Consider the following 61,565-nt stretch of genomic DNA (forward strand, 5'->3'; position numbering starts at 1 on the left):
AGGATCTAGGACTTGGTGAAAGCGCGGATCACCCCCCACTTTCAGAACCCAGAAAATCAAAAAAAAAAAAAAAAACAAAAAAACAACCCCAGAAACACCTACAAACCCATAATACACAAATCAGCCGTAGCAATTTTTACCCACTTTCGCACTATTCATTCCGAATAGATCCAGAAACACAAGCAAAATCGAAGAAACACAAATCCCACACAAATCAGAAAAAACCCAGAAAAGTGCAAACCCAAAAACATACCAAACTGAAAAAAAAAAAAAAAAAAAAAAAACCCCAAACCACATTCTCTTACCTCTTTTTCTACAATCGCTCTTCTGGCCAAAGCTTTCTCCACGATTGAGCCTCAAAGCCTTCGTCTTTACTCTTCACAGCGACAACAACATAAGCAAGCAGAGAGAAAAAGGCAAAACACAGATCCTCAGTGTTTTCAGAAATTCGCAAATTGTGCGAAGGGAAACAGTCTGTTTCCCTCTTAAATTCAATCTCCAAAGCATCATGGCCGTTGAAGCCGAAAGGCCGTCAACCACAGGATCACTACACGTGTCCCACGTCTCGAAAACCGTCAGTTGATGGGACAGGGGCATTTATTGCGCAACCCAGTCTGCCCCACGTGGAGGACATGCACCACCAACCCTTCGAGTCCTCATCCTACCATTTCGGGTACCAGAGGCTCAAGTCCTCATTCTACACTTCCGGGTACCAGAGGCCCAAATCCTCATTCTACCTTATCGGGTACCAGAGGCCCAAGTCCTCATTCTACCCCATCGGGTATCAGAGGCTCAAGTCCTCCAGCGGCACCCGAAGGTTTTCTTTAACCTTTATGGGTTAAATTGGAAGCACTGTAGATTAGCTACCTACAACGTAACCCGCTCAAGACATCTCTTGCACGGGAACTTGGGGGACTACCTACAGGCACACTAGTGCCAAACCTTGTGACTAAATATTTTAAGTCCCCACCCAAGAAACATCTTGAACGGGAACTTGGGGGACTTGTACATACTAGGGAAGTCTCCACTAGGTTTGACACTATCGATTAAGACCCTTCGGTACTCCCCAGTACTATACCATGGGCCGAGTTCACGACCCACCATGGCGGGACTCGTATGGGATGTCACCCCGACCACCCAGGGCCCGGGGCAAGGCTGGCACAGCCCATCTAATTACACAAACAAGAGAGCTGATATGGCATCAGAAGAACAACCTGTGTCCCACATCGAAGATAGGGGAGACTCCTTTCCCATGCTCGAGTATAAGGGCATTAGAACAACTACCTTTTACGGGTAATAACTCCTTTATCCACTATTTACTTGATACACTTGTATATTAGTTTCTCACTCAGGCCGGAGAGGTGTAAACCGTCCGGTACGGTTTACCCCTCTAACGCTGTGTTCTTGATTCAGGATCTAGGAGTTGGAACGGTACCCCAGACGGTATAGCATTCTGTGTGAGGTACCCGGAGAAAGCCACCAGAAATAATCATCAATACTCTTTGGCAATCAGAAGGTCAAGGATCAGATTTCTTGTTGGGAAATGATTTTTTTCTCCAACAAAGATTTATTCAAGATGAAGAAGCGATAGGCTTCAGAAAAGGAGACAGAGTGTTCTGGGCAGACCGCCTCACACAAGCAAAAAGTGTAGTAGGTCCACATTTTACTACTCAGTATCAGAGATCGCAACAGAATAGTGGTGATCTTACCCCCTACAAGCCCAAATTTGAACCTGTACTCCAAATCAAACAACAAGAAGAATTACTTGTTGAAGAATCTTCTGAAGAAGAAACTAGTGAAGATGAAGAAGCTAGTTTCATCCATGAGCATAATCTCAAGCACTTTCAGAATAAGCTTGAGTCACAGAAAATCCCTACTCTTGATAAAATCAAGAAACTGCTCGAACATAATATAGATGTTGACCCTCAGAAATTTTGGGAAAAAGACCCAGTGGTCTGTGAATTGAGATTACATGATATGAATGCTATCTGTCATGTCAAAGCCATTCCTCAGTACAAAGAGGAAGATAAAAAAGAATTCAGAAAAGATATTGAAGATCTCCTGAACAAGAGATTAATTCAACCATCTACTAGCCCTCATCATGCTCCAGCTTTCTATGTAAGAAATCATGCAGAAGAAATCAGAGGAAAAGCTAGAATGGTGATTAACTACACAGATGTCAACAAGAAGACCATTAAAGATGGTTATCAAATTGCACAAGTACGAGTACTGATCAACCAACTCAGAGGAGCTAAAGTCTTTTCAAAATTCAATAAAAAGTCAGGTTTTTGGAAGTCAAGATGCATTCAGATAGTGTTCCCCTCATTGCATTTGGAACACCACAAGGTCATTACGAATGGTTAGTAATGCCCTTCGGCCTAAAACAAGCCCCTTCAATCTTCCAGAGAAAGATGGACAACATCTTCAAACATGTTGCTGAATTCTGCGTCGTCTACATTGATGAGATTCTTGTCTTCTCCAAAAACAGAAAAGAACACATGAAACACCTCTATGAGGTTGTAAAGCTGATAATTCAGCATGGAATCATCTTAGGAGAAAAGAAAATCTTCTTTATCCTAGATGAAGTGGATTTCCTTGGAATAAACATCAAGAATGGAGTGATAAAACTCCAACCCCACATCCTTGAGAAAATTTGGAAATTCCCAGATAGAATTACTTATGCTAAGAGTCTAGAGAGATTCTTAGGTGTCATTAATTATGAGAAAGATTTCATTCTCAAAATCTCAGGACTAACAGCAATGTTATCTCCTAAAACAAGTTCCAAAAGAAAATGGAACTTCACAGAAGATGATGAGAAAATTGTGAAGCAGATAAAAGCCCTCTACAAAAATCTCCCTCCTCTCCAACAACCAGAGGAAAATGATGAAATCATTCTCCAAACAGATGCTAGTGATAATTACTGGTCCGGTGTTATTCTGGCAAAAACGCCTGGAACTAACATTGAAAAGATCTGCAAATTTTGTAGTGGCAAGTTCAGCCCTGCAGAACAAAATTATCCTATAGGCGAAAAAGAAATTTTGGCTGTCAAGAAAACAATTTTAAACTCTCCAGCTTTTCTTGGAAAACCTTTTACTGTACGCACCGATTGTGCTAGAGTAAAAAATTTTAAACTTGATAAAGCTGCTGATAGAGGAAGATTAGCAAATTGGCAATTATTTCTTAACCAATATGATTATAATATTGAATTAATTGCAGGAAACAAGAACTATCTTCCAGACGCCTTAACCAGAGAAATGGCAATGTTCAGCCGAAGAGATGACGATGAAGGTTGCAATCCCAGAAATAGAAGAACTGGGAAAGAACATGAAACTGCTGAGGATCCTAAAGAAAAAATCCTCAAAAGGTTTCTGCTAAGTCCAAAAGGACTAGCCACAACTGATCAATCCCAGGGTAAAAGATTGGCTAGCCCGTCTCAAACGGCAGACGGTAAAGGCTCATCAAGACCGTTGAAGGCTGTTGCTTTGCCAAAAAGCAAATCAACTCCAACTGGAGTTATAAATGTTTTTAATTATGAACTAAAAACTTTCGCTGATCCTGTGTTCAGAACTGGCAAGAGGCTAGCATATCACCAGAAGACAATTCTAGATAACCTTTTATTCGCCTTTCAAGAAAGAAACAGTGGAATCATGTTCCCAGCTCTCTTTGCATTAGCTGAAGAACTCCGTGAAAATGGTAGACCACAGTTTGAAGAAGTTCATGAAAATACACAGCAGAATGCTGTCCAGAGTGGAAAAATCCAGTATCTTGAAGATCCTGAAAGTGCTAGAGTTCCTGTTTTAGCACTAACAGAACCAGATTGGTTTGACTTTCATAATCTCATTGGAAGTCATAATTCTGATTTCTCCTCTCCAACTCTCTTCATAGTCCCTGGACCTTATGTTGGAAGGTACGTAGTCAATGTTCAGAGTGAACATCCACAAGAACACAAGCTTTGGCTTGTTGAAAATGGTTTTTGTCCATAATCTTTGGACTAAGACCAATGATGATCTCAAAGGTTTACCCCCCATCATAGTCAATACAGTCAAAAATGTCAGAAAGAATGACTGTATCTTCAGGTTGAAATTCAGATCAACTCCTCCAGAATGGATTCAGAACAGAAATGGTGAAGTTGAATATATTTCTCCATATCATTATGTGAGGATTATCCAAGGACTATATCTTCAACCTGCATGTGTGGGATATAATGGCCAGCCAAACTCCAGCATCCCTTGGATGAATGCCATGTCCCTCGACTATATTCAGAAGATCATCGAAGAAGATAAAGAAAATACATTCCTGGCAGCAGGAGAGAAAATCTTAATCACTGCCTATGATCATCCTAAAATAGTTAGCTGTGACCTTTTTCTATCTCTCAAGAGAAAGGAAATCGACTCTACGTTGACATGCTTGCAGTGGATCCAGAAGCTTGAAAATGACAACCACTACAAGATGTATGCAGATACGGACGTAGAAGATGATGAAGTTAAAGCTAGAATGGATGACAACTCTCTTGTCCTAGGCCACAATTCTGAAATAGACGAAAACATGTGAAGCAGCAGGTGTAAAAAGCACCGAAAGCAACTTTGGCTTTTCCTAAAGATGCTTTTGCTTTTCAGAAAAGAACAAGGTGAAAAACATTTCACCTAAGGAATCTGCTTTTCGCCAACCGACCTCCATCATCAGGAGCACTCACGAAAGCAGAAAAGAATAGAGTTGTGTTGTACATTTTTATGTTTTGAATTCTGGTTTGAGTTCCGCTCCCTATATAAGGAGCTTTAGTTTCAGTTGTAAAAGAGGAAAAAATTAGACCATAAAAAAAAATCTCTCATATTAGACCAGAAAACTGAGCAGAAAAGTCTTCTCTCAGGAAGTAAGAAAGCTATAGTAGCAGTGTGCTCATTCCTTTCTGTCTAAGTGTGGAGTACTTTCTTTTCAAGTAAGTATCTGTAAATCATTCTTATGGATAGCTAAATAGTTTCTTAGCTGTTTACCTGAGAATGAGGCTCTGAATTTTAGTCTGTAATTATGTTTGAATAAATAATTTCAGATTGCTCATCCACCTTGTCATTATGTTTTAAATTTTTAGTTTGATAATTAAATGATTATATCTGTTTCTGCCTTTACTCCTGTACTATCTCTAGGTTTAGACTTTCTTTTTTTTAGAAAAAATTGCTTCGGCTTAGGATAGAAACAAGCAGCAGTGATTCCGCCTGTTAAAGTAACCGCTAGGCAGGGAGCCGTTAGGTGAAAAACTTAGGCATGTTGAAGGATAGCTTTATTTTTCTCATGAGTTTAAACATGATTTTCTAAGAAAAAACAAAGGTTAGACTCAAATGTCAGCATATGACATATTAGGCACTAGTTTAGAAAAGACTACTCTTATAGGTCTTTTCCTCTAAGATTTGTGTAAATGGGCACAATACAAACTTGTTGGTACAAGTGGGCACAATACTTGTGATTTCTGGGTAAACAGGAATTAACCCTTATAGTTTCTCTTTGCCTATGCAGACGCACGAAAGGTAAATATCAATAAAAATATACATAATCGTAATGCTTAATTACGTGATGCTGACATGCTGTAAAACTTAGTGCATCTCAAAAGGTTGTAAAGTAATCGAACATTAGTCTTGTGGTAGCTAGTTATGCAAAACATGTAGGCCATTGGTAGTGATTATAATACAAAACATGTGGTTTGGTTTATTTGTTTATCTATACGAGGTTTAAGTTTGTTCCGGTGGTTCTGATCAATGTCGTTAAACACCAAGACAAACAAAGCAAACATCAAACGGACGGCCGACAATCCAACATGCATGAACTGAAGTCGTTTCCGTCTTCTGCGGTTGACATGTCTTCGCAACTAGTAGACATTTCCCCTTCTTGGTTCTTTCCATTCTCTTAATTAAGGTTCATGCATACATGGATTTGCCAAAAATCTGCCAACGATTCAATACATACATGTACAATGTTTGCGACCACAGATGAATTATGAGTTCTTGGCCGGTGTTCTTCATGCACTCTTTGGTAAATTCGTTAAGAATCTAATTTGAAAATGAAACGATTATACAAATGTACGTTATTTTTAAGATTCCGCCAACATCTTATGCGAAATCATGGATATGGTTTTGTGCAGAGTATGGCCTCAATGATGAATCTTAAATGAATTGACATAAAAACATGGGAAAATTTTGCAAACAGTACACCAAGTAAATGCCACTAATAATTCTTATACATAAAGTTCCAAACCGAGCATTTTGGTACACGAAATCTGAAACTTGACCCATTATCAGTACACGACGTCAATGACGCCGTTAACTCTAATGTCATTATTCATTTGTCAAATGGTAGTTTAGTACTCTCACATTCTGATTTTTTGGTTTAAAAAAAAAAAAGTTTCTCCTCTCTCTCGTCTCGTCCCCGCAAACACCCCAGTACCCACACCCAGAAACCTCAACCCCGGCGACCATCGCATCTCCTCCACCTTCCATATCCATACCCACCAAACTCATCCCCATCCCCATCACCGATCACCACCATAATCCCGACGTCGTCGGTGTAAAACCACCCGCCTCACAAATGTTTTCTCCAACATCCGACCATTTCGCTTCACGCTCAAACCCGAATCTGGATCCACCGCATCTTCCTCTGTCATCCCAACAGTTCTCACTCCTTGCCTCGCCTTCTCTGTCACCGAAAACTTATTTCACTCCCGCTTCCAGGGCTGGGTCGGGTTGTACACCGGGTTTTACATCACGTTTGACCAGCATAATAGAGGAGGGAATCTTCGAGCAAAGCTTCGGTGCTCTCTTCCCGCACTCTCATCACAACCTCTTAGGATTTTCTAGCAAATTGAAATGTAGAGAGAGAGAGAATCGCATAGATGAAGGTGAGGAGAGAGAAATTGGGTCTGAGAAGATGGGTATGCGTGTGATTGGTTTTGATGATGAAGAAGAAAGATTCAATTGGAATTGGAATTGGAATTGGGGTTTTGGATGATGAGCTGCAAGATGGATTACGATCTAGTCAAGGTGGCAGTCGAGGTCTTGGGCGGCTTAGTGGCGGAGCAAGTCGGGTTCTGGTCGGTGAGGACGGGAAGAGGCGGTGAGAACCCGGAGTTGTTGTTGCTGTTGTTGTTGTTGTTGAACACTGGGATTAGGATTATGTAATGGTTGTTGATTCAGCAGAGGTGAAAAGCTGTGGATTGATTAGGTTGGAATTGCATAGGTGATCGGGATTGGGAGGGAGGAAGAGAGATGGGTGCCCATAGTGTGTGTGTGTGTGTGTGAGAGAGAGAGAGAGAGAGAGAGAGAGAGAGAGAGAGCGCTGGGTGCCCAGAGAAAGAAATGCGGGTGCTCAGAGTCAAAAACTGAAAAGACCATATTACCCCTTAAATTAACGACGTCATTGACGTTGTGTACTGATAGTGGGTCGAGTTTCAGATTTCGTGTACTAAAATGCTCGGTTTGGAACTTTATGTATAAGAATTATTAGTGGCCTTTACTTGGTGTACTGTTTGCAAAATTTTCCCTAAAAACATCACCATAGGAGAGGCTATAGCTTAATTGACTCAACATGAAATACTTTCCGGCTTTCCGAGTTCATACACGATAACTTTGTAAGGACTGGCACATTGAGAACTCGAAGAAGAAAAAAAGTTCTAAAATTGGTATTTTGGAGACAGAAATTGTCCACATTACTCTTAGAGCAACTCCAACAGCTTCCCTATAATTTTTGTATTATAGAGGAGCAAAAGTCAAAGGTTTAACCTATTTTTATTCTCCAACTCCAACAGATTCTTTGATAAAAAAAAAAAAAAAAAACTCCAACAGATTTTCTATTTTACAGCAATCTCTAAAATCTCCATCATCTTTCCTTAAAATTTTAGAGATTGCTGTAAATTTAGAGAATTTGATTTTCTCTTTCCTCACTACCCATAAAATGGGGATAGCTATAGGGAATATGTTGGAGCAAAGAGACTCATTTTTTCCTTAAAATAAAGTAAAATCAAAATATAGAGAAGCTGTTGGAGTTGCACTTAAGGAAACAATCGGATCATGTAGACGAACAACGAAAATTAAGAGTGCATATGTATATTTTGAACCTCCTTACAAGATTACGTACCTTTTTCTTTCTTTTGGGACATTTGTTTTAGGTAATGCCTCTTATTAAATAATTAAGGGGATATGATGATTATGATCTGGCTATATATTAGCCATGAACAATGCATGTAATTAGGATTTTTGTTGTTGGGAAAGTGATGGATGCATGTTTGGTACATTGGACAAAATAACATGGAATAATTGGTACGCCAAGAGTACTGAAATTCCAACAAAACCAACTTGAGCTTTCTAGGAAACGCATGCCACACAGCATTTATAATTAAGAACATGCAATGTGGGTAGACTGAGACGATATTTGGTTGGATTTATGTGCTGTTTTTGTGGTCAATTTTAGTGAAGGGGGTTCTTTTGGACAACGAATCATGTTGGCCTGTCTCTTTTCATTATCTCCTCCTTTTTTCTTTGATTGTTTGATTAAGATACTTAATCAAAGATCATGGCATGCGGTCGATCATTAGTTTTCGATAATAAATAAACAGCTAGACAATAATATAATGAGAGTCCTAGAAAGTACTTTCTCTCCCATTTAGCATTTTTCATGTATAAAACTACATTAGTTGTAAACTGTACTACTAGGGAGGCCATATTAGGGCCGGAAACAGACTTGCCGACCAAATATTGTTTAATACATTCTTTCATTAACATGAATTAGAGGCGATCTTGAGTAGCTAGGTTTGGAATGTGTCATTCAACACAAGGCCGCATAACTGCATAAGGCAGAATCATATATTATGCTTAATTCACTTTATAAATTGATTATATTATGAAACATATGATATATATGTATATATACTCGTTTTGATTTTAACCAAATGGGTAAATAACTAAATACTAACACTGTCACTACCATTATCAGGTATTCAGGTACAGTGTCATTAAGATTATACTACCCTTCAACTTATTGACAATTTAGAACATTGACCACAAAATTAGAAGGAAAAGCGGTTATAATATGGATGTTATAAAAGTCTGAAATGATCTAATGCATGAGAATTGAAAGGTGTGTATATCTTCATCGTCATGTTACCAAAATTCTATCGTTTGTACACTTTTCGCGTCCAATCTATTCAGTCCCTGCCTTTGCTTACTACAATGGATCACGGTTTCTAGCAGTGATGTTTTTGAAGACCTTTGGCACTGACGTGCTTTTATAATATGATACTCTAAATTTTTCGAACGTTATCCGCTGACAACTATATACTTATCTAGTTGCATAGTTGGTCGGCAGGAAATAAGAAACAAACACATCTTTATATATGGGCTTCCAGTTTATTTAGATGAAGTTGGGATTCTTAATTCTGACTATGTCGGCGGAGAGCTATTATCCGGAAAACAGATGTGTAAATTAAACAAAAATCTAATAGGAGCACCCCACAAGACAAAAGTTACTTTGTTTACAGCAGTGTGTTCCAATCTGAAATAGTGACGGGCCTAGAACAACATGTGACATTGTGTGGGATTCAAGTTATCCCCAAATGTGGACGGGCTCCTGCCCGATTAGCGGTGTGGTTCAGGTCGAGACAGATATGAACCGATCATTTTATGTAATCGAGCTCAGCACTTGGGAATTAGCCCTCAGTGAAGCCTCTGATCAGGCCGTTCCACTATAACACTTACAACCAGGGTTAAAATTGATTGAAAGAACAAGGAAGAACTTCGTAGATTAGTCGACAGAATGAACGTGTTGAATTAGAGGGTTGCACTCTTTCAAGGCAAAGTTAAGAGGTCCATTCAATTCCATTTACATTGTAAGCACAACACATCTATGTTAATTTCTTCATTGTTAACTTGGTATCACATCAGTAATGATAATGATAAGATATAGTTATTGTTAGCACAAGACTTGGATAAAGAGACCAAAGAGGTCAAGCAGCTTTGTTTGTAATATTCTATGTATTCTCATTCAATAGGAGAGAAATTATTACAAAAGAATCAAGTTAATCAACGAATAAATGAATGTAGGTCAAGTATAAAGAATAAAGAATACAATCAATTCGAGACTAATAAGCTGGATCAATCTCCCTTCTATGAGTGCTAAAAAAAAATGCCTATATAGTCAACGATTTAGCATTAATCTGCCTACAACAAGTCTCATCATTGCGGTTTCATGCCTAAAATTCCTGTCAGCCTGTGTGTTAGATATCTGATTGATGCTGGAATTCCCCCGGCAGATGAATGATGCCTGAAAATCATATGTAGCGCCCCAATTGGACTACCATCACACTAATATCGTCGCGCGAGCCTCGTGATACAGACAGTTCTACCAACTTTTTACACGCCAAAAGGGGTTGTTGTCGATCAATGCCTAAGCATGAAGGTCGAACAATATCCACTGCTTCTTGGTTGCTAACCTGAATTCAAAGAAAAAAGGAATGTCATTTGACTGATTTGGCACTAATTTGATCCAAATGGTATATGAACTGTAGATTCAAATGCAATCAAATAAGGAAAAGGGGAACTTTATACCTTATCCCATAATCCATCTGAAGCCATGATTACGAACTCATGCTCGGTTTTGAGTCTAAGGACTCGACTCTCTGGCTCTGCTGTTACAAACTTTTTAAGGTGCCCATCTCCAATTCCTCTCGATACAGCTAGACAACCCTGAATCCTCCAAGTACCATGGCACATATCAACATAGCCACCCTACAAAGATAAATTCACCAAAACCATCAATCTCAATTCAAATGTGGTTTCAACTCAATTTATGATCCATAATGTGTAAGAATCTATAGAGGAAGAAAGCTTACTACATACCAAGTTCTCAATTCTGGTCCTTTCATCTTCCCTTGCCGGTCGATGATCAGATGTGAGAGCCTCTGCAGCACCTCCTCTGCTCATTACAGCACGGCAATCACCAGCATTGGACACAACAAGGGTTCCGTTCCTGATCATAGCTGTCACACAGCATGATCCACCGCTGAAATCCTCTTTAAGAAAATCAGAATCTGTATTCAGGTAACCATGCTTGACAGATTCCTCAAATTTATCGTCATCGTCCCTCCTCACAACTTCATCTAAAATGTTTTTTCCCAAGTTCTGAGCTGCAAATTCAGCAGCTTTTGCACCTCCATGCCCATCAAATACACCGAAAAACGCCTGCAAACACGAATCTAGAGCATATCAAATTCCAATTCTCCAGCCACTCATTTCAGCTACTACAATAAGCAAGGCCTAAGACACAAAATAATTTCACTATGTGCTATGCATCTAATGTTCTCAATATCCTGCTTGTTTCGCCTAAAACTCAATTCATTTCCCAAATTACATCTCAATTTTTACCGGAACTTCTCAAAGTTCCATAATTAAGCTACTGAAAAACTTAATTACTGATGCAAATTAATCCACAGTAAGAAAAAAGGGGAAGAATTTTTACCTGTTTGGGATCACCTTGAAGATTAAGAGTGGCTGAGTACCGATCCTCTAAAGCCTCTCTCCTCCCTTTCTTACAATACACGGAGAAGTACCCTTCTCTATCTTCCTCCACCAGCTCTCTCCACGCCGCCGCAGACGGCGTCGCCTGAGCAGCCCCAAATCCAGTCGATACAATCGGAATGCAAAGCTTCGCCGGTCGCTTCCTCTTCAATTGCGTCACCGGAGACGAAGATCCGGGAACCGCAGATAGCGTGCTCAGAGACTTCGGAATCCGAAGCCTGAACGGCGACGACGGGGACGGCGACGGCGGAGCCGAATTCGGCGAAGACGAAGATTGCTGCGACGGTTGTTGTTTCAGGTGCGATAGGTTTAGGGTTTCGGGAGCCGAGGAGATCATGGAGGTCTTGTTGCAGTAGAGAGACGGCGGCGGTGAAAATACCGGCGAGTTTGACATCGCGACGGAGCACGACATGTCGTTTTAAGTGTTCGAATTTGTGCTTCTTCTTCTTCTGTGTGTGTTTCTCTTGTCTTGGGTTTTGGATGAAAGAAAAAAGAGGAGATTTTTTTTTCATATATAGCGGTGTAAAGTGGGGTCATGCTTTCCCGTGTTTGTAGGACCCACCGGCTATTTTTTGACCAGTGACTTGGGGCAACACTTCCAGAAAGTCATATTTACCCCTTATTGGTTACTAGGATTTGCTTGATAATAATGATTAAAATTAGTTCTTTTAAAAAAAAAAAAAAAATTAAGATTAGAATTTCTTTTAATCTTATATGGAATTTAGGATAAATGTTTAACTGTGTATGTTTCTAGAGTTTAGTTTTCCTTTGACCAAATAGAATTTGATTGAATCAATTCACCCAAATAACAATTTTAGACTCATATTGTTTCGTTGAATTTGTTTGAACTACAACTCTAAAAATACAGCTATAGTTTCTAGGTTTGTATGTTGGCATCGAGTACTAATGCTCATTGGTTGTTTATTTTTTAACTTTCTTATAAAATTAAAGAAATTTCTTATTTGAACAAATTACAAAAATGAGTCAAGTTGAACAACTTGCTTTAGAATCTTCATTTTTTTCATTCCACAGAACTCGATCAAGGTTCCATGTTATTATGGAGCTTATTTTAATTATAATTATGTGAGAAATAGTTGTTTTGTCTAAGAATTATTAAAATACTAATTTATTCAATTTCAAATTCAAGGTAAATGATTACATTATTATTATTAAAATCTCACCTTCTAAATAATTTTTCTTTAATACAAGTTCAATAAAAGGAAAATATCAAAGCCTTTTCTTGTTCAAGTCAAAATTGTTATGATTTTCCATGGTTGTATTTAGAAATTGTCTAAATGAATAAATGTGACCCAAAGAAAACATCAAACATTTATGTTTGAAACATCCAAAACCTTTTGTTATGGGGGGAGTGGAGTGCTTAGTGAGGAGGGGCAAAACAGTCCAATCCCGGGGTGTGCTCCGTTAATAGTTCAATTGGGTGTGACAGTCGTGTCTTGTGTGTGTGTGTGAAATGGTTTTACAGCGTGATGGGGGATTGGATGAGATATTAAGGGTGAGTCATACACGTTAATTAGGATTTTCAATACACTGTTTTGACTCCTCGGTAATTAAGCTTTGTTATCATTAGATGCCGCCCCCACGTGGGGCCCGCTCTGATTTGGATGGGGATTGCTTCCGGGAAGTTACCGTTGGGAACATCAGCACCGATATTCCATCCAACCGTGTACACGCGTCGATTTGCTGACGTTGTCTTTTGTTTTCAGTGAGAACTGAAGACCGTTGGGGGAGCAACAACGTCTCACTTGTGACGTTGTTTCACTCTTTAGAAAATTTGAGATTTTTAATGTTTGTTTTGAGAAGTTGTATTGACTAGAATTGATAGGACATCACATTCGTGGATCAACTTAGAAGGAGCGGCGAAGGCACGACTTAAAGCTTAAAAGAGTCTACTCAAAATAGGTCGAGTCTCGCCAGTTCAGTCTATATAATATAAACACTCTTATTCACATCTTGTTATTCGACCATCATGTGTCACTAATTGAATCTTGACAAATGACAACTCGATGACGCTTCAATGAACCATAATTTGACAACTTGATCAACTCATCAAATACATCATATAATATAAACACTCTTATTCACATCTTGTTATTCGACCATCATGTGTCACTAATTGAATCTTGACAAATGACAACTCGATGACGCTTCAATGAACCATAATTTGACAACTTGATCAACTCATCAAATACATCATATAATATAAACACTCTTATTCACATCTTGTTATTCGACCATCATGTGTCACTAATTGAATCTTGACAAATGACAACTCGATGATGCTTGACAACTTGATCAACTCATCAAATACATCATCTCAAAGGTTTATATATACATATTGAGTTTTTATTTTATATTTTTATTTTATTGACATTTAGAGAGTTATCGTTTATTTATTTATTCAAATATGTAACCATAAGTCAGTTTGATAACCCACTAGGCCACTACAAAGTAGCAGCCAATTCCATGGTAGCCATTCCTCTTGAGGCCGTTTCAACACCAAGGTATCGAAGACTACATGTCGGTAAACGTATGCAAAACTTCTAACCCAAGATGTTTCGGCTGGACCTGCCTGAGTGTGTTGAATATCAGCCTATTTGGAGTTTGGGCCGTCACCCGTCCTATAACAATTCCTAATGTGGCACGGAGTACAATTCCAAGCAATGACTACTCCTTATACATCTAGGGCTGCAATTCTCTTTCTTAGATTAGCTAACTATCAATCTTCATCATGAATTCACGATGAACTTAAGTGCTATATAGAGGCATAAAAAGTGTAGATATATATTATGACAAAGGTTTAGGTAAAAAAAAAATACCCTTTCAAAAAAAGAAAGGAAAAAAAGAAAAGAAAAGAAAACTCTGCAAACCCTAACCCCATAAGGCTGTTGTTGTTGGTCAAACTCTGGAATTAAGTTCTAGATCAGAATGAGTCTGGAGAGCAGTAATGATTCACCTTCCGGCAGTAGTAAGGCACTATATTCTTGTTCTGATGATGAGAGTGAGATTGGAATTAGTGATAGGAGAAAAAGGCATAAAGTAGAGAATAGTCATGGGTCGTCCACTACAAAGAAGGAGATCAAGGATGAGACTTCGGAAAAGATTAATCCTCAGTCATTATTATTCCAATTCTAGTGTGGGATTTGATTATATACGCGAAAGAGTAAGGAATCACAAGGATGAAATTGACCGTTTACGCAAGGCAAACACTAAGATGTTAGTGTCCTGCCACAAAAAACTCCACTTGGTTATTGACCTAGATCACACCCTGCTAAATACCACCAGTCTCTCCGATATGTCGCCGGAAGAAGAATATTTGAAGACCCAAACAGACTATTGTTTGCAGAATATCGATGCTTTCAAATACGAGTTACCTCCCAAACATAAGATGACCAAGCTGAGGCCCTTTGTCAGAACCTTTCTAAAGGAAGCCAGCAACATGTTTGACATGTACATATACACAGCTGGTTCACGTCCTTACGCATTGAAAATGGTTGAGCTCCTCGGAAAAGACTACTTCGGGTCTAGGGTTATATCTCGTGATGATTTTAATGATAGCTTCAAAATGAGTGTCTAGAACTTATTACTTATGCATGGCAAAGAGTCTGCTGTTTTGATCCTTGATGATAACATGGATGCATGGACAAGGGAAAATCAGAGCAACCTGATACTAATGCGAAAGTATCTATTCTTTAAATCCAAATCGGCTCCCTATAATCGAAATTTCAAGACTCTTTCTGAATTGAAAATTGATGAGATTGATGAGTTGTCTCAACAACCCTATCTTGCAACTATTCTCCAACTTCTGAAGCAAATCCACAGCATGTTCTTCGATGATGAAGCGACTGTTGGGGACAATCTTATCGACAGAGATGTGAGGAAGGTGTTGGAAACTCTTAGGAAGAATGTCTTGAAAGGGTGTAAGATTGTTTTCCCCCCTCGTCGGCCCGATATGATTCAGTGGTGGAATATGGCACAGCGTTTGGGAGCTACTTGTGTTAAGAAAGTGGATGATCCATCAGTGACACATGTGGTTGCGACGCAAACTGATGCTGGAAGGCCAATGGCGGTGGAGGACAACAAGTTGTTGGTCCATTTCCGGTGGATAGAAGAATCAAACTTTATGTGGCAAAAGCAACCTGAAGACAAGTTTCCTGTTCCTGTAATTGAGGTTGGCAAAATTGTCCAACCTGAAAGTGCCAGCCCTGAAATTACCAGCCCCGAAATTACCCTCCCTGGATTCTTCACCCGCCTCCGATCAGTATTCCTTCCCTCATTCCTTGACCCGGTTACCTTGTTGGCTACAATAAGTGGCCTGATTGGCAGGAAAAGGAAGAGGTTATAGTAGTAGTCTCTGTTTTGGATTGGTAGTGATTTAATCATAAATTTCTTTAGGCAGAAAATGATTTGGTTCATTTTTTCTGAATGAAGATCAAATTTCATTGATAGCTTGCTTACTCAAGCAAGATGATTACAATCAAATTGCATTACATCAAGGATAATATTTGGCGTAGTATGATACCAGACAGTCCTACAATCAGGCCTCAAAGCCTACATTAGCTAATCTATGAGCAACTGCATTGCATGTTCTAGGGTTGAACTCAATTTTCACTCCCCTAATTCTCTGCAAAGCCATCTTTATTGCCACAGTTTACGTATAACTCAATATTCAGTACTACTAACCCCTTGCGAGCCTCCAAGCAATCGGTTTCAATTGTCACATTTTGCAGCTTCATTGATTCAAATTGTAGTTCCTAAACCCCATGTTTGCACAACCTGTGCAACGGCAGCAATGAACTGCCCCAAAAATGATTTGGTTCATTGAAGAATAGCTAATTCTTGTTTTGTTTTTCTTTATTCTTTTTGGTCTGGATTGATGAATAGCTAATGTAACTATGTGAGCATGAATATGTTAAATGGCATTACAACTTCATCTGAGCTAGTCAGCTAGAATTGTATAAATTAAGATGAAGAATAAAATTGGCTAAAGATAGTTAAATTATTCCATTATATTCAGGCCAAGAAAGGTCCAGCTGGTATTCATGAGAGTTCAAGATCAGTCCTCAAATTACTCTTGGAACGAAGATCACCATTGGATTTGGCATGACAAATCAATTTTATACCATTCTAACTTTGAATGTCGGAGACAGAGAGAGATAAACAAACTCAAGCCCAATGTAATAAACCATTTCCTTATTTTCGGGTCATGTCCTTCTTGGTGCCATTTTAACTCTTCGATGGTGTTCTTGACAGTTCAAGATGACCCCTCAAATAACTCATTTGGGGAAGATCACAATTGGATTTGTATTAACTTCTTTAAGATGGGTATTCTGTTTTTTTACTCTTTGGTTCCTCCAAAGTTCAACCATCAGTTCTAAACCCTAACAACCATTTTTTAGACCTATTTGTTCAAACCCCAGAAATGCTTAATGACACCAGACTCCAAAACTTTTCAGCCAATCTAACAAAACCAAGGGAAAATGTCGATTGAAAAACTTCAAACTTTTCAGAGTTGGATTAGATCCAAGCTGGTATCAATCGACGAAAAAATTGTTAAAACTGAATGTAATTTAGTTCTCCGACGTCCAAATACCACACTTATATATGGCATTAGATAGCGAGGAGAACCTCATTCTCGGCTTCACTTGAGAAAAAAACACACACAAAACCGACTTAAGTGCATGTTGAATACGAATTTGAAGCCCTTCAACCCTAAAACCCCAAAAATCACAGAAACAAGATTTGAAATTTAGCTGCCCCACGTTCTTGTTCTCCCACACTAACAATTTGGGGGAAAATATATATATGACACAGAGCAGCACGATCAATTTTGCTTCAAGGGAACGAGTCATTTGGGAATTGAACGATCCACAATGACCAGATAGAGAAGCCTTATTAACACACAGAATTCAAAAACACAAGCAATGAAGAAAAGAGGAGGCGGCGGCCGAGGAAGGAAGAGAATTGGGAATGGGAGAAGAGGAGGCTTTGAGGCCTTAATATATAGTGGATGAGGGAAGAGGAGGAGAGATCCAACGGTTCTTTACTTTCGTGTGGATCAACGGTTAAAAATCTTTCGATCTAATAATACCCTAATAATCTTGTGGTAAATTTACAGTACTGTCCTTGTCCTCCTGCTTAGGTAAGGGTTTATATCGGATACACATACTCATGTAAAAAAGAAATGTTAATGTATCGATCAATCAAATAGACTAGTTTGATATAAAGATAGACTAACTCAATATAAAAGTACACACATTTTTTTTTTTTCTTTTAGATCAAGCAAAACTAATCTACTAATGTATGAAGTCGGTCTACTACTGTATCGAATCTAAAAGACCTGATAATAGGTATACCTAAGTATTGTAGAACTTTTTGTTTAATAGTTATATGAAGATGTAACACGCTCAACTAGTTCAATACACGGGGCATGCCTCAAGTATCTCCAGAATTTAGATATACCGAAACACAATAGACCTATCTTATCCGAAACTATTACATGATTTTCATTGGTATTCTACTTGACATTGGCCACTTCCCACCACTTTTGATACTATTTTACTGAAACAAGAAATGAGCAAGTCAACTTCTTCCTCCTCCAGACATTGATCGAAACCCAGCTTAGTGACTTCAAATCCAATAACCCTCATCTGCCGGCATTAGCAAAGACAGCATATCTTTTTCTCTCTTCTCTGTCTTTCATCAATCAGGAACCACTGGCTTCTCTTCTTATGTTCCTTTTTCTTTTTTGAAAAGTTTAAAAGATTAGTATTGGGTATTTAGGAAATGAGGAAGGATTGATAAGTTTCTTTATACAAAAGGAAGAACCGTAGCATTCCAAAAGGACAAGCAAGGCACTGGTCATAACCGAGAACCATAATCTTTGTTCAGATAATTAAATCAGGAGTCTACAGCTGGGAGTGATACAATCTGCAGAATTAAGTAAATATAAGCCAAAAACATGAGCAAATGGTGTAGAAATGGCAGTACAACCACAGTTGCTCTTACAAAAAGTCAACATTTTCACAAGTCGAAGGAAACACTAATTGTAGTACAAGCAGCAGCTGCATTCAAATCATCAATCACTTCACAAATTTGAACCTTCCAGGTCCATGCTTTCTCTAGCCCTCACCATAGATGCCTGAAATTATAATTGAAGAACAGTTAAAACTACAGTTTCAGTTTAATCATGAAAGGTCCATACCACCTGATAGTCCAACTGAAAGGACTTAAAATGCATCACACTACATGTTAGTGCAGTTCTTACACCGATTAGTTCTACTGAAAAAGATTGAAGAACACAGCAGGACAAAATATCCAAGGCCAAAAGCACCTCTTTTATTCAGCTCCTAAATGTAAACTGCAACCGATGATTAATGATCTAGACACATGTTTGAGTACCCTACTGACTCGAAGGCACCTCTGAAATTTAGGCTAGTCTTTTTGGTTTCACCTTTCATGGCAGCCCTACCTCAGTAAGTATTTAGATTTTCATTGACACAATTCCAAAACACGAAGTGCAGGCTATAAAAATCACGCAAATTGTGTGATTGGAGGTGGTTTAAACCTTTCAGTACATTCAGGTGTCAAGAACTTTATAAAGGAGGATAAAGTGGCTAAAAGAAACTTCAGTTTTGCAAAAATAGATAAGTAGGTTATAAAGGAGGTATGCCAAAATCTTAACATCCAAACTACTCGGAGAACCTCAATGACAACCCTACAACCAAAAAATTAAATTTACACCATAATAGAGCTGGAAACAATAGTAAGTGGAAACATGATTCCTTTCTACATGGCATTGAAACTACATATCTTCATATATCTTCAGTCAGTTGTACCATCAAATCCAAGTACATCACTACTGCAGAAGTATACATTGCTAAGTTCTGGTATATTTAAGGATTATGCAACCAAAGTAATATCCAAAAGATAAAAAGGTATAAATGCTACCTCTTGCAAAACTCTGTTAAATACCGTGAGCTATTGTAACAGATGAACCACATTAACACCAGGACCAACGTATCTGTCAAAATTAAGGATTTCACAAGTGCAATACTGTAACAGCTCAGAGGAAATGAGAGAACTCCTTCCTAAATTTGATTAAGAATGGTGGGAGACAAAGTAAATAAAGTTCCAACCTAAAAACTTGCACAATCTGCTTTCACAACTATAAAAGACATACATAAAGCAAATTGGAGGAAAAAAATTGTGCAAATAGGATACTGAAAAGATAACGCTCCCACCAATCCAACATATAGAGCCCAAAAGTGACATTGTACAGATAGATCTTACGTTGAACCCAATTCATGGCTCCAGGACCTACACACAAAGATCACAAACGTACACTTATCAGTTGGGAGAACAATCAGCATATCAAAGAAACATACATCCACTAAAAAAACAAATTACAAATTTCCAGCAGTAAACAAAATAAAATAAAAAAGTAAGAACTGGGAATAACAAGATTGCAGCAAACTTTATGCATTGAAAAGTTACCTAGCTTACAATATTACAATTGATTCCTAATGATAAGCCTGTCACACCCCAAATTTTATGCAGTGAAAAATTATCAATAGCAAATAAATTTTGAGTGTGAATCGGAATAGATTCCAATGCTGAAGAATAATTATTTATCCTCAAATGCCAGAAAAAGAAAATAAAACTATAAGCCTTACAACCTTTGTGAAAGTATAGATTCAACTCCTAAATAAATAGGGAGGATCTAGATCCTCACATTTCAAGTTTAAGGAGGTCCTCTCTAGATCCTCCCTATATATTTAGTTATTTACACATGTACCAGACAAGATCAATAGAACAACAAAAGGTGATGAATGTAGAATAATTTCCGTGAAAGATTTTCCAGTCTTTGAACATATGTCACGATGTAAATATATGTCACGATGTAAATATTACAAGAATTGCATGAGTTCAGAGGTGTCAAAAATGAAGTTACAAGTACTAGAACAGAACCAAGACAAGATATCTCAAAGACATAATGCCATGCGGCAGTGGTTGCCACCTTAGCATCATCTTCAACCTCCCACTAGAACCCAGGTTATTCAGATTTTCGCACCAGAAAATTTGATACAGCTCTCCCACCTCAAAGTCCTCTGCAGGACTCAATTCTTATCTGTTTTAAGTGATTCTTGATCCTATGGAAAGAGGATGAAACCCTCTATAATGCAGTATCAGTTTTAACCCAGTTGAGGAGCTCAATAAACCAGGTAAGCCCTGAAATCCAACTGGGTCATTATTGTAGAGAACCAACAAAAATACGACTTCTCACTATGATAACTTCCTTGTTTCTCAATCAAATTAAGCAAATAATATATCAATTTTATGCTACTCGAAGTGCCCATCAAGTTTGTGTAATCAGATCATAGATTTGAGGACTAACAAGAAAAAATAATTTCACCAACAACAATATTTTCGACCAAAGCAGTAAAGGAGGAATATGCAACTAACACCAAGCTTCATACAACCAAGCTTTCATATGATCGAAGTTCTTAACAACACAATATAGCAGATACTTGAAATAGACATCTCAAGGGGCAAAACCAGGATTTGTTCTAGGCTCAACAAAGAAGATGAAACTTTTTTTATATGATTGCTGTAATGATCAGAAGGTGCCTCTGCCTTGTACCTTGTTTTAATCTGAAATATATGCATTGCTAAGAATACGGAAAAATCAAAGCACAACCCAATTTCATATTGCCATCTCAAACCACCATAATAGCTAGCTAGTTGCAATTGTGAATTGTTATCACATGCCATCAGAAATCAATAAGAAGATCCATCTGTTCATTATAGCAAAGTTCATTTCCTCTTTTCAAAGGTTCATGCTTTAGTTATTTTCTGCAATTAGTGTGCCAAAAGGTTCATACTTTATACAATAGTAGTGAAAAAGACTACAATTTGATTCAACAGATCTAAATCAAAGTCAACAAGAGCAATTTGAATCCAATTCAAATCCAAAGAAAAATAGTACTTACTCATGGACGAGTACTTGATTTCCTTAATAGCCGATTCGGTGCATAAACCAAATCACTGATTAGAGAGAGAGAGAGAGAGAGAGAGCTCACTACGCACCTATTCGAACAAGAAGAAGAAGAAGAAGAAGAAGAAGACCACGAGGTGGCGGGTAATGGGCAGGCAAAGCCCACATTGCAAAGCCCAAGTTCCCGTAATGGGCAGGCACCTATTATTATTATTTTTTTTAATTTTTTTTTTTTTTATCAAATACAACAACTAGTCTATTGTGAGTCGAACTCACGACCTACCACTTATAAATGAGAGACTTATGCCACTAGATCAAATGATACTGGGCTATTATTATTATTATTATTATTTCAATATGATTTAACAAACTTCACAAAAAGAAGTTTCATTCTGTTCAACTCAGATTTCGTTGCACCCTGTTGAAAGAAACACCGCAGGTGTTCCCTCCGGCGGATGGGTTACTATTTGGTTTTCAGCAGACAACACTGGTGTTTCTCATTTAGACGGTTTTCAACATCGTCCTAACAATTTCTGTTGTCTGAAAAGACAATCACTTCCCCTAGGTTCTCTCCCTCTGGGAAATAGTGTCAAGTTTTTGTACAATTTTGTTATTACATATTGTTCATAGTTACTTGGTTTTCATATTATTTTCATATTTCACAATGGCTGTGTGAGATGAACAGACGAACATGGAACAATTTCTTAATCTAATTGAAAGAACTCGTATTCGTGCATCCCAATCTGTCCTTGATGATCTCAGTAAGGTCTTGTTATGAAGATGGTAATAAGAAGAGGTTTTAGAAGGGGTGATTTTATCAATACTATGACGAGGCTATGGAAACCAGCCAAAAGGCTTGACAGTTAAAACAGTAGTAGCAAATATTTTTCTATTCAACTTTCTGCATCATCCAGATATGATGGATGTACGTGTTAAACAAAGAGCCTTGATCGATCTTTTGTAGGCAACCTTATATTGTTGCAGCAAGTAGGTCTTTCTTCCACTCTGCATAGTCTGGACATGAGACATCTCTTTCTGGGGTCATGCTCAATAAAGTGTACTGAATGCGAATGACAGATACTATAGCGAAACTCATTGGTGATACTTTGGGAACATAGATTTATGTTCGTTGATACATAGAGTTTGATTGCATAGGAGAAACTCTTCATATTCGGATTCGATTGGATGAGTATCGCCCTCTATGCAGTGTTAAACAGCGACAAGCGTGGCCCGTGACCGGTCTGTCCCAACTTAACCACCCTTTAGGTGTTGGGTTTTAATCACAAAAGGCCTCGGTACAATTGGGTGAGATCCACCCACTTATAAGTTATATTTTATTAGATTAAATTATGTTTAGTCCCTGTATAATGACCCTTTTCTCGTTTCAGTCCCTGACATTCTCAATTAATCTGAAAAGTCCCTAACGTCAAAATTTCCTTCTGATTGGTCCCTCCCGCGTCAAATTAGGAGTTGGCCTTAGGTGAAATGTCCAATATACCCCTATGTTATTTCTTTTTCCTTTTTAATTTTTTTTCCTTTTTTTTTTCTTTTTCCTTTTTAATCTCTTTTTTTTCCTTTTTTTCTTTGGGAGTTTCTATTTATACCTCTAAAATTGGTATTTGGATCTCTTTATTTTTTCAATAGATAGCTGACTTTGTCAACTCATATCAAAAGGAAAAAAGAAAAAAAAGGAGAAAAAGAAATTAAAAAGAAATAACAGAGGGGTATATTGGACATTTCACGTAAGGCCAACTCCAAATTTGACGCGGGAGGGACCAATCAGACGGAAATTTTAACGTTAGGGACTTTTAAGATTAATTGAGAATGTCAGGGACTGAAATGAAAAAAAAGGTCATAGTACAGGGACTAAACATAATTTAGTTGTATTTTATTTGTCACTTTTCCAATGTGAGATCTTTCCTCTCCAACACGCCCCCTCACGTGCAACCTAACTCTAGGTCTGCATGTGAAATTAATTAATCCAATTTCCACATTGGAAATTGGGACACAAGTCTCATATCGGAGACTTGGTTGATACAATCCAAGGCCCACATTGGACACTTGGTAATTTCGATGGCAATACAGGGAACCCCAATTTGGGCTCATGATACGTGCCTACGTGGAGACGCAATTGGAGAAGGACCCGCTCTGATACCATGTTAAACAGCGACAAGCGTGGCCCGTGGCCCACCATTTGGTATCAAAGCAAATGAGCTGTCAAATACCTTCATTGACACTCCTTTAGTAAGAACATCAGCTAATTGCTCCTCTGAGTTTACAAATGGAAAGCGAATAACCTTTATGTCAAGATTTTCTTTAATAAAATGGCGGTCAACCTCCACATGCTTTGTTCTATCATGCTGAACTGGATTATGTGCAATCTCAATGGCAGCTGTATTATCACAATGCAAATCCATAGGCTTTTTAAGCTTGTAACCCAGGTCTTTCAAGACATTACGAATCCACAACATTTCACAGACTCCGTGTGCCATACCTCGGAACTCAGCTTCTGCACTTGATCTGGCAACAACTTTCTGCTTTTTGCTACGCCAAGTGACAAGGTTCCCTCCAACAAAAGTGAAGTACCCAGATGTAGAACGTCTGTCAGTTTTATCCCCAGCCCAATCTGCATCTGTGTACCCAACAACTTCCAATTCATCTTTTTTCTGAAACAGTAACCCTTTACCTGGCGCCATGTACCTCAAAATACGAAAGACTGCATCCATATGCTCTTCACTAGGACAATGCATAAATTGACTAACAACACTCACAGCATAAACAATATCAGGTCTAGTATGTGAAAGATAAATCAACCTTCCTACAAGACGTTGATACCTCCTTTTATCAATTGGAACTTGATCAGGATAAATAGCAAGTTTGTGATTCATCTCAATGGGTGTCTCCATTGGTCTGCAGTCCAACATCCCCGTTTCAGCAAGTAAATCAAGGACATACTTCCTTTGTGAAAGCAAAATCCCTTTCTTAGACCTTGCAACTTCAATACCCAGAAAATACTGCAGTTGTCCCAGATCCTTCATTTCAAACTCCTTTGACAGATACTTTTGCAATTCATTCATCTCTTTCGGATCATCCCCTCTAACAATCATGTCATCAACATACACAATAAGAGCTGTAATCTTACCATTCTTGCGTTTGATAAACAAGGTATGGTCAGAATTGCTCTGTCTGTACCCAAAGGCTTTCATGGACTTTGAAAATCTTCCAAACCAAGCTCTTGGAGATTGCTTCAGGCCATACAAAGACTTCTTCAATTTACACACCTTGCCAACGTCACTTGGGTAATTCTTAACACCTGGGGGCACATCCATGTACACTTCTTCCTCCAAATTCCCATTAAGAAACGCATTCTTCACATTAAACTGGTGCAAGGGCCAACCTTTGTTTGCTGCAAGTGAGATTAGAATCCGGACAGTATTAATCTTTGCCACAGGTGCAAAAGTCTCCTCATAATCAATTCCATAGCGTTGTGTATATCCTTTGGCAACTAACCTCGCCTTGTATCTATTAATAGTTCCATCTGCATTAAGCTTCACAGTAATTACCCAACGACATCCTACAATCTTCTTTCCAACCGGCATAGGTACTAGCTCCCATGTTGCATTCTTTTGAAGAGCTTCCAATTCTTCATTCATCGCCTTTGTCCATTTTGGATCCGTCAATGCATCTTGCACGTTACTAGGAATAGATATAGTAGATAATTGATTAACAACAAGTGCATGTGACCCTGAAATCCTATGGTTAGACATAAAATTAGCTATAGGGTATTTAGCTTTGGCTTTGATATCTGGTTCATATTGTTTCTTAGGAATTCCCTTGGTAACCCTTTGTGATTTCCTAGGTTCGACACTTTCTAACCCAGAAGATTCATTAAAGTTTAGGGGTACCTGAGGAGGATCATTCTGACAGGGATCTTCAGTTGGTGATGCAGAAGGGGGAATATCTTGTGTGTGAGCTTCAGATACGTCTTGATTTTGATTCAAACTATCCAGAAAAGTCGTCTCTTCTGTCTCGGAATTCACAACACTCTGTTCGGCAGTCGCATTTTCTGTTTCGGAATTCGCAACACTTCGTTCTGCAGTCGCATTGTCTGTTTCGGAATTCACAATGCTTTGTTCGGCAACTGCATTTTCTGTTTCCGAATTTCTACCCTCAAATCTATCCTCCAAATTTTCCAAGTCTTCAAAGACATCAAAATCAATGAGGATTCCCTTCACAACCTCTCTCCCCCTGAAGGGAAGACTGAGAAGCTCCCCCTGAGTAATAAGGCTCGGATTCACGAAAAGCAACATCAAGAGAGATATGTATAGTGCCAGTAAGAGGATCATAACATCGATAACCCTTCTGGAAGTCAGCATAACCAACAAAGATACACTTACGGGCACGGGGATCAAGCTTGCTGCGTTGAGGCTTGGGAATATGAACATAGGCTGTGCACCCAAACACACGGGGCTCCAAATTAGGCATAGAAGGGATCGTCAAAAGTGTATGAAGCTTCTGATGAGGATTTTGAAACTCAATCACCCGTGAAGGAGTACGGTTGATAAGATATGCTGCTGATTTCACTGCTTCTCCCCAATAGGATCGAGGTACATTCATGCCAAACAAGGAAGCACGAACAACTTCTATCAACTGCCTGTTCTTCCGTTCTGCTAAACCATTCTGTTGAGGAGTATAAGAATTGGAGGTTTGATGACGAATTCCATGTGACCTTCAAAACTCAATCATAGGGCCATTCACAAACTCTCCCCCATTGTCAGACTGAAACACTCTGATGGATTGTTGATACTGAGTTGCCACCATTTTGTGAAATTAGGTAAACATTCCAAATACATCACTCTTATTCTTCAGTAATGACACCCATGTCATGCGAGTGCAATCATCAATAAACGTTACAAAATACCGAGCTCCAGAAAGAGAAGGAATTTTCGCAGGACCCCAGACATCAGAGTGAATCTTCATAAAAGGAACAGGACTTTTATTAAGACTTGGTGAATATGAAATACGGTGACTCTTGGCCAGTTCACAAATGTCACAGTGGAAATCCAACTCACTAACAACTGAAAACAAATGAGGCTGCAGCTTCTTAAGATAACGAAAGGATAGATGACCTAACCGGCGATGCCATAACCATACAGCTTCCTTCGCATTCTCTACCCCGTTGATCTGATTAGCTTGTCCCAAAAGATGCTTCTGCTTCTTTCCAGTCTCTGTCAAATCCAGATAGTATAATTTCCCCCTTCTAACACCATAACCAAGAATCCGTCTAGTCAGAATGTCCTGAAACATACAGAAAGACGGATAGAAGGTCACAATACATGCAAGAGCTAAAATAATTTGACCAACAGACAGAAGATTATAAGCTAGTGATGGAACAACTAAGACAGATTCAAGGATTAAGGTATCAGATAAAGCAATAGAACCTTCTCCGGTGACCGGAGTTAGAGTACCATCAGCAGTAGAGACAACGTCTTGAGGGGAACGTCTAAGGTTTTTCACAAGACTTGGGTCATTGGTCATATGGTCAGATGCACCTGTATCAATTATCCATGTACTATTAAAAGTAACATTACCCTTCATACCTGACTGCGCTACATTAGCGGAAGCATTGTCTAGGGAAACTTCCTCTGTAGTAGCAACAGTGGCCTTCCCCAGATTCTTTCGCGGTTTCTTGGTGAAGTCCCACCAATCAGGGTAATCAATCACTTCATAGCACCGCTCCTGACAAGACCCGCCCCGAATTCCACCCTGGAATCCGAAGTGGCCCTGCGGGACCCACCTTTAAAGGAGATTTACCAAAAATTTCGGCATAACCTCCCTTAAAAAATGGATAACCCAAAATCCTGCGGAAAACAAAATTCACTTCTAAATAATCCAACCACAAACTCCTGGAACCACCCTGCTCCCAAATTCCACAAATCTCATCTCAAAGCTAACAACATCACCCATAATCTCCGAAAGGTACAAGTTACTACAATCACCAAAGTTAGGTCATAGACCTCAAATATAATTCATACAAGTTTGGGTCACATATCCCTTAGTAATCAGAGCATTCTAGGAATATAAGTTTAATATAGAGTACAGTAGGCTAAATGAATAACCTACAAAATATGATGACGGAAGCGGATGCGGTCACTATGGCTCACTTCAGAACGCCGAGCAGCAACACTGAAAACTGGGCATTTGAAACCGAAGGGCCCAGGGGAAAGTACATAAAAACGTTAGCGTGAGTGGACAAAAATAAACAAATATAAACCAAATGGATTTTATACTTTCCCACATTTTCGATATATATAAAATCCGGATGCATGCAACATTTATAAAACACTTAAGAAAATAATCCGAAAAACGTTGAACTCCAGAAAACCGACTAGCCCCGCTAGTCACAACAACAGAGTAAAAGATTGAAATTTCAATACTCGAAAATATAAGTCCAGCCCCGCTGGTTAAGAAAACTCAGACTAGTCCCCGCTAGTCAAAAATAGTATAAGTAGGGGAAGATGATAGCCATACGAATAAGCCACTCAGGCTTGGTTGGGTGATAGCCTCCCAGGCTAAAGAACTCCCATAACTCCCGTAATATACCCTTACGCCACTAAGTGTAGCGATAGGATACTGGGCTACAGAATTACTGTCACAGAGACAGTAACCTGCGCCACAAAGGCGGAAGGGCTACGGTGATCCCATCACCGCGCCACAAAGGCGGAAAATCAATGCTAGCATGATAAAATCACCCCTCAGTATGGCACAGGGAAACATAACCGAAAATCCAGTAAATCCAAAATACATAAGGCTTCCCCCATCTCTCGTAAAAGAATTTCCAACGACGTGTCCCACACGCCAAGATAATCTCAAGTTCAAAATAAATAGGAGAGAAAATAATAATAAAACATAATCTCCATGAATCGAAACAAAACCAATTCCAAGTTCATCATCAAGGCACTCCCAATGCCAAAGCCGAAAGTCGATAAATAAACAAGAAATATAACTCCATCGAAATCCCATTTCGAAAATCCTTTAAAAGTCTCAAATCGACGAATAGAAATATAATAAAAAAAAGTATAATTCCGGAAATCACCTCGGAAATAAATAATTCGTCAAATAATAATCAATCTCTGAAAATAAATCATATGCTCGAAATGTAATATGATAAATAATTAGAGCATTACTTCAAGAAATAAATGCATGCATCAATTCTTAAAAACAAAAGTCCACTCACTATATATGCTCAATCCTGACGTTGCTCGGTATTTTCCTCGTACGAAGACTCCTCTCGCCCTGTACGAATAACATTCATAAATATATATATATATAATTCACAGGACGGAATTAACTCTACAATACTTATAATTGGAAATTCAAAACATCCCCCCCTTTCCTAAAATCCAACTCCTCAACTCTCCACAACATCCATCCTTACTCCCACAATAATCTCTCATCGATAAATTAATTCTCGAGTGAATTCGAAATAATTCCGGCATTCGAATTCACGCAAACCGTTAATTATACAATTTAAACTCAATCCGAAATTCCTCCGATGTCAACCAAACTTCACACATTACATTCTACAATCATTAACTGGTATAGGGGATTAAAATGACATCTAAAACCCTGCTATACGCGCCTCCACGCGCTACCTACAGTGGCGGCGCGTGGGGACCACGCGCCGGCGGCGACCTTCTCCGATGACCACCAAATTCCGGCAACAACATCATCTCAACAGACCCAAACAACTTCTCAACTACAACATTGATCAATTTTACCTCTAAGTGGCCGAATCGAGCCGGTGAAGGAAAGCCCCGAAGCTCCAAGAACCCTAGAATGGAAAATTATCAATTCGGCTTCTACAATGCAAATCGGAACGAACCACCTTAGGGAAAATAATCACCATAAAAAACCGTACCTTCGATGGGAATATGGCAGCCGGAGGTGGCCGGAATGGCCGGAAATCGGCAAAATCCCAAAACTGCAACCGAGGAGGAATTTCCTTCGATCCGAGCTTTTCCGGCCAAATCGTCCAAAGATACCTCCACAGACGTGACCGGGGGAAGAAACCGAGCTTGGGGGTAGCCGGATTCCGTCGTGGGTCGGCCGGAGGAGGAAGAAACCGGAGGTAACCAGTTCGGGCCGAAAGGGGAAAGGGTCGGGGGAGAAGAGAGAGGGAGAGTTACCGGGTTTCCGAAAATGGAAACCTACAGTGGTAACTTTCCATATTTATATTTTTGTTACCATGAACAGTAACTTCACATTTTAAGCTATAACTTCCACATACGAACTCCGATTTTTACGTACCACATATGCACGCGCTCGGTTTAACGTCCTCTACAACTTTCATGAAGGAAATTTTCTCAAATTAATAACTCATAAAAAGTCAATTTTTTAACCACCCCCCTAAATGTTAAAATTAAAATCGTGAACGGTAACCAATAAGAATTTCATGTAACTCGGTAAAAAGGTATATCAGGTGTGGGGTGTAACAGCTCCTTGCTATGACCTAATTCCCCACAGATAATGCACCTTTTGTTTGCATATGGATTTGGTTTACCCAGAGGACGGCGTGGAGAAGGTCCTGAGAAGCCTGGAGGAGGACCCTGTTTGCGTTGAGCCATAACAGAAAATTCGGTAGTTACCGAATGCCCCATAGCCTGTTTCTCTGATTGCATCATTGAGGAATTCATGATTTTTGCAGGATTAGATTTTCAAGGGTTTCAAGATGGATATGAATGTTTTGGAAAAAAAAGTTTTTTTTTTTCTTTTTTTGAAAAAAGGTAGGGTGATGGTGGTTTGAAATTCAGGATGGTTTGATTTCAACGGTAGTGCTACGCAGCGGTTTGTGGTGTTCTTCGGGATTCAAGATTCAAAGGATGCAGCGCAAGTTCAAAGGATTGAACCTGCTCTGATACCAAGTAGAAAAGAATACTTCAATTCAGGGTTAATTCAATAATTTTATTCATCTCACAATGAGGGTATATATACAAGTACAAAGGAGTAGTCTAACTCTAATAGGAAACAAACTTTCCATAATTACAGGATATCATAATTAATAAAATCCAAATTACATACAGATTTACAGCGATTCTACATGCAGAAAGATCATCATTATTTTCTTGAAATTGGGGATAGAGAAGTAGAATTCACTTATGAAAGGTTGCCTGAGTTTTATGCTTTCTGTGGTTTGATTTCCATTGAACTGAAGATTGCCTCCATCATAATTTACACCCAGGCCCCAACCAACAAAGCTGATTTTCTGTTCACTGACAAACTTAAGGAAACTCTCCGGGTGCCTAAAACAAGACGTCTTCCCTGATCAACTCCTTGGGAAATTCAACTAATCAATCAATCTCGCCATCTAACTCTGACGTCAGTGAAGGCTGTGGCAGGCTGAAATCAGAAAGGATAGACTCTGACAGTTGGAGAATGGTTACTAAGCCAAGAGATGAGGCTTCCTTCCTTCACATTGTGAAGGACAGCTCTCCTACTTTTTTGTTATTGAGAAAAAATAGATCTTTTGATACTCTTGAGCCCAGCCCAGCGTATGAGAGTCCCCTGATCTTGCCAATAGTTTTTTCTTTTGATCTCTTGGAGACAGAAACAGTGGATGAATCCCAGCATCGTAACTCCTCTCAGCATCTCAATTCTCAACAACCCTTCCCACCTTCAAATCATAACAAATATCCATTCATTCCAAACAACTGCTCTTGTCGACATCCCAGTGATTCAGTCTCAATTGGAGGTGGATTTATTGGACAACAATTGGCTATGTCAAACACATGTTCGAATCAAGCAGCTCTGATTGAGGCATAATGTTCACCACTTCCACCTTTGTTGTAGGTTACATGTTTAACCTACTTGTACCTTATTTCAGTTTCTGGACTAGATTGCTTTGATTGCCAAATTTCAGTTATATTAATAATTGAGATTCAAGACTGGGGTTTAAGATATTTCTTTATATTCACCAAGTTGAAACTTTGAGGAGAGCATGTAGGCTTACTAGAATTGGAGTTGTGTTTGAGTGTTTGACAATGGTAGAAGTGTTTATTTGGGGTCGGTATCTTGGGAACTGATTTGACACATTTCATCCACAGTGACTATTAATTGGCTGATATTTGGAGACTTTAATTAATTATTGGATTTTTTGAAAAACATGGCAGAAGGAAAAGATCAATGGGATTTTGCGGTTTCGAGTAGCGGTGAAGGATTGTAGGTTTTCTTTAGTTCCATTTGAGCGGTATCCTTTCACTTGGTCGAATGAGTGTGAGGGAGATGATTTCGTGGAAGAACGTTTAGACAGGGGTTTTTATCAACATTCAATTCATGGCTAACTATTCTCACATCAATTGTTATCACCTTATCAATGAGGTTTTTGACCATAGTCCGTTGCTCTTTGAGGTTTTCTGTCTAGTATAGTGGGCAAAGCTGAAAGCTAGAAAATGAAGGCGCTTCCAATTTGAGGAAGTACGGTAAACTGATCGATGCAGCCTGTGAGGAGGTGGTAAAAGAGAGTTTGATCACTCGTTACTCTCTGGTGATTCATTATCTACTAAGTTGTCAGATTGAACTTCTGCTTTGCACATTGGAGTGTTGCCGACTTTGGGAATATTGGTTTTCAAGTTCGGAACATTAGAAGACACCTTGAAGGGTGTTATTATTGCATGCAGGTATTTTGCTAGACAATAAAACTCTCATTTCTCAATTAGAAGAGGAATTACTACAACTGCTAGATAAGGAAGAGCTTCTGTGGAGACAAAGATAGAGGGTCACTTGGTTACAGTCGGGTGATCACAACACAAGGTACTTCCATGAGAGAGCGTTTGGTAGGCAACGCACTACCTCTGTTACAGGGTGTATGATAATCAGGGTGTATGGCTATCGGACCTGGATGTAATTGGACAGTTGTTCTGCTCATACTTCCCTCAACTATTTAGCAAAACTGGTGGGGTAAACATGAACAAGGTGTTGGATTGTGTCTCACGGTTAGTTACTCAACAGATGAACCGTCAATTGCTCCAACCATTTGAAAGAAAGGAATTGAAATTCATACTCTTCCGTATAGCACCTTTAAAGTCACCAGGGGATGATGGTTTATTAGCAGTATTTTTTCAAAGGTTTTGGAACACCATTGGGGAAGAAGTTTCTGCTATTTGCTTGAGTGTCTTAAAAGGATTAGCGTCGGTCCAGCCTTTCAACCACACTTTGTTGGCCCTAATTCCTAAGGTTTCATCTCCAAAAACTATGTCAGACTTTCGCCCAATTAGTCTTTGTAATGTCATCTTAAGCTGGTTGCCAAGACTTTTGTAAACTGAATGAAGAAGGTGCTACCCACTGTAATCAGCCTTACTCAAAGTGCTTTTGTTCAAATTGAAATATCCTTAATGTGATGAGCAGATTTGAGGTGATGCATTTTGTGAAGAAAATCTGTGATGCAGACATGGGAACAATGACTATAAAGTTAGATATGGCAAGGGCTTATGATAGAGTGGAATGGCATTTTTTAGAGGCAATGATGTTAAGAATGGGGTTTTATCAAAGATGGGTGACATGCATCATGGATTGCTTGGTGGCAATTTCCTTTTCGGTGTTATGGAAAGGCAATCATTTGGGGTACTTTATCCCATCTCGTGGTATAAGGCAAGGTTGTCATCTGTCTCCATACTTACTTCTAGGCCTGGGCGTCTGGACCCGAGAACCCGAAAACCCGACCCGAACCGATCAAAAAAGCCCGTTTCGGTTCGGTTTTGTGTTGGACAATATCGGTTCGGTGCAAAGCCCGACCCGAATTACAATTTATCGGGTCGGTTTCGGGCTTGATGTTTTCCGGGACCGTAAGACCGAGAGGGACCGATTTCTCCTCCATCTCAGCCTCTCTCACTCTCCTCTCAAGCTAGCTCCTCCTCCTCCTAAACCTTTCCCTTCCATTTGCAAACCTAAATGCTCCGACGACCCGAAACAACAGCCCATCAACCACAACAGCTGCGTCATTTCCAGATCCAACACAAACATAAATAATATTTCAAACACCCAGATCGAAGAAGATGACCGGAAGGCTAAAAAAATTGGATTTTGATTCCAATATTTGAAACCCAGTTTGATTTTCATACCTTCTTCATTATCCCACTTTGCTACTCTGTCTTCTCTGCACAATCACTATCATCACAACCATAGTCATTTGAATTCAGGCCCTTCTTCTTCTTCTTCATCATAGTCTTCCACTTCTTTTCTCTGCTCTGCTTTGCTGGCAATCATTCCCTTCGGTGAGGATGATCTAATTGATGAAAGACAAGGAAGAGGAAAGAACTGAAGAAAGAATATGGGTTTTCGCCTTTTCGGTGAGGATGATCTAAATCTAATGATGTTGATTTGATGAATATATACTAAATAGAGAATTGCATAATGGGGATTGGGGAGGAAGAAAAAAAAAAAAAAAAAAAAAGATATGAAGTAGAATTGCAGAAGAAGAAGAAGAGTGTCGAAGAAATGCAGAAGAAGAAGAAGAGTGTCGAAGAAAAGAATTAAAGAAAGAGAGAGGAGAAAGTAAAAAGGGGGTTTTGGGATGACCTAGGATGAGATAAATATAAACATTGCACATAGTATATTGAGAGAGTCTCGTGCTCCAGTGGTTGGAAGAAAGACTTTCGTGTAAGAGGTCGGGGGTTCAAACCTCGCCTCTTACCCAATTTTGTGCATATTCTGCATATTATTGGACTTGCAGGCAAAGGTGGGAAACTGGATTTCAGGCCCGAAAAGCCCAAAGACCGAACCGGCCCGTTTGGGATCGGTTTCTGTCGGTTTCCAATTTTGAAAAAGCCCGAACCGGCCCGGACCGATTGTTTCGGGCTCGGTCTCGGTTTTACCAAATTTCAGGCCCGGCCTGACCCGAGCCCATTCCTACTTACTTCTCTTTGTGGTAGAAGGTTTTTCTAGACTGTTCCAGCATGCAGAGTCTGCGAGGATACTATCCGGTGTCCAAGTTTCAAGGTTTGCACCTTCAATCTCTCATTTATTTCATGCTAATGATAGTCTTATTTGTTTGGAAGCAGATCAGGCTACTCCCTAGGTCTTAGAAAATATCCTCTTTATATATGAAGAGGTCTTTGGGCAATAGATAAACCCTCAAAAATCAGATTTGTCTTTCAGCCCGAATATTAGGAGTTTCTTGTTGGATTTCTAGGTATCTTGGTAGCAGATTGTCATGAAAAATATTTAGGCTTAACAACTTTAGCAGGAAGAAGAAGAAGATGTCTATTTAAAATTGTTCGAGACAGAATATGGCACAAGATAAATGGCTGTAAACAAAAGCTTATTTGTCAAGCTGGCAAAGAGATTTTATTAAAAAATCAGTGGTACAAGCAATACCCTTTTACTCAATGAGTGTGTTCCGGATGGCACTGATTTTGAGTGATGAGCTATCGGGTTTATCCGCTAGGTTTTGGTGGGAAAGACACAAAGATAAACACGGTTTACATTGGATGTGGTGGGATTCTTTGTGCAGAAATCAATTGAAAGGGAGGCTGGATTTTCGAGACTTTTTTTTATTTCAATCAAACAATGTTGGAGACTGTTTTCTCTTCCTAATCTTTTGGTCTCAAAGGTATACAAAGGCCGATACTATCCTTCTTCCTCCTTTTCATCGGCACTTGTTGGGAGGTCAAGCTCACTGATCTGGAGAGTGGAAGATGGCAGATCAATCTTTATCTTCCAGGATACTTGGATTCCTATTCCTTACACATTCCAGATTCACTACCCTCCTAATATGCTTTTCAATTCTTTGGTATCTGATTTGATTATGGCGGTTGATTATTGAAATTTTAATCTAATCTATCACACCTTTTGGCCTAGGGAGTTGAAGCAATTCTCTCCATTCATCTGCTAATAGCTACTTTAGAAAAACTTTGTTGGCATTACACCAGACATGGTTTATACACTGTCAAAACTTCATTAAGAAGATCTAGTCTGGAAGTATGTTCGGTGCCTAAAAGTTCCAGTTGCTGCCAAGGTCTTTTTTTTTTTTTTTTTTTTTGCGTGCAATCCATTATATTCTACCCTGTGCTTATAACTTACATCGAAGACACTTGCTCGATCTCTTCTCCAGTCTATTCATGCTGCAAAATGGCTTATGAAATTACTGTGCATGCCTTGTGGTCTTACTCCAAAGCAAAAGAGGTTTGGCTGCTCTCTCCTTTTAATAAAGTTGTGGGAGGGTGGAAACATGGTTCTTTCAGGGAGCTTTTTAGATTTACTATCTCTGTTTTTTCTAAATCTAAATTAGTTTATCTATTAATGTTCTGCTATTGAATTTGGCAAGCAAGGAATGAGGAATTATTCCAACACAAAAATATCGTTGCTTATGTTCTTTTTTCCCAGATTCAAGCTTCAATGGCAAAATGGAATTCCATACACATTCAACTCCCTTATCACTCACGTTCAGCAAGCAATCCTGACAAATGGGTTAAACCAAACCTCCATTTGCTCAAGTTAAATGTGGATGCTGCAGTAGATGAATTAGAGCAACTCCAACAGCTTCTCCATATTTGAATTTTCCTCTAATTTAGGGAAGAAAGAGCATTTTTTGCTCCAATAGATTCCTTATACCTATCCCCATTTTAGGGATAGTGATGAAAGAAAATACAAAATTCTCTAAATTTACAGCAATCTCTAAAGTTTTAGGAAAGAATTTCGGGAAAAATTATGGAGATTGTAAAATAGAGAATCAGTAGGAGTTGGAGCAGAAAAGTTATGGAGATTTTGATTTTTGCTTCCCTATAACACATAAATTATAGAGAAGTTTTTGGAGTTATAAATCTTACATGGTATTGGAGATATAGGAGCAGTATTAAGAAACGAAAGAGGTGAACTTTTGACGGCTGTTTCTAAAGGCTTTCAAGGAAGGTTTGGTGTCAAGGCAGCTGAGATTTATGACTTTGGGTTTGCAAGTGCTGTACCAATCAGGATTTCACACTTCTCATATAATCCTAGAATTAGATGCTTTATCTGGGTCAACGATTTTTGCAAGGCAATTGAAGACTGGTACGTACGTAGAGGGAATGTTTTTTTTTAAAGGGAAGGACGATCAAATTATATTGCTCAATCAAAGAGTACAATGAGAAGCCACAAAGCCTCTAATATCAGGAGGGACAAGCCCACTCCATGAAAGATTAAAAGAAGAATGTAAAGCTAGTTTAGCTAAATTATGGGCAGCCATATTAGCTTCACGATACACATGTCTCAAGGAAGAACCAACTAAAATCCCAAGAGAAAAGTTGATATCCTCAATAATACGACCCCCCAAGGAGGAAGTCTCCTCCCCCTCAGCCTCAATAGTAGAAACTAAACTCTGAAAATCTGTCTCAAACATAATAGGAGAAAGGTGAAACTGCACTGCCAGGGAACAAGCAGCCCTGCAAGCCATGGCCTCAACAATATCTGGAGAGGTAACAAAATTGACCGTAATACAAACTCCACCAACAATATCACCCATAGCATCTCGAATAACCACTCCTAATCCACCTAATTTGGAGGAGAAATCAAAGGCTCCATCACAGTTGGCCTTAAGCCAGCCGGAAGGAGGTGGTAACCAGATTGCCCTACCCCTCAATGCAGTACTACAAGGTGTAGCCAAGGTAGATTGAAACAACATGTCATATGATCGAATCTGAAACAGTAAGTGAGGCAAAGAAACAAACTTATTTGACCACACTCATATTACGCTCTTTCCAAACAAACCATCCAACTATAAGCAATAGAGCCACATTCTTTTTAGATAGAATATCAAAACAAGAGGCCAACCAAGTAATGATTGACGTACCTTCATTACAATCAATCTGCAGCACCCCATGCAGCTCCGGAAAAAGAGAGAGCAAGTCCTGAACAAACTGGCAGTCCCTTGTGATATGATTAATAGATTCATCATGATCATTACAAAACCAACACCTATCCTGAACAACAACCCGTTTAGTGCGCAACATAGCAGCTGTAGGTAGGATAGACGAACATATTTTCCACCAATGAACATTAACCTTGCCCGGTATTTGAGCAAACCAAATTTGTTTCCAGAAAGAAGAGAGATCCTCCGAACTAGTAGCAACTTCTCCAAAGTTATGGAGCTCCTCAAAAGCTAACACATAAGCACTCTTGGTAGAAAATCTACCTTTCTTATCATAATGCCAGGTAAGATGATCAGGAACATCCCTCTGACTAAGAGGCATAGATAAAATCAAATCAACATCATCAGCCACAAAACATTGATTAATAAGAGCCAGATTCCAAGAGAAACCTGGAAGTAATAAATCAGAAACTCTCTCCGGTCCATCCTCATGTCGGATGATAGGTAGAAAAGAAGAAGGTCTCGGGATCCAGGGATCCTCCCAAGGCCTTATTAGCCGACCATTCCCCACCTGCCAACGAACACCCCTCCTCAGAATGTGTTTAGCCGCATGGATACCTCTCCAACATGCAGATGGAGATGAAGAAAGCCCACTAGACCAGAAATCTCCATCCGGGAAATACTTAGCCTGATACAATCGAGCCAAAAGAGAGCCCGGATTACGCACTAACCTCCAACCCTGCTGAGCCAAGAGAGCCAAATTATGTGCATATAAATCACGAAAGCCCATACCACCATCCTCCTTGGGTTAACATAGTCGATCCCAAGACAACCAATGAATCTTACGATTTTCACCCTTACTGCCCCACCAAAACTTGGCACACTTCTGATGCAATGAAGCACAAAAATTCTTCAGTAATAAGAAGCAGCTCATAGTATAAGAAGGAAGAGCCTGAGCCACCACCCTTATAAGAAGGTCCTTTCCTGCACTACTTAGTAACTTACCTTGCCAACCCTCAAGTTTCTTGTTTAAACTTTCCATCAAATAAGCAAAGGTTTCAGTCTTATTCCTCCCCAGATAAGTAGGTAGGCCAAGATATTTTTCATGTTTATCCACAATGGCCACACCCAGTGAGTCTGCAATCTGTTTCTGTAAAGAAGAGCACACCTTTTTACTAAAAACAATGTTGCTTTTAGAAAAGTTTACCTTCTGACCTGATGCTAACTCATAATCCACTAAGACATCCTGGATCTGAGAACTCTCCTCCAAACTAGCCTTACCAAACAGAAGGCTATCATCTGCAAACAAAAGGTGGTGTATCGTAGGAGCCTCAGCGCAGATCTGAACCCCCTGAAGCTGCCCCTGAGAAACCTTATGATCTAAAAGAGCTGAAAACACCTCTGTACCAAGAAGGAAGAGATATGGTGATAGGGGATCGCCCTGTCTCAGGCCCCTAGTAAGAGTCAAATAGCCTCTAGGTTGACCATTAATCAAAAAAGAATAACGAACAGTCTTGACACACTTCATGATAACATATATCTAACTCTCATCAAAACTGAAGCGAATCAAAACAGCCTCTAAGAAAACCCACTCCATACGATCATAGGCCTTACTCATGTCCAGTTTAAGAGACATAACACCATCATTACTCGACCGATTATTATGAATAAAGTGGGATACCTCATTAGCGATCAGAGTATTATCAGTAATCAGACGTCCAGGGACAAAGGCACTCTGAAAAGGAGATATAATCTGAGACAGTATACTCTTCAATCTGTTGGCAAGCACCTTAGAACAAATCTTATAAATGACATTACACAGTGCAATGGGACGTAATTCGGACATACAGGTAGGATTTTTCACCTTTGGGATCAAACAGACATGAGTGTAATTAATAGAAGCAAGCAACTGACCAGAATGGAGAAAACTATGAACTGCTGCCACTACATCAGTACCAATGATGTCCCAATACTGTTGAAAAAATAAAGGAGGCATGCCGTCTGGTCCAGGTGACTTGGTTGGGTACATCTGAAAAAGAGCAGCTCGAATTTCCACAGCCGTATAAGGAGCGCAAAGCATAGAATTCATTTCAGGCGTGACCTTTGGCTGAACCAAATCCACCACTGAAAACATATGAGAAAGATCCACATCCCCTGCACTGAACATCGAACTAAAATAATCAATGACCACAGCCTCCAAACCCTTCTCAGTGGACTGCCAAACTCCATGATTATCAAACAACCCAGTCAACCGATTTTTGGCTCGTCGATTAGAAGCTTTCCTATGGAAAAATTTAGTATTACGATCCCCTTTAGCGAGCCAAGTCAATTTCGACCTTTGCTTCCAATACTCATGTTGCTCAGCTAGCAAACCATCCAATTTTGAGGACAGCTCCATACTTTCCTGCTAATTAACAGCCGAAATAGGTAGTGCAAGAAGAGATTGTAGTCTACCTCAAAGGAATTCAATCTCCCTACCCCTACGTCCAAATGTAGCCCTCTGCCAATCATTAAGAGCAAAACGTGTATGCATTATTTTCTGGGATACCTGAAGCATAGGTTGGTTCCGATCATCACTAACCCACCCCGACTTGATCACTTCTACGCAGGCCTTATGACGCACCCAGAAACTTTCAAAACGGAAGCGAGGCCTCCGGCGTTGACCAGCAGGAGGAGGAGGAGAACGATACGCGCCAAGAAGAACAGGAACGTGATCACCATGAATTGGTTTCAAATTTGAAACCTTAGCTACTGGAAAAATATTCATCCATGACACTGAACCCACCACTCTGTCCAGCCTACATTTGACCCCACCCCGACTCCAGGTGAAAGGCGATCCAAAATAGCCGAAATCGATCAAGTCACAAAACGACTGCGCATCCCTAAACTGTTGCATTTGACCCTCTCTACGTATACAACCTCCTTCCTTCTCAGAAGAATGGAGAATTTCATTGAAATCTCCAATAACAGTCCATGGTAGGGCAGACTGCTGACAAAGGTCTCGGAGGAGCGACCATGTCCAATGACGTTCAGAGAGGGTAGGGTGCCCATAGAAACCAGTCAGCCTCCATGCAATCCCAGAGCCATCACCCTCTCGTACTTCCACATCGATGTGATGGTTCGACCCTTCGACAGGAAGCGAACGTCGATGCCATCACGCCAGAATAAAGCCAATCCACCGGATTGCCCCCGGCTGAACACTACTTCACAATTGAGATACCCGATCTCCAATCTCAAGTTTCTCATATAAGTAGGATCCGAAACCTTCGTCTCGCTCAGGAAGATAAAGGATGGATGATGTTGATGAATCAGTTTCTGCAAACCTTGCACCGCAACATCATTGCCAATTCCACGGCAATTCCAGGCCAGAATTTCCATCTCCAACTGTGTCGTCGATGACCAACCCAGCAGGTGAGTAACAGGCACGTCGTAAACGACGACCCAAAGTATATCACACTCGTCGAGTGGATAAGGTATCTCGGACAGCGATCGCCGCCGGAATGGAGTCGCTGAACCTGAGTCGGAGTGACCGCCAGAGCCGCGACGTGCAAAGGGCAGAAGCCCGATCTAGGTTTCTGGAAAAATTTCCTTCGTGCGCGTGAGGCGCGTAGCTGGGTTTTTTTTATTTTTGTCTATTACGTAGAGGGAATGTTAATTGAGGATGTGAAAAACATGTTCCATCTATTTTCTAGTATTTTATGTACACACTGTCTTGGAAAATGTAATCAGGCAGCGCATGTTTTAGCTAGAAAAGCGGTTTTGTTTCCTACAATAATGAAAGTCTTTTCTCAGAAAAAAAAAAAAAACTCACATGTCATTAAGACAAAACGTAAATGATAATTCGGCTGTTTAATTCAGTTCATAATTAGGTGGAGAGTGATTGTTACATTTCCGTGATCATCTATATAAAGTTATAAACATGAAAGGGAGAATTCTTGGGTACCTTGGTGTTTGCCATACCCTTATTTTGTTAAATATTTTGGACCATTGGATTAGTAATATATCCAATGGTTCAAAATATTTAACAAATTGGTAACTTGTTTAGCCCTTAGCCTTTCTAATTTTTTTGGTAACACAAACTACTAATTGATCGAATTCATTCTCAAAAAAAAAAACTACTAATTGAATTGAAAACAATAAAGCCAATTAATGTTTGATTATCAATTGACAATTGACAATTATGATTTTTCCTTTTTCAAAAAAAAAAATAAAAGAACCTTCTATCTTAGGTTCACCGAATTACTTTTAGTTAAATAGTCTATATTACTAATTAATTTTATTATTAGTGAATTAATGCTTGTTATTAATGAACAATTACACAATTGAAAATTACTTTTTTTCCTTATTAAAAACAAAAACCTTCTAACCTAAGTTCGCAAAATTAGTATTAGTTAAGTAATCTTTATTACCAATTAATTATATCATTAGTAGTTTCCTTAACCAAATATAATTCTTTTTACATGCATTTTACAACAACGACAACAATTAGTGTAAAAATAAATAATATTTGTTTTAAATGTAGTCAAATGAGAACCTACTTTAGGACTTATTTACTCAAATGAGAATTTACTTTACTCTAATGAGAACCTATTACAATTACCACTTTTAGGACTTAATTACTCAAATGAGAACCTACTTTTCTCTAACGAATACCTTATTTACTTTAATGCGGATTTTTTTCTAATTACCACATGTGTCCTCAAAGTGGTTACACGAGTTCTTAAAGTGGTAAATATTATATAAAGTAGAACATATATGAATCTTTATGTTTTTATCATTAGTGAAATTATTACTACAATTAATGACTACACATTTTATCACAACCCACAACACTTGATGTAAAAGCGGTAACTTTCATTCTATTTGTAGTAATTACTCCACCTAAACTAATGTACTAATTTATAGACAATTTAACAAGTATGACAACAAATTTGTTGTCAGAGTGGTAAATCTTTATGTTTTTATCATTAATGAAATGATTACTACAATGACTACATATTTTACCACAATCACAACAATTGATGTAAAAGCGGTAACTTTTGTCCTATTTATAGTAATTACTCAACCTAAACTAATGTACTAATTTATGGACAATTTAACAAGTGCAACAACAAATTTGTTGTCAAAGTGGTAAATCTTTATATTTTTATCATTAATGGAATAATTACTCAATGACTACATATTTTACCATAACTCGCAACTATTGGTGTAAAAGCGGTAACGTTTGTTCTTATTGTAGTAATTACTTCAAAAACTATACCATTTACAAGATTACCAACCATTTTACAATTCCGACAACATTTGTGTTGTGAACATGGTAAAATTAAAATTAGACCAAAAGATATGTAACAACTCAGTATTGTAAGGAGCTTCTCCACTTGATAATCAAGGTTCTAAATTTGATAAAAGTTGTCCAAATATGATATTTACATCTTTGACCACTCAATTACAATAACCACAACAACTGTTGTCATAAGTCGTAATTGTAGTTCAACTATGTGTAATTTATTATTTTGACAATACTTGTTACATGATTTTTAACAATGTTACATATCAAGAAAGAGTATGTTGTTAATATGGTAAATTTTATTTTTTAAAATGACACATGTCGATATTTAATTGGGTAACCTGTTGACCAGTTCAGTAGGTTTCCACTATATTAATTTACTAAAAGTAAAAAAAATAAAAAAAATAAGGGTATGACAAACAGGTACCCAAGACGACCCCAACATGAAAGTTGAGGTTGTATACAATGCACATCAATCAAGCATTTTGTATACAATGCAAATCAATCAAGCATTTCTCTAAGCACTAAAAGTTTTTGCATTGGTTTTCTTGTGAGGATCAAACTTAAGCAAAATGTGGAAGTCGCTGAAAATTTTGATTGCGGTTGTGGTTGCTTTGGCCGGTGCTGTTGACGGAGCTCGATATGGCATTTGTGTCATCGGCGTTGACTCGCCATGTAATGCAAAGCAATATTGGAAGCATCCTGATCGATACCCCGGAACACCATCCAGGCCTAGTAAGCTACCTGCTCCTCATCACTGTCACGATGTTACACATGGAGCTCAAGGCAGCTATGGACCTTGTGTCGTTGGGCGTGACTCCCCATGCAACGGAAAACGATGGAGGGGTTCCGAAAATTCTCAGACAATTCGCTTCCCTCCCAAGCTGCCTGCACATGGTGATCTTGATATTGCAGAAGTTGAAGCCCCTATAGCATCACCTGACCCGCAACCTTAATATATATATATATACCTGCTTATTTCTGATACTTCGCTTCGATCGATTTTTTCCCTTCTTTTGTTGGGAATGAAGGTTCATATGTAGGGTTAGGAACCCTTGATGTACTACTAGTTTAACTTAAGTTGATATCAAATAATATGATGTAATCTTATTGCATCATGAATAAATTTTTCTCTAACAGTCCCACTTTAGGGACCAGTAGGATTGATATTACGTTGTGAACCCTAGCCAAAATATAATATGGCTAAATCAGTTTGGTTTGTTTTAGTACTCAAATAAAAAACCAGATCCACCTTATATGCTTAATTCAGTCTAGAAACGTAATGAAAATATCGACAACAGCTTCGATATATTATATATTCGCATTTATTTCTTCAATATATGTGCGTTTAAGTGTTTAACAGATATTATACCCATTTCACTACTACTTGCTTCATGTGGCTCCTTATTATAGGAAATTTTTTTAGTACACAAACAGCGATTTACAATTTCAAAATCGCAGTAGCCGTCCAAACAAAAGATAAAACCGTCTTTTCTTCTCTGAATATTGTTCAGCGAGGTCTTCGAACGGGACACACATTTGAGTTTCTTCTCTGAATACATAATTATGTATTAATGTATATATATACACTGGGCCTTTGTTCAACAACAAAAGATAAACGAAGCGTGGCATGCAGAAAACAAATTTATGGTTAGCCAAGAAAAATTATTGTCATGGCATTAGTCATCACTTTTTTTTTTTTCTTCTCACATCACAAATTAAGAAAGCAAAAGAGCTAGGTTCATGATTTGGTCGTCTTCGTTTACTGTCTTACAACTTTCATTGTTTTTACAATTGCACACTCACATTTTAATAGTGTCCAACTGTTAATTTAACAAAGGGTTATATCCTTATGGTCAACATTGAATTCTCAGATTGTTTGTCTCTTGGGATTTCATCGTTGTTGGAATAATTGAAACGATGAGCAATACTTAACAAAATTATTCCCCAGGTTTGCATTCAACCTTCTCTAGTAGTGTGACTTAAAACAATGGAACCTCGGGCTAGTTATTTCCATCAGTACGGCTTCAAAGGAACAGTACCCTCTTAGCATAATTGCTTCAATAACAAGTAGCATCTTCTTAAATTGAGTTTAAACTCTTGTGAGTTGTGAGTTGTGACCATAGATCGATATTAAACAAAAAGACTCAATTTGGAATGTTTTTTGTACTACATATTAGAAATAATCGAAGAATTTAGGTTGATACAAATCAGACAATAGACATGATCTAAGGAAATAACGAAAAGAGGAAGAAACAAAACAGATGCATGATACCTCAATTCTGTTTCATTTTTTTTTGGGTCTTTTTTGTTTCTTCTTTATGCAGATAATGAGTCATGGTTCAAGGTGATGCAGGATATATATATGTTCGTGTCCCCTGAGAATCTGAGATATAGGGAATGAAAATAAGTGTCAAGTAGAATAACATATTACCGGAGAGTCAAGTTGTAGCTCGCAAAGGACAGTATCGATATAGTTATTCACAGATGGAATGACCATTTATCGGCCTTTACTGTCGGCCTATTCCATTGCATGCATGGATCCTACAACAGCTGATCTAGATCTATCCATCCTTAACCGAGAGAAAAAACGAATGCGCTAGCTAGCAGTAGAGAGTTTTTCGAGACAACTGCAGTAGCTAGAAGCAATGAAATGAGGAATGGTAATTTCAAGAAATTAATTTTGCATTTTGCAGTAAAACATGTGATCAAATGTGTCACGCCCCTGATTTTTAACACAATTAAAAATCGATATATAACCCCATAATTATACATGCGTGAACGTTCAGCCATCAATACCAAATACCTGGAAAACTTTTTCCCTTTATACAACATACATATTGATGCCCTGAACCCACTATGTCAATATTGACCCGCCCACAGAGTCATATATTACATAAGCTTACGAATTAAATTGTCCACAACAAGATAAAACGCAAAAGCTCCTCAGAGTATACTACATAGCGGAAGTCATAACATTGGCAAGGCCAATCAAATTTACTTCCTACCTGTTCTGTTGCCAACAAGCTACCTCGGCTTCAGCCCCGATTATCCTACCCTGCAGGATTAACCCCTACACCGTTAGAATGGTGCACCGGGTTGTCACACAACAAACCCGGTAAGCTTTTGCAAGCCCGTATGAGTAACTCGAAACAACTCACACCAAATCACAACCACAACCACACTTAAAAAAAATCAAATTAAGTAAAATCAATAATCCCTGCATTGAAACTTAGTTCAGGAGATCACATCAAAACAACAATCCAAAAAGCAGTAATCCCTGCATATAACTTAGTTCAGGAGATTACATTAAAACAATCGATAAAATCATAGTAATCCCTGCATATAACTTAGTTCAGGAGATTACATTAAAACAAACAATCTCAGTTTAAATATTATTCTCAAAACAACTCACACTTGAATTCTATCAAAATAACATAGAAAGCAACTCACACCTTGATTTCTATCAAAATAACATAGAAAGCAACTCACACCTTGATTTCTATCAATCGTACCAAAACGTACCATAGAAAACAACTCACACTTGAATTCTATCAAAATAACATAGAAAGCAACTCACACCTTGATTTCTATCAATCGTACCATAACGTACCAAAACGTACCAATTTGTACCAAGTCGTTAATAAGGAAAACAACTTACACCTTGTCCCCTTAAAAACCGTTAATAAGGAAGCAACTCACACTTTATTCCCTAAAAACACGTAATGTCATGAGTTATCAATAACCAATTCCCGTTACCCCATGAATTACCTAGATGGCAGACAGACTAGAGCTCTAACTGAACGTAACCACTCGTCCGGCCAAAGACGTGATTACCTGATATTCTGCCCAAGGTCATAGACCTTCGTTCCTCGGGCCGCACAGTCCCTTGGAGCAAATCATTAAAACAGTCGCACAGGACTCAAAAACATTACACATATCTCACGCTTTTCAAAACAATCGAAATCGACATTTCCATAATCATTGTTTTCCGAAAAACCACAAAACAATAAAAAGCATCATTTCATGCATATTGTTTTCATACACAAATCTCAACGCTTTTCAAAACAAATCGAATCAACAATTCCAAGTCATTTGTTTTCCAAAAGCCACAACCCAAAACAATAAAACGCATCATTCATGCCTATTGTTTTCATAAATCCACAACCCACTAAAACATATAATTTGCAGTTAAATCAATAACTCACAAAACGATAAGGTGTTCCGTTCCAAAATGAACCTTGTGAGATTACTCATCTCGAAACTCCCGCTGCGTCTTCTATACAGAACCGAACCAAAACTATCACCAACAACTCGTCCAATTCACCTTTAGAAGCACCTAATCACCAATGACCTCAAATCAGTAACGATTCACAAACGATTTAAGTCCGAAACCCCTGTTTTGAACTAAAATCCCCAAAGTGGTGCCAATCGAGGCAAAACCACATCCGAGACCTCCCAAAGTCTCCGGAATACGTCCATGATCGATGTGACCAAACCACATGTCGACCGGACGCTCAAATCCTCACGGATCGAATAAATCGATCGGTATGAAACTGCAAAAATCATAACAATTCCATACGAACTCCAAAATTTGCATATTATATATCGAAACGCTCGTATCAATGAGTAGCACATATATAGTACCACAAACAGTTCCTTAAGTGGCCGGAACACCGCCAGAACGCCACCACAGACGGTGGAGCACCGCCACCGGCCAAAACTCATTATTTCACAAAACTCCCAACATCAAAAAGCTTCATCTAAGCATGCTTGTGGATTCTCATAACTAGCTCGAAGTCAGAAAACAAGCTTAAGGGATCGAAAACTACCTCACAAGTCGTGAACAGTAATCCCAACTGAGTTGATCGAAGTTTCACGTGAATCGATCCAAACAAACACCAAGGATCGATCGGCGAGGCTGCTCTGAGCTCAACCAAGAAAACTCGAAGCCTTGCCGACGTCGGAATAGGGATTTCCGGTCGGGTCCGAAAACTCCAATCTGCACCGCCTTCTATCGCCGTCACCACCGAGAATCGGCGCTAGAGAACACCACAAGGAGGAGCGCACGGAGGAGGCGAACTGATCTGGAAAGTCTCGTCGCCGGAGATGGCCGGAGCTCGCCGGAAAAGTCGGGTCGGATCGACCGGGTCCGGGTCGGGTCAGCCGGATATCTTCGATTCTGAAGGTAGCAGCCGAGAGAAAAGAGAGAGAAAGGAAATGGTTTTTCCGGAAAAGGAAACTTATGAAAATAGTAAGTTTCTCCTTCGGGAAACTTCTATTTATACCAAAATGGAAATTCCTTCCAATGGCCATAACTCTCTCATACTAACTCCGATTTCCGCGTTCCATATATCCACGAACTCGTATCGACGCGCTCTACAACTTTTGTGAAGGAAGTTTCCGGAGAATCCCAACGAATAAAAAGTCAACCTTTACGCCACCCCTAAAGTCCCATTTTCTGAATAGAAATTCGTTCGAAACACATCCGCTCCATCCACGAGCCACGAAACCGTCCAATAAACATAAAATAAATTCCGGAAATTCCTCGGAAAATAATTACGAATTTCCGGGGCATCACAAAATGACCTTAAGATGAAGTGGTTTGATGATACCAATGAAACATTGTCTCGGAGTAAACCTCCGATCTCACGTTACCTGCATAATGAAGGGTACATTGTCTGCCCTAAATTTTTTTCCCTCCCCATGCATAATCGATATCTCCTCATATTTCATATTCATCTCCATATATATAATTAAGTTGATGAGAGGCACCGTACGTGGATGAGAAATTGAGAATTACAGAGATTATAATATCCTTGAGCTTAGATGTTTTATAAAAATCGGATCCTAAGACCCTTGAAATAACATGCATAACCACAAGATTGGCTACCTATTAAAATTACCCTTCTGCATGTATTGCAATGTTGCTTGATTGATATTCTCAACACTTTGGGCCTAGCTACAGGTTAGGGCTATGTAACCTATGAGCTGGAGCTCATCTGAATGGGCTTGGTTCTTTTGAGGTCTGGTCTTCTTGAGAGGGTGTCAAAATTCCTTCTATCGTTATGTAACAGTTTGGCTCGCCTAAAGTATATTATCATAACCATCATTGTCTTCAAGCCAACATGATATTATGATTATTATCATAACCATCATTGTCTTCCCTTTTATTTCAACAGATGACGATGTTACACATAGTTAATTAGTTTTGTCATGCAGTGCGTATCTAATCTTAATCCTCTTCGGCTATTATTTTTCCTTTGTTTAAGTGTCTAAAAAAAAAATTTAAACAAATTCGACGGTTTCCATATTAGCATCTTCAACCCCTCCTTTCCCCTTTACAGGCTTTGAAATATAATAAACTCAATCGTGTGTCACGCTAGTCCTAGATACCCAAAAAATTTACCCAATCTTCTTAATTAGACAGGTCATTTTTTATTAATCAAATTGTTGCTTGCACGAAGTAGTGAAAGCTGAATCACTTGGCATCAATAATTTGACTCAAGACATAAGGATAAGATTGTGTTTCACATTGAATTCACAAGTTGGCCTTATTATCTCTCGGGATTCGATTCTTGTAAATGGAATAATTGGGCCAATGAGCTCTCGGTCAAATGATGATTTAACACATTTTTAATTTTAATTAATAAAGAACATATATAATACTGATCGGAATTTGTGAGTTTCAAATTTTACAACTGTTAAATCTGACCAAAAATGATGCAATTTCAAACTTTGTATACCACATATTTTTGTAATGGGGTGATTTATATGTCTATTCTTAATCTCATCTGGTTTTTCAAGTTTGTGAATACGTTAGAAGCACCAAACCTTCAATCTATTCTGACCGAGTTATAAAGTATAAACCATTCTTTACATTCCTTGTACAGTTGATGAGATTGAACACACAATTAACATATTCTAGGCCTTAAAATTTCTCACTCTATCATTATCACCTAACCATGGCCAACCTCCGTTTTCTAATCTCATATAGTATGAAGGAAAATGCTTAAAGTCACTATGATTTTTGAAACAGGTTTTTTTCTCGGTTCATCCTCAACTCAGCAAAAACCGTTGTCCTATACTCCTATGTGTTGCGAGACCTATATTTTAGTGATTACAAATATTTATTCATTCGACAAAGTCTTGAGTTCAAGTTCTCTATCGTATCTAGTTCCATCTTGCTAAATACCAAAACACTGAACTTAATTCAATTGACATCTTCGTTTCAACATGCTATGTCATTACTTGATCGTAGATCCCATCCGTTCCATATAAACAGAATCTTGAGGAGGAAGTTGGGATTCTAAATAATGTGGCTTAATTCAATTACCATGTCATTGTTGGATCGATAGTACAGATGCACGCAAGTCGATCAAATCGAGCTGACGTACGCCATGGAAATTTTACCCAGAGACCGATGAGAGTTACGTTGAAGGTCAAACCAGGCTAGCTCAGGTTGCTAAGTTCTAGGGTTTCCTCAAGCTCCAGTCAAATTTATTCACCAATTCATATAAATATATAGTCGTTTTTGCACGAAAGTGATTTCATTGGAGGATACCTACCCAACAAAACTAAATTATTCATGGATTACTGGTATGGCGATCTAGACTCTAGAAGGTGATCAGCAACGGCCGGTGGTTACACTATCAATCATTTTCATTCAAAAGCTTTACTATCATTTTTTTCTTTTCTCTTCTAAATTAAGTAGGATGTATCCCCACAAAATTGTGATAATTATTGTTCAATTGTCAACTACAGTGGCGGATTCCTTACGCCACATATATGCATATAATCATCTTCTACACGAATCATCGCGTATACTAACAAGTAACAATAACTAGGCAATTATTGAGTTTTAAACTATGTATATGTATATGTGAGTAATTGGTTGATAAGGATATATTACTAAAGAGGGAAAACGTCACAAACAGTACCTCAATTTAAAGTCATTCTACACTTTGGTACCTCATCTTCTAAATATATCACTTTGATATCTCAACTTATTATTTATGCATAAGATTCATACATGCCGTTAATAACACCGTTAACTCAAGTGTCATGTAGCTTTATGTCATGGGTATTTTCGTCAATTTATATTTTTCCACCAAAAATCTCATGTTATTTGCCATTTAATAAAAACTCACTCCGTTAATTCATATTTATTTTTATTAAAAAACAAAAACACTTGCTACATCTTTCTTCATTGCCGATGAAACCAAATAACCCTGGATGATGGATCTATATTTAAAGAGTAAGCAAATAACTACAACAACCATAAATACTAAAAGTTTCAAGCAATTTCTACAACTCTACTAGAGACAATCTGCTATGATTGGTATTGAAATTGATTATGCATAATGAATTGAACAAGCATTTTTCCTTCTTTGTCTGAAGAGTTCTTCAATTAAACGGGGAAAGACTCAAACCCTAAACTTGAAAGAAAACTAGTATCTACCCAACAAATTACATTTGAAGAGCTAAAATAAGATGATATAGAATCAACAATTAATAAAGCTAGCAGACAATTTGATCTTATCCAAATCACTCTCTATTTGTGAATTAGCAGGCTGAAAATGATAAATCTCTCACCTCTTCTCATTTTAATTATTATATATGTTTCCTGGGATCATAACAATAAGTCAAAATTTCCAGTACAATAACTTAAATTGATCTTCCATAAACCCAAATATAATATTTTCCTTGATGACAGATTTATTTTCAGCAAAAAGAAAGGAATTTTAGATCATCTCCCATGGAATTTTTGGTGGGAAAACATAAATTGACGAAAATACTCATAGCAAAAAGCTACATAACACTTGAGTTAACGGTGTTATTAACGGCGTGTATGAATCTTATACATAAATAATAAGTTGAGGTATCAAAGTGATATATTTAGAAGATGAGGTACCAAAGTGCATGTAGAATGACTTTAAATTGGGGTACTGTTTGTGACTTTTTCCCTTACTAAAAATTGAGAAGGCTTATAAGATGTAGAAATTATAGCTAAAGACAACCCTCCATTTAGAAAACTAGTCACAGTTTAAAATGATAATTAAGCAGTTGGATTTTGGTTATGATGACGTTAATCATCATGAGTCAAATTAAATAGTCCAGTTAACTTCAAGTTGGCATGAAGATGGCGTGGTCGAGTATGGCTGCCAATTCGATGTTGGGTTGGTTATAAACTTATAATATTTATGTCTAAGTAGTAAACGTCTGAAAGACTGAAACCCTAAACTAATAAGATACTCGATAAATATGTGTCTGTACGTATTATCAAAACTCAGCGTTGGATTTTAACTTATACATTAGTATAGGGGGAGTATAATTTGAATTTTGAAATATCTTTCTTATCTACCATTGTTTGAGACTTTGAGTATGAGAATTTTGTAAACTCCTCGTTTACCGAAACATGGTTAACACAGTACAAATTTTCTCTCATATGTCGTGTGCTTCTATTATTTATATGCACTCAGCACTCTTGTTATATAAAGATCAGAAATCCATTAAATTAATCAAGAAGACTATATATAAAAAAGAATGGAATCTTTATCCATGCGAAAAAAAATAGTGGGAGAATCATAAGGTTGGAGAGAATTCGTTGATAATTGTACATCGCGTAGCTCTCATAAAATAGATTAGTTCCTCAATGTTAGGAGAGACTCTAATGAGGATCTCTAAAACGAAGATTTTATAAAGAATTTCTAATCAACGGTTGTGAGATCCACTTTCCGATTACATTTCGGCAAATTAACCTTTAGATATTTAGGTATGCATAAGTAAATCACTTTTGAAAATTTTCTTCTAAATTGTCAATCGTGAATGTACTAAATGAGATCAAATCAATAGATGAACCAAATTTGTCAAACCTAAACCTTTCATGTTCGTAAATGATAAATTACAGTTATGAATATTTTAATGATATTCAATTTTGTTGAAAATTTGCAGAAATGATCTACTTATGAATATCTAAACATGTAATGATTGATTTGCCAAAATGTGATCAAAAAATGTATCTCACAACCGTTGAATAGAAAGTCTTCATGAAATCCTCATTTTAATAGTTCTCATTAGAAGTACGTCCACCCCCTCAATGCTGATCTCTTAATGCACAAAACGCTTATGATTTACAAATTTTTCGCTACCATAAAGACTAATAAGTACCATTAACCAAAGCGTTGGAAACTTTGCATCTGAATTTTGAAGAAGTCCAACTTTGCATTTAACTCGATCTAACTCCATAAAGAACCCTTAAAATATAGTATTCTTGCAAACATTTCGAGTCACGAAATACATAGATAAAACAAGCTGTCATTGTTGAACTTCCAAGTTTCAATTGTAACTTATTCTAGCTTCCCTCAAGTGGACCTACAATTGTACGTATGCATAGCATGTTAATTTTCTCCCTGATCGATTCAAAACGGAGTATTTTCACGCACAATAATCTTTTCTTCAAAAAAAATCAGCAAGAGTTTTGACCGTCATGTCTGAGGATATACTATTCCTACCGCCAATAATTAATCACCTGCATGAGTTCTAAAGGAGATAAGTATGAATAATGTGGATACTATCCTGATCGATTCATCGATCACATGCCCAAATTTTCCTTCCTCTACTTCCATGCAAAGCCCCCAACTGAAGAAAACAATAAGATAAATATCCACACTACATACATCGATCAGGACCATTATTTGGTCCTCTGATCTGAATTTGAATTAACAAATGCCTGCCATATGTCATTTTGCTTTTCTTGGCACCAACTCAACAAGATAAGGCCTATACCGTATCGAGTTCTCTCTCTCATGCATTTATCTGATTCTTTCGCGCGTGTTCCTTATTTTCTTGGTTTCTCTGGTTATTTTACTGTTTGATGATCTTTATATTCTTCAATCGACCAAACAAGAATGAATGATCTGTGTATCTTTGCCTTTATACATGGGATACACGTGAACGATATGTTAGTTAAACTCCACCTGTTGTGCCAACGCTATAAATATTATTTGTTCTTGGCGCATGCATGATCAGGCTGACCGCTGACCATTTCTGGAAAAATGAATTCTCCCACATATTGTTTTTTTTCTTTTCTTTTTATATAGGAAATTCTCCCACTGTCCCACATATTGTGTGGTATTATTCGATTAAGTACGTCAAGACAATTTTCAAAAAAAAAAAAAAAAAAAGACGTCAAGACAAGCACAGTTAATCAGAAACCTATTTGAATATTATCTTAAAAATTTAAATGAGATGAAGAAGTATATAATGCGATTGACCAGTCTTAACGTAACACGTTTGATTCACCAATTGCATAATATAAATGTGAGCATACATAACCATACTAAAAGAATAATTATAGTAAAACCACGCATGCATGATTAGGCCGACCATTTCTGGAAAAATGAATTCTCCCACATATTGTGGTATTGTTCAAGTACGTCAAGACAGACCACTGCAAGTGGCCTAGTGGTTCTTGCCTAGTTGGGTGTGCTCCCCAACCTAGGTTCGAACCTCGAAACTGTCAAAGTGGCAAGACACTATGCTGCAATGCACAGTTGGAGCATTTCACATGCGCTGAAGGGATTTATCTTGGGCCTAGGAAGCCTTTGAGTTCCCCTTGACAGAGTCAAAAGAAAAAAGAAAAAGAAAAAAAAGGTACGTCAAGACAAGCACAGTTAATTAGAGTTTGCATAATCACACCAAAAGAATTACAAGACTAAAGTTAGTGCCCAAACACTGGCCAAAGAATATAAATGGACCAAAAGCACCAAGAAACTAAAAACAAATTTAAACAGAACCCAAAGAATAAAAATAAAAAGAAATCTAACAACCTGGATTTGGTGTGTCATTGTGATTGTCATGTGGTAATTGCTTTAATACAATCAAAGATATATTAATTAAGTTTTTCTACATGTTAAAAACGATAGATGATGATGTTAAATATATATATATATATTAGCACCAATAATAACAACATCACCACCAATACGATATCATCAAAGTTCATGCAAACCCTATTATAATGTCTTGGCATATAGCACCAAACAAACAACATGACTCCACCGAAAAAAAGCACCATACATTATCCCATGCATGTGCAACCACCAGTTTGTAAATCTTATCCCAATATAATGTGAATTATTGGTCGATCAAGGAATGGGGTTGGGGCCGGGTCTATGTCCCATAGGCATTCGACTTGATAAAATCTGAGGAAAAAATGATGTCGTTCTCAACCCAAACGATAGCCGTGTGTGTTAATGCAACTAGTTAGATGGAGATTAGTGATATAATGTATTCTAATTAATTGAGCTAATCGAGTTACCAAAGGACAAGAAGATTTTTCTGGGCAGAATCGAAGCCGTTTTGTATGTACGGAAAAAAAAGGAACTCTTTAGAACACTCTAAAGGCCAGCATTACATGTAGGGAGTTAGAGGTACTGATGATATCTCTCTCTCTTTCTGGTTCTAAACATGGAAAAGTATGGCTTGCCCTATTTTCCAAAAGCCAGAAAAGATGAGCTTTAAGTGCCCTTTAGTTAGCTAGCTTTTTTCTCATATTATAACAAAATTATAATGAGATTGCAAATAATGACCAACTACAACGTACCCCTAATTATTCGAGTGCCCTAGTCCTTGGTAGTTCCCGATTGGAGAAATTATTCTGAGTATATTTATGATGTTATATTCTTTTGTTTTTTTAGAAATGATGTTATATTCAAATTTCAAAGGATGTATGAAACCGTATATGCGGATCAAATAATTTTTCGAACAAATTGGAATAAAAACTTATTTATTTATTTTTTATAACATTTCCAAAGAAAGTGACCTATATGGAATATTTGGAAGGGATAGGTTGTCCTCTGATGCATGCATGCAGACATGACATCTCCCATTCCAAATTGTTCATACTTTCCTCTCTCTCTCTCTCTCTCTCTCTCTCTCTCTTTTTTTTTTTTTTGGAAAAGCCTATAAATTATTAAATGAAACAATATGTGCTTTAGAAAAGAACAAAACTAACATAAATGTCATGATAATAAAGGGGGGGGTGAAATTTGCACACCCCATATTGCAAACCACACACCCTTATATTATTTTAATAATATTTTACCTCACATGTCTTTTCACTTCCTAAAATGCCCTTGAGTCAGATTTTTTTTTTTGGGGTCTTTTCCTTTTCTCTCTCTCTCTTTCTCCTCCAAACCACGACTAGGATTTTTCTCCTGTTCTTCTATTGCTCGGTCCTCCTCGGTAAACTGCAATTTTGCGCAAGGCTTGGTTTTTTCCAATTTTCTCTTTGGTCCTCCCCTTCGGTGGGGCCCCGATGCCGGCACGGGCCTCTGGCCTCACTAGTGCGTGGTGGTTATTGCCAGGTGGGTGGTTGACGGTTTCTTCATGGTGGAGAAGAAGCAATTGTGATCCATGGCTAACTGCTTCGAGGGACGTCGACGGCGACACGTTGGGTTTGAGTTTTCCAGATCGGATGGGGTGTTCTCAGGGTGTGTTCTCAAGGTGTCCAGATCAGATGGGGCGTTCTCATGGCGGGTTTGGTTGGGATGGTGGTGGATATCTCATGGTGGTTTGATTATGGGGTGTTCTCTGCTGATCAGATCTGGTGCAGGAGAAATTGCTGGTACGAATACCAATCCGGTGGTGGTGGCTCTTCGTGGTCCAATGACGGCTTTTCTGGGTCGAACTCAAGCAGCAAAGCAGCGACGGCGCAAAGCATAGACGTCCTGAAGATTGGTTCGATTTTTGGGTTCGATTTTGGATTCTTCAAGGTTGGTTCTGATTCTTCAAGTTCAGTTACTTTGTTCGATTTCTAGGTTCCAATTGCATCTGTTTTGCCTTTTGCCAGTGTATAAATTCATTAAATTGAGATGAGAGTGTGGGACATTTTTATATCAATATATGAGATGAAATTTGTATATGAGAATTGAGATGAGAAATTGTATCGATTCCTGGTTCTGCCACTGTTGCGCCCTTACTTCGATTTCTGGGTTCGACTTTCTTCAAGCTTGGTTCGAATTGCATTTGTTTTGCTAATACATATGAGATGAAATTTGTATATATAGTTTGTTTTGCCTTTCTGGGTTTCGAACTTCAAGCTGGATGCCCCTTTCTGTTTCAAAATTTGAAATTGAGTTGCATTTGTAGTATAATCTGCCTGGCCAACATCATAGCCAAGAACAGGAGAAAAATCATTGTCGTGGTTTGGAGGAGAGAGAGAGAGAGAGAGAGAGAAAAGAAATCTGACTCAAGGGCATTTTAAGAAGTGAAAAGAGATGTGAGGTAAAATATTATTAAAATAATATAAGGGTGTGTGGTTTGCAATATTGGGTGTGCAAATTTCACCCCCCTAATAAAATCAGTGATCTCAATCCACCAACAAATCAAATCAAAGAACTATATAGCCGAATATCCTACAACGTAATTGACTACATTGTAGTGTGTGACTATGATTTGCTTCATTGCTTTAGTTATATCAATTTTTGTTGATAAATGTTAAAAGAGTGCTTCTATTCAAACATCTACATTTGGCATGTGGATCTCCATTGATTTTTTATTTTCATTTTATCCCTTTAAAAAATTGAAAAAAAAAAATCACTACTCGGCCTCAAAACCGCAGCAAGAATGTGCGAGATGGTAAAATCATCAACTCTAAGAAAAACAAAATGGAAAAATCACGGAATGAAAAGAAGAATAATTGATCTTTTGTTGGGAAAAAAGTCTTGAGACAGAGACCATATGAAAGAACAAGGGAAGTAGTGTTTAGAACTTTGATCCCAAAACCAACATAAGCCCTTTTCCCTCTCTCTCTCTCTTCGTTTGTTTTCTCCTTTTTATTATTTTTTTCTCTTTTGCTGATTTTGTTTTTTTTTTTTGTTCAAATGAATCGGGTGATAAATTTGGATCAATCATTCTCACTTTTGTGTATCACTGTGTTCAGAGCCGGCCTTGGGGTAGTTCAACTGGTGCAGCTGCACAAGGCCTCCGAAACTTGGAGGCCTCCAATCTTATAATTAATTTGATGGAAATGGCTTCTGGTGGTGGGTTCGATTAATTTTGTTTACTTTTTCTTCTTTTTTCTCTCTCCTTTTTTCATCTCTCATTTGGTGGGCATTTATTTTCTTCTTCTTCTTTTCTTTCTTCCCTTTTATCATCTCTCATTTTTTGCTGTTTATCATTCTCTAGTTTTTTTTTTCTTCTCTTTCCTCTCTCAATTTTTTTTTTTTAAAATACCAAATTGGAGGACGTAGGCCTTATAACAAACAGGAAAAACTGAAACTCAACAACAATGAACTTTATATTCAATATTATAGTCATTTATTAAGTTATGAAACTTATTTACTTTTTTTGCTGCACCGAAATTGTCATAGTGTTTTGATGGATACACAATTAGTAAGCCTTGTTATAATTTTAGTAAATCTTGTTATAATTTTCGCTCCAAGCCTCCAAAATCTCAGGACCGGCCCTGACTGTGTTTGATGGTTCGGAAAAAGAAATCACTCCAGACTTCAAATAATTTTCTAATAATTGAACTCTTTTCTCTTAACCACGTGGTGTGGTGTATTGGTCGAACAGCCTAGTCTGGAACCCCCAGGTCTAGCGTTCGAATCCCAGCTCCATCCCGTAGCCAGCAGATTTGAGGGATCCTTTGGATTCGTGCGTCTGCGGTGCAGTGGAATAGTCTGGCTTTACCTGGCTTTCGCCGCAATGTCGGTGCAGGTGTCCTGGCGCTGGGATACCACTGCATGGGTGTGTGAGTTACTAACAGTTAACTACCTGATCAAAAAACTCTTTTCTCTTCCATTTTTTTTTTCTTTTCATAAAGATCCTTATGCATCTTCTCGTCCTCTTCTTTCTCTCTATTCTTTACCTGACATGTATGCTGGGGATGTGGTATGGAGGTGGAAGAATAGTTTATATTGTACGTAGGAGGTGGAGGAACGTTAGATAACTAATAAAAAAGAATTAAATTCAAAAATAAAAAAGGCAAAAGTGGAAGTTAGATGAGAAATTGTTGGACATGACCCATAGGAGGTTCACATACCAATTGTGGAGATATGAATAGAACCACTCATGGTAAAATATTAGGAAAGAAAAACTCGAAGCAATTAAACTATATGGAATTATCTATGAGTTACATATATGAATGTTTTGGCATTTTCATACAAAAAATAGATAATTCTTTATTTGTTTAAGGAAAACGATATTTCGGAGAGAATTTGCTGTGATTTCATTGATAATAGGAGCCTTTTTATATAGAGGATTACAAGCATAGAGGTAGAGTTGTACATGGAAACATAATCGTACAATGATTGGATATCTACGAATATCTCCGAGAATATCTCTAACATAAACCCTATTACAACTTGCACAAGTAACCTAGAGTTTGGGCCAGACACATATTCTGGATTTACTTGAACACTTCCCCTTGTGTCGCCCAAACATGGTGTTCATTTCGTTGCCTCATTAAAAACCTTGCCGAGTAACAAAAACCCAGTGGAACAAAAATAACCTCGGTCGAAGGGGAAAAAGAGCACAACACACCCTTCACGTTTCGAGATCAACATATAGACATCTCCCCCTGATGTCTGCGTCCCCCCTTGATGACTACAATTATAGGAGTTCAGATAACTTCCGCAAACCAATGCTTGCACCATGTTTCTCGAACGTGGATTTAGGCAGTGACTTAGTAAACAAGTTTGCCACATTGTCCTTAGATAGAACCTGGTTTACTTTGATCTTAAGGAGCTTCTGTTGTTGATAATTGTAGAAGAACTTGGGCGATTTATGCTTGGTGTTGTCGCCTTTGATGTAGCCTTACTTCATTTGTTCAAAGCAAGCAGCATTATCCTCATAAATGCTGGTAGGCTCATCAGTGGTAGACTTCAAACCACAATTGCTTCGAACATTCGTAACTATGGATATAAGCCATATACATTCACGAACCGCTTCGTGAAGAGAAATAATCTCTACATGGTTCGAAGAAGTAGCAACTAGGGTCTGTTTAGTAGACCTCCAAGATATCCCGGTCTTACCTATGGTGAACACATAATCAGTTTGGGAACGACCTTTGTGTGGGTCGAAGAGATACCCAGCATCAGCAAAACCTTCCAAAACACTCATGTCGTTTTGGTATGGGGAGAGGGAACGCAGACCACTATTGGTGGGGTCTCTAACATGTGATGGGTCCGAATCCATCATCTCTGTGTAGGGATAGAACAAGCTCATATCAATCGTACCACTTAGGTATCAAAAGATATCTTTAACATCAGTCCAATGGTGTCATGTTGACGCAGAGTTATGTCTATTGGAACCTCCAAATTTACTCACTTAACCTCCTATGCTTTTTACACCTCTCATCAAATTTTCAAATACTAAATTTACTCACTAAATCTCACTCAAGTTCCTCAAATAACCTCACTCATATAATTTGCAAACAAATTATTATCTTAAAAAATTTAGCCATTTCAATTATTTAATTACTCTATAAATCTTAATTACATGTCTATTCCTTAATCAGACAACATAAATCTCTTATCAATAAAAAAGAAGCAAACACAAGGTATTGGGTTTCAAAAAATCAACAAGAAAATGTTTTAACATGAACTGTTCTGTGTTTTTTTTTTTTCTCTTTTAGCTGTGCCAAAAAAAAAAAGTAATCATTTTTTCTTAATGTTTATTTATTTATTTTTTTTTTGTAGCTCATGATTTATTATTTCAATAGTTTTTTAGTTTTTTTTAATTGCTAGTTCTTTTTTTTTACAAACATAATAAATAGACTTAGATTTAGGTCATAATAAGATTTCTTTTGTTCTCCCTCACCAAATATCCGTTCAACATGTGTGAGGATAGAAATGTTTTATGTCACAAGATCTTAATTATGGTTGTAATTCTTATTAAATATTTATAAGTGCTATAATGAGTATGTAGTGAAATTGGAAAAAGAAATAGATAAGGAAAATAATAAAGAATGCAATCTAATATTATTGAATTGGAAAGTCTAGAGAAAATAAGTATATTATTTTTTTGAGTATAATTATTGTCCTTAATAGTCATTTTATATGAGGTTTTATATGTCATTTAATAATTCATAATAGAATGAGGTCAAGTGAGCAGATTTGGAGTTCCCAATAGAAATTCTCAACCTAATAACAGTAAAAGAACTTTTCAAAAAAAAAAACAATAAAAGAAAATAAATTGTATAATTAATTAAAATAAGGGTTAAATACTGCTTACTCCCTATACTTATAGGGTTTCATCGTTTCAGTCCCTGACCTTCAAATTTCACCTAAAAAGTCTCTGAACTCCCAATTTCCTCCCAATTGGTCCCTGCCGTCAAGTATCCGTCAAAAACGTCGTTATCTTCCCCTAAAAAGTCTATTATACCCTAAATTACTTTTTTTTTTAAAATCTCTTCCTCTCTTTTTTAATTTTTTAATTTTTTTTCTTTTTACCTCTTCTTCTTCCGGCTCTCTCGCCTCCTTCTGTTCATCTCCTCATCAAGATGGTTCCAATCCACTGACCTTCAAGAGGTGAAATGAAAAAAAGAAATAAAAGAGAGAGAAAAAATAAATTTTAAAAAAATAATAAGTGAGGGCATAATAGACATTTCAGCAACTTTAACATAAAATTTTGACGGCAGTGACCAATTGGGAGGAAATTGAGAGCTCAGGGACTTTTTAGGTGAAATTCGAAGGTCAGGGACTGAAACGATGAAACCCTATAAGTATAGGGAGTAAACAGTATTTAATTCTTAAAATAATAAAAGAAAATAATAAGGTATTTTTCTGTTTTGATTCTAGACGACAATGTAACTCCCCACCCCACCCGTGATGTCAGTGAGATTTGAACCCGTGACCTCCACAG

General features: G+C 38.1%; 2 protein-coding genes, 1 long non-coding RNA gene and 1 other non-coding gene across 4 annotated transcripts; 1 reads left to right on the plus strand and 3 right to left on the minus strand.

The window, feature by feature from the left end:
* Positions 1-9,991: 9,991 nt before the first annotated feature.
* LOC133732305 (probable protein phosphatase 2C 25) lies at positions 9,992-12,036 on the minus strand. The gene is made up of 4 exons (XM_062159830.1): positions 11,494-12,036; positions 10,875-11,216; positions 10,584-10,763; positions 9,992-10,468 (listed from the first exon to the last, which is right to left on the minus strand). Exons 1-4 carry the CDS (start codon positions 11,962-11,964, stop codon positions 10,307-10,309), a joined length of 1,155 nt encoding a protein of 384 aa, XP_062015814.1. The 5' UTR covers positions 11,965-12,036; the 3' UTR covers positions 9,992-10,306.
* A 3,123-nt stretch (positions 12,037-15,159) lies between these two features.
* LOC133730331 (RNA polymerase II C-terminal domain phosphatase-like 4) lies at positions 15,160-15,915 on the plus strand. Its single transcript, XM_062157947.1, has one exon. The coding sequence runs from the start codon at positions 15,160-15,162 to the stop codon at positions 15,913-15,915; it is 756 nt and encodes a 251-aa protein (XP_062013931.1).
* Positions 15,916-17,136: 1,221 nt separating this feature from the next.
* LOC133734971 (small nucleolar RNA snoR136) lies at positions 17,137-17,276 on the minus strand. The gene has a single exon (XR_009858714.1). It is a non-coding gene; the product is annotated as a small nucleolar RNA snoR136 (small nucleolar RNA).
* Positions 17,277-18,434: 1,158 nt separating this feature from the next.
* Positions 18,435-21,721, minus strand: LOC133734758 (uncharacterized). Its single transcript, XR_009858553.1, has 4 exons — positions 21,563-21,721; positions 19,794-19,889; positions 19,521-19,593; positions 18,435-18,711 (listed from the first exon to the last, which is right to left on the minus strand). It is a non-coding gene; the product is annotated as an uncharacterized LOC133734758 (long non-coding RNA).
* Positions 21,722-61,565: the final 39,844 nt, after the last annotated feature.

The sequence above is a fragment of the Rosa rugosa genome, chromosome 2 (assembly GCF_958449725.1).
Source record: "Rosa rugosa chromosome 2, drRosRugo1.1, whole genome shotgun sequence".
In the NCBI taxonomy this organism is placed as follows: Eukaryota; Viridiplantae; Streptophyta; class Magnoliopsida; order Rosales; family Rosaceae; genus Rosa; species Rosa rugosa.

What these genes read in the sequence shown, in the direction of transcription:
- LOC133732305 (XM_062159830.1), bottom strand. Translation starts at nt 11,964, where the DNA reads ATGTCGTGCTCCGTCGCGATGTCAAACTCGCCGGTATTTTCACCGCCG. An exon ending in TTCAAGGTGATCCCAAACAG is followed by an intron (nt 11,217 to 11,493) that starts GTAAAAATTCTT and finishes TCGTGTTTGCAG; the next exon opens with GCGTTTTTCGGTGTATTTGA. An exon ending in CAGATGGATTATGGGATAAG is followed by an intron (nt 10,469 to 10,583) that starts GTATAAAGTTCC and finishes CTTTGAATTCAG; the next exon opens with GTTAGCAACCAAGAAGCAGT.
- LOC133730331 (XM_062157947.1), top strand. Translation starts at nt 15,160, where the DNA reads ATGCATGGCAAAGAGTCTGCTGTTTTGATCCTTGATGATAACATGGAT.